The sequence below is a fragment of the Nicotiana tabacum genome, chromosome 20, assembly GCF_000715075.1.
Source record: "Nicotiana tabacum cultivar K326 chromosome 20, ASM71507v2, whole genome shotgun sequence".
Classification (NCBI taxonomy): Eukaryota; Viridiplantae; Streptophyta; class Magnoliopsida; order Solanales; family Solanaceae; genus Nicotiana; species Nicotiana tabacum.
In genome coordinates this window covers 145,803,063-145,875,151 of record NC_134099.1, presented here as the reverse complement: position 1 = coordinate 145,875,151, position 72,089 = coordinate 145,803,063, and the positions used below count along the sequence as shown (strand labels likewise).

Here is a 72,089-nt window from a genome sequence, read left to right as displayed (position 1 = left end):
CCACCTGTATAATGAGAGGAATATTTTCATGTTTTTACCATTAGGCACCCACCTGTATAACAAGGGAATACATTCCACGTTTTACCAATAGGATACGCACTTCCTAAGTTTAGTTTTACCCTTAGGAGATGCACTTCCTAGTTTGATTCATTTTAAGTTCGACCATAGGAGACACACTCCCTAGTTTAGTTCATTCTGATTCAACCATAGAATACGCATTTCCTAGCAAGAGTTTTAGTTTTACTCGTAGGAGATGCACATCCTAGTCTAGTCTTTAGTTTACTCTCATCATTGCATCAGTAGTATCAGTGAGTTACAATTTTGCTAACGACTCACAAATTTTCCCAGTGCAAACTGGGTTAGGAAATTTCATTTGTTTTGTTTGTCAGGGACCCGCCTGTAGAACGGAGGTTGTTATATGTTCAAGACGAAGAGGTCGGGAGCCTGCCTGTAGAGCGGAGGTTGTTGTATGTCGAAGATTGAAGAAGTCGGGAGTCCGCCTGTAGAACAGAGGAACATCTTTCAAGGTCAAGCAATAACCCATTGAAAGGCAGAAGGCTACAACAAAAATCCCCAGCATTCAATCCAAGTTGTAAATAGCAGAAGCTCGCCTCAAGAATGCGAGTCAACAGTCTGATATGATCCACAGAAGCTAGTCACAAAAACAAGAAAAAAAAAGAGTAAGCATAGAAAAAAAAAGAATCCAAAGTACGGAAGTGGAGAACATATGTGGTCTGCTCAAGAACTAGCACCTACAACTAGCAAGTATCAAGGTTCAAATCCAAAGTCTGTATGAAGCACCATTCAAGACTCAAGATCAAGTTTCAGAGGACTTATAGATAAGAATCCTTGTAACTAGTGGCTGATAGGCTTAGTTAGTCTTTTTCAGTTTTCATTTTTGATGTAATGACAGGACCGCGGACCGGAACCTCAACGGAACGGCACCTCGATCGGCTCTTCACCTCGGTACACTCTACCATCTCTCTCATTTCCAAACTACACGTGGCCTGATTCCTGTATAACCAAGGATATGTAGGCAGCTCAGATACCAAGGCTCGGTCACATCCCCTTCCTTTCCTTAGTATAGTCCCTCCAAATAATGGTCGGGTCAAAAACATGTTTAGTCGTTCTTTGTCGGAAAACTCTTCGTGTTTCCAGTCAAAGAGGGGCAGCTGTAGACGTGTGATTTTTGACCCTCCCCGAGAATTTCCACATTTTTAGCGTAAATATTTAATTTAGGTCTAATATAGCTATTTTGACTATTTTACTTTATTTCGTCGCAAAAGAAAAGTTACAAAAATATATATATAAATTTTAGTTTATGTATTTCTCAGAAACTTGAAAAAAATACAAAAATTGTACTTTATTTTGGTACTTTATATAATTTCAAAAATTACAAAAAATATAGTTCTATTAATGTTTTGTAGTCATTTTAATTTTGAAAAAAATACAAAAATATTACTTTATATTTTATCTTTATATAAAACACGAAAATTACAAAAATAGTTTTATTAATGTTTGTAGCTATTTTAATCTTGAAAAAATATTAAAAAATAGTTTTGTTTTAAATGTTAGTCTTATTTTGGTAGTTATTTTACTTACATAGGATTAATTGAACAACGTCGTGTTCTTATTCTCGGGTCCGGGCAAAAGAATAATATTTGGGTTTAAACTACCCGTTTTTAGGCCTAATTTTCGGGCCTAGCCCATAATAATCTGAGTCCACCACACATGGGGGGCACGCGTGGGGAACACGGACGGAACCCCACACACGGGGAACCCCACCACGTATGGGGGACACAAGTCTTGAACCCCACCACGCATGGGGGTCCATTTTCTTTGCAAAAGGGCTACAAAATACACGGACAATGGGGGATTTTTTGGAAGGGGACAGACTTTGGAAAATTTGAGCACTGTTCATCTTCTTCCTTCTTTGAAGGAACGAAGACCCTAAAAACCCCTACCCAAAACCACCGGCTTCACCATCCTCACGTCCAACGACCATCCAAACTACCAGCCCACGACCACTTCTTCTCCCTCGTCGTAACCAAAAACCAGTCTGGCGATCCTCCATTAAATCCGACGACCACTGCTATTTCGCCATCGTCTTCTTCACCATCGGAACCAGCGAGACCCCTACTCCCTCACGTCCAAAATGCCACCACCAAACAGGCCCGTCAAAAAACCTACCCCCCCAGCCAGCGAGCTCCAGCTCCACCAAAACAACCATCACAATTGCTTCACCATCTTCAATCCAACGCGCAGCTTTTGCTGCGTTGCTGCCATTGTTGCTTCGTCTTTCACAAGCAGCAGCTGCTGCGTTTCTTCGTCGTCCAGCCTCATCGTCCCATCTCGTCCAGCTCCTGCTCATCGTCACTGCCCGTCGACCCCACATCCAAACGCCATAATCATCATCACCTTCTTCGTCGTTCAGCCCCGTCGACTCTACTGTTGCTTCGTCGTTCGGGCAGCAGTTGTTGCTGCGTTGCTGCGTTGCCGAGCAGCTGTCGCTACATTTCTTCTCCTTCGTCGCCAACACTACTCCTTCAGTCCGAAGAACCATAGCCTGCTTCTTCCTCATATCCAAACGACCCTCCATAGCCTGCTTCTTCCTCATATCCAAACGAACCTCCATAGCCTGCTTCTTCCTCTAACCAATCAGCCTAGTTATCGCTGTTTCTTCACTGTCGTCGTGCAGTCTGTTGAGGTCGTCTTTGGTTCGTCGAGGTCCGGTACGTCGAGGTTGTTGTCCGAGGTTTCGTCGCAGTTCCAACGCATCAGACGTTAATCACAAGTAGGTCACCTCGGCCCATGTCCTTCATATTTGTTGTTGGTAATATGTACATGTGATGTTGGAAATACAATCCTAGTTCATGCGGATAGTACGCAAATTGAGCAAGACATATATACATGATGTTTGTGAATTGTTATTTTTGTTAATTAACTCCGTATGGTATTGAAATTTGGCCGTGAACGTCTTTTCCTTTGTTTCGTTACTTTAAGTAGTTATTTGGCATTTTGTTTCTTCATGTTTAGATTGTTGTTATCCAAATATTTGTCATAATAGGGGTTTGTACACATTCTGAAAGGTGTTAATTATTTTAGTTCATCTTAATAGTTGTTTATACATGTAGTAGTAATGTTAAAATTATAGTAGTAATTTTAATTCCACGGAAAAATACTCGTTTCATCAAATAAGTTCAATCTACAACCCATGACCTCGCAAAGTAGCAAAAATGTAGTTATTTTAGCCTTATCCTTTTTAAAAAAATAAGAATGAGATGAACGTCGCCAAATAAAAATACAATTTGCGGGGCCCTCAATAATTGGTCATAATAAATACTTAGATTCCGGGACGGGCCGTTTCGCAAATTTCACGGCCCTACCCAAAATAATGATACGCTAGTCGCTTTAGGCGCGTATTTAATAATGTTATCTCCTTAAACTCGGGTGCACATTTATGAGACCCAAATCCAAATCTCAACGGAATCGAAATGTGTCTCTAATCGCGGGTACATTGATTGTGGCGTGGTCTGAGATGCATTTCCATGACGTTGCAAATTCTTTTTTTTAATAATGAATGAGACGAGCCTCGACAAACAAAAAATGCACAAGCTGTGGGGCCCTCTAAATGTATATATTAAAATACTTAGAATTCGAGGACAGGCCGTTTAGCGAATTTTACGGCCTTCCCCAAAATAACAATACGCTAGTTGCTTTAGGCGCGCCTTTAATAATTTATTTTCCTTAACTCGGGTGCACATTTATGTGACCCAAATCCAAATCTCAACCGAGTTGAGATATGTCGACAACCGCAGGCGCATTGATGTAACGTGGTTCGAGATATGTTTCCACAACGTTGCAATTCTCGTAAAATAATAACAATATAATTAAGAAAGCGGTAAAAAGATAAAATTTTGCACATAAGTTCATATTTGTATAAAATCAGATAATCAAGCCGAATATAACAGTTGAGCGACCGTGCTAGAACCACGGAACTCGGGAATGCCTAACACCTTCTCCCGGGTTAACAGAATTCCTTATCCGGATTTCTGGTTTGCGGACTGTAATATGGAGTCATTCTTTTCCTCGATTCGGGATAAAAATTGGTGACTTGGGACACCCTAAATCTCCCAAGTGGCGACTCTGAAATAAATAAATAAATTCTGTTTCGATTGTCCTTTAATTGAAAAAAACTCCCTTGTACCCTCTCGGGTACGGAAAAAGGAGGTGTGACACAACTAATTGATGCTACTGCAGGACATGAATTATTAATTTTTTTAGATGTATATTCAGGATACAATCAGATCAAAATGGATCCGATAGATGAAGAAAAAACTTCCTTCATAACTCACAGGGGGACTTACTGTAATAAAGTAATGTCTTTTGGTCTCAAAAATGCTGGTGCAACATATCAAAGACTAGTGACTAAAATGTTTCAAGAACATTTGGGGAAAACTATGGAAGTCTATATAGACGACATGCTCGTCAAAACTCAACATTCAAGGGATCATATATCACACTTGTCTGATGCATTTCAGATTTTGCGAAAATTTAATATGAAATAAAATCCTGAGAAGTGTGCATTCGATGTTGCATCAGGTAAGTTTTTAGGTTTTCTTGTCTCTAACTGTGGTATTGAAGTGATTCTCACACAGATTAAGGCCATTGAAGAAATCCCTGACATACTTACAAGTAAAAAAGAAGTGCAGAGGTTGACAGGAAGAATTGCAGCCTTGGGAAGATTCATTTCTAAATCATCAGAAAAGTTCTTTAAATTCTTTTCAGCTCTTAAAAAGCAAGATCATTTCGAATGGAATGAGGAATGTCAACATTCACTCAAAAATTTGAAGACATACTTATCAAATCCGCCACTGCTCGCAAAACCAAAGGTTGGGGAAAGACTGCTCATCCACCTTAATGTCTCAGAAGTAGCGGTAAGTGTTGTTTTAGTCCGTGAGGACCAAGGTATACAATCTCCGATCTATTATGTCAGCAAATCTTTATTAGATGCGGAGACGCGGTATCATCAATTAGAAAAGCTTGCACTTGCATTAATCATGACATCTAGAAAATTAAGGCCTTATTTTCAATGTCATCCTATTGTTGTAGTAACTGCTTATCCATTACGCAATATATTACACAAGCATCAGTTGTCAGGTAGGTTAGCCAAGTGGGCTATAGAATTAAGTGAATATGATATCACATACCAACCTAGGACTGCTATAAAATCTCAAGTGTTAGCTGATTTTAGCCAAGGGATGTAATTAGAAGCAGAAAAAGAATTGCAGGTGCTCAACGGAGCTAACCCAGGAATTTGGACCTTATTTGCTGATGGTTCATCTAACATAAAAGGTGCAGGCTTAGGGATCGTTTTGGTACCACCTACGGGTGAAACCATTCGACAAGCCATTAACTGTCATTCTATAACTAACAATGAGGTAGAGTGTGAGGCAGTGATTGTAGGTTTAGAATTGGCACGAGAACTTGGCATTAATCAGATTGTAATTAAGAGCGATTCGCAGCTCGTGGTTAACCAAATGCTGGGGACTTATACCGCCAGGGAAGCACGAATGCAATAGTATTTAGAGAATATACGGGATCTAATCAAGCAATTCCAAACCTGGAAGGTTACGCAAATACCAAGAGATGAAAATATTGAGGCAGATGCCTGAGCTAATCTCGCATCTGCAGCAGACGTGGCAAGCAATAAAAATGCTTCTGTAATACATTTGTTTCATTCAGTGCTTGATCTAGATAAAAATGAGGTAAATTTTAATAACTTAACCTGGGATTGGAGGAACAAGATTGTTGCCTTTTTGCAGAATGGTATCGTTCCTGAAGACAAGAGGAAAGCTCACGCGCTTCAAAAAAAGCTGCTCGATATTGCTTAAAGCAAGGCAATCTTTATCAGAAAATGTTCGGTGGTCCCTTAGCAAGATGCCTCGGACCTTCTCAAACAGAATACGTAATGACAGAAATACACGAGGGGCATTGTGGGAATCACGCAGGAGGAAGATCACTGGTAATAACCCTAATCAGGACAGGTTATTATTGGCCCAAAATGGAAGAAGAAGCGGAAAGGTTTGTGGCTAAATGTGATAAATGCCAAATGTACGGTAATAATATGCATAGACCTACAGAGTTGCTACATCCGGTCACTACACTGTAGCCGTTTATGAAATAGGGGATGGATATCGTGGGTCCACTACCACAAGCAAAAGGACAGGTAAAATTTCTGCTCGTACTCACTGACTATTTTACTAAATGGGTAGAAGCAGGAACATTCAAATAGGTGCGTGAAAAAGACGTTAAAGATTTCATTTGGCGGAATATCATATGCCGATTCGGTGTACCAAAGGAAATCGTATGCGACAATGGCCCTCAATTTATAAGCACGCAAATCACAGAGTTCTTTCAAAGTTGGCAGATCAAAAGAATTACATCCACACCTTATCATCTGATGGGTAATGGGCAAGCTGAGTCAACAAACAAAATCATTATCAACAATTTAAAGAAACGTTTAGAGGAGTCCAAAGGTAATTGGACAGAAGTGTTACCTAGTGTTTTATGGGCATACCGCACAACAACAAAAACAAATACAGGAGAAACACCATTTTTCATTGGTTTACGGAGCTGAAGCTTTAATTCCAGTTGAGATAGGAGAGCCAAGTACAAGATTTACACAAGTGTCAGAAGAGTCTAATAACGAAGAAATGCGCATAAATCTTGATCTACTTGAAGTAAAAAAGGAAGTTGCACTGATAAGAATGGCAGCACAAAAGCAGGTCATAGAACGATACTACAACCGAAAAGCACGCCTAAGATTCTTCAAAATTGGGGACTTCGCGCTCAAAAAGGTTTTTCAATCTATGAAGGCAGCTAATGCAGGGAAATTAAGTCCAACATGGGAAGGACCCTATAGGATTCATGATACTGTAGGTAAAGGAGCATACGAGCTGGAAATAATGGATGGCAAGATACTACCTTCACATTGGAATGTCGTTCACCTGAAGAGATATTATTTCTAAGGAATACCCATGGTTAGCTATCCGTATTTTGAAATTTAATTTTTGAATTGTTAAATTTTACTAACGATTTTAGAATATAGGCAAAAAGCTAGCCCGTACTAAATGATGAGTCACGGCCTGCAAGGCACGTGGAATAAATTAAACTACCCGGTCTAGGGCTACAATTATTCTGATAGAAATTCAAACGGGCTAAGCAGTCTTCATCTATAATCGCACCTCCAAGTCCCATATGTTTTTTCTTTTCAGGGAAAGGACCAAATGAGAGGAATAATCAAGTGCTCGAGGCTTCATACTTCAACACTCAAACACAGGCATGTGTATAAAGAAGGCAAAGAAGATTGGGAAATAATCAAAGATCAAGCCTGAAAAGTTCACTCAATGAATGAGTCAAGTATAGAGCAAAGTCACGAGCTAAGCCTAAAGAAAGATCTTACCATAGCTAGGGTAAAGGCAATGTACTGAAACGGGTTATAAATAAAAACCTCGTGTTTATTTTTCGTTTTAAAATCTGTTATAAGAAAAATAGTTACGAGAAAGTTATAGATGTAATTCAAATAAATGTAAAGTGTTATTCAAAACTAGACAAAGTTCAAATAACAAAATGTCAAAGTTATTTCAAGAAACATGTGTATTCCTATTTCTTTTATCGTATATTAACACCGTTATGAAGTTGAGACGTCTTCTTCATTAAGTGTCGAATATAAAAGGGCCCTCTTTTATAAAATTCATGATTAATTTAAGTATTTATGAAGTTAGCAGAAGCATTTTTTGAAGAGTAAAAATGCAAGTTATTCAGTAAGTCCTTAGAAATAAAGGCAAGAATAAACAAAACAGAAGTTTAAATAGTAACGAAAAACTTCTTGATATTAAAAAGCTTAGACTAAGTATGAACTTAGTCATAAATTAAAAATTGTTTATATATATTGCCCCAAAGGTCTGGGGACTTAAGTTTCCAAAACAAACCCTCAAATGAGACCAAGGGTTTTAACCACAATTTTCCAAAAAGAAAAAAAGAGCCACAAAGGAATTCAAACAACTTAAACTTGTCACTGAGAAGAAGAAGGAACTGAAGCAGGTACATCAATAGCAACATGTTCAACTTGGCTTGAAGGAGTGGGGATACCCGTATCATCTTCAACATTTGCGGAAGCTTCGGCCACGAGAGAAGGAAAATCTTGGTTCTGCTGAGTTTTCTCAATAGTTTCATTGATCTTAGCTAACTCAGATTCCAAGTTAAAATTCTCTTGGCTAGCTTCAACAAGGGTATCACGATGAGATTCAAAAACGCCCAACTCACTTGAATGGCAGACGTATCTTCAAGGATATCATAATCTCTTTCCCAGTCAGTGATTTCGTTCTTTAGCTTTTCATTTTCAGCCAAGGCAGATTCATAGGAAGCATGAAGAGAGGCGTGAGAATTTTCTAAGGAACAAACCTTATCAGAAGAAACCCGGAGGTCTTCTTGGGCTTGAGTCAAATTCTGCATGAGTTCATCAGCATAGGCTTCTTTTGCATCCAAGAGAGCCTTCAACTCTCTAATATCTTCACTTGCCTTGGAAACCTGCTCGAAAAAAGAAGTTTCAAGACGAGCCTTTTCCTTGTCTGCTTGACTGGAGGAAGCCTTTTCAATTGCCAATTCCGAAGTCAAAGCCCGCACCTGCTGCTCCAAGGTACTTTTACTTTCTTCTAAGTACTCCACATCGATCTGAAGACTTTTATACTATTCCTTCCAATTGTATGCCTCCAACTGGTAATCACGCACTAACTGCTCTGAGAGGGTAACCCTTTTCATCATCTCCGTGCCGATGAGATTGGCCTAAAAAAGGGGAAATAGAAGGAAATGAGAATCCCAAAGATAGAAAAATGACAAAGTAAAAGTTAGAAAAAAGAAATACCTTTAAAGAAGCATGCACAATATCATTCATCAAGGTCAAAGAACTATGGCTCTCTAGCTTGGCTCTCTCAACAGGACCAATTAAAGGCTTTAGCCATACATCTGCTTGACCCAATTTCCTTAAAAGGTTGCCCTCAGCGGGGACTTCAATAATCACTTGCCTCATAGCACCACTCCTACTTGAGGAGCCAACCTCAGCACGGTGAGTAGGTGGAGGAGGGATTGTCGAAGGAGGAACAGTAGAAGTAGTAAAAATAACCTGGGGAGGAACGGAAGCAGCCATAATCGGCAAAGTAGGAGTCACAGGCACGGGAGGAGAAAAAGAAGCCAAGGGAGCTTCATCAGAAACGGGACCTAAACTTTCAATAACAAAACCCACAGTCAAAAAGCTACTCAACAGAATCATGAGCAGCAGCGGGAGCATCATCAACATCATCAGGGATCACTATCGGGGCTTCAACATATTCGATAAGAGGAATAGAACGGCGGGGGATGCTTCTGCTTCATCATTGGAAATAATGCGTCTACGAGCCCGTGGCCTTGTTACCAAGGAACCCCTGTCTTCCTCTTCTTCGGAATCTTGGTTATCAACGGCTTTTCTTTTCGATGAAGAGTCCAGAATTATTTCTTAAGCCCTTTCCAAAGAGATATGAGAAGCCGCAACCGCCTCAGCAGTAACTCCTCGAATAGCAAATCCTGATAGAAAGAAGGATTGAGATAAGTTCAGGAAAAAACAATGTGTAAAATAAAATAAATGCTCTTACCATGAGTTTTTACTTTCCAACCAAAACGTTGGGAAAGGGTCTTCCAAGATCTACACATTGGTGCAATACTCAACAACTTTCCTACCCAATTACGGAAATTGGGAACATCTTCCACAACTCTCATGGTTGCTAGAAAAGAAAAGTAAAATTAGAAAAATCAACAAATTGAAGAAAAAGGTACTAGAAAGTTAGAAGACTCACGTGCAAAATTCCACTTCTCAAGGAAGGGAACGTTCTCATTACCCACTAAACCAACAGTGGGGACAGCAACAAACCTGGCATACCAGCCACGATTTTTGTCATCTTCAGGGCTAACTAAAACTCTTTTGATCCTGGCTACTAGTGTAAAAACACCATTGCGAAAGAGCCTAGGGGAATAAAGATAAATTAGATGTGGGAAATTAAAAGGCACACCGGCTATGTTGGTCAAATACCTCAAACAGGCAACAACCCTCCATATTATTGGGTCAATTTGACCTAAGAAAACATTAAAGAAACGACAGAACTCGAGAATAACAGGATCAATTGTAGGTTTGAATCCTAATGTGAAAGGGTACATATATACAAAGAAAAATCCGGTTAAGTAAGAGGTAATTCTTTGATTCGAATTGGGAATAATGATAGGAAAGTCATGACTCCAATGGCAGTCTCTACGAACTAAAGAAATCAAACCTTCAGTGATTTGAGTGGGATAGATATCAGCACGATCTAAAGAAGATACTTGATTTCTAAGAGATTCTCTGTCATTATAGAAAGATAGTTCCGCAGGAACTATCTCCTCTACTAGAGGTTCACGAAGAGGATCATAAGATTCCTTACCTCTAGAAGAAGATCTGTGTGAAAGAGAACCTCTAGTTCTAGAAGAAGGGCCAGAACTAGGCGAAGGAAGAGAAGAACCACGCAAGGATGAAGATCCTAAATTACGAAGCCTACCTCCTCTTCTGCTCCTACTGGGGGCATTAGGGAAGTTATCAACTATGGGGACCCTTCTAGGGTTAGGGTTAGGGTTTTATGAAGACATGATAGTACGAGGAAGAAACAAACAAAGATTCAAGAACTGAATATTTTGAGAACTTTATGTGATAAAGATAAAGAAGAAAACTATATTTATACTGCGAAGCAACCGTCAAAGGAAAATGTGCAATGATGGAAAAGTCATAATGAGAACTGACGCTTCGTGATTAGTGAAACCATGAAAAAGCCCTAAAAAGCGCCGCAAAGTTGCAGAACTAATAAAAGGGTGCCACGCGTGAAAAGCATTAAATGGAAGTGACAAATGAAGCGTTGATTCTGCTATAGCATTAATGATGATAAAAATTTCCGTTTTAATAATTCCACTTCCTAAATATTCAATTGATGAATAAATGGCAAGTGGGGGGACTATCTGTATTGGAAAAAATTGAGTTTACATAATAAAGTGATTGGAAGATGACGTGTCATGACACGTAGACTGATTAAAGAGTTATGATTGACAAAGAGGCACGAGTTGCAACAGATACGAGCAGAGGCATAAGAGGAGGCACAAGCGGATACTCAAAAGATTCAACGCCCATACATATTTAAGTCCAAGAATCAAGGAGAATGAATCTCACAGAACAAGAGAGTACAAATATTGTATTTAATGAGCATTAAATACTAAAAACGTTAGAGAATCTGTATTAAAATACAATGATTATGTAACATAGCTTTTAATGTCTTTAATTGTCTATAATGGCCTTATTATGACAAAGGCACACATATTTCCAAGATAGCTATAAAAGGGAAAGAATGGGTCAATTGTAAAGAGACGAAAGACTATCTGAATACATTGATTTATTTTATCTTCTTCTCATTATCTTATTGCTAGCCAAATTACTTTTTCTTATACATTTTTTTGATTATTAGTAACCTGAGTTTTTCTAAATTAAAGCTTTGACTGTAGAATTTCTTTGTTTACAGAAATAATTCGAATGCATGAAAAATATTAAAAGTGAAATGTTTCACGTGACATATCCAATTTGGAAGTGTAAGACACATTTTTCTGTTTATTGCAATACTGCAATTGGATCTTTAACAGACTGAAATTCTAAGTTTTCTGAATAATTTGTACTATTTATGATATAATGCTGATATCTAACTTATAATGTATATAGTATGTAAATGTTGGCTCGTTTTAGTCAGTTAGATTAATTAGTCGATTGATTTTTTATTAGCAAGCTCTTTTTTATTTGTTAAATAGAAGATTATATGCGAATTAATCAATTACCATATCCAAAAATCCCGTTTCGTGTTTTTTTATTTTATTTTAAGAAAAACAATTATTACACATGAAAGGAGATTATAAGGTGAGAAATCAAACTTCTATCGTCAAAATAAAAAATCAAATCGTCAAAATAAAAAATCAAATAACCAACCATTCAAGATTAATGAACTTCATTCTCTTGGACATTGTTCGAAAAGATGCCATAAATTCATTGCTTCGTAAAATGTGCATACTTGATAGATCGAAGAGGAAGGTGAAAAGTTTAAGTTGAGCATATCATAACCAACTTGTAGATTAATATGGGCTTTTTTAAATTTTTAGAGCATCAGAAACTATTTACGTTCGATAGTCGAAAAAATATATAAAACAGAATATGTGTATATATATTTTCGATTATTATTTTTAGAGCAATTATACAGTGTCATTTTCCTAAATACTAATATTTGCTTGCAATTATGAATACAACCATGACGCTTTTGAAGGCAAACTTATATTTGCATCTATACCCGCTTTTTGTGTCACATTTTAACTTGTGCCCGCTTTGCAAAACAAATTACAAGCGTACCCGCTTTTTCACATAACTTCAGCATACGGGGCTGAAGTAGCAAAGGCAATCACGCAAAACTTCAGCATTCTAGTTGTCGGGCCTGAAGTTCAGCTCTAGAGCTGAGGTTTTTGTTTGTAAGCTTCAGCTCTAGAGCTGAGGTTTTTGTTTGTAAGCTTCAGCTCTAGAGCTGAAGTTTTTGTGTTGTAACTGGGAAACTTCAGCTCTAGAGCTGAAGTTTTTGTATTGTAACTGGGAAACTTCAGCTCTCTGAGGCAATCACTACTGTTTTTGGTGTTTCGCGGTTGATCAACTAGAAAGAAAAGAGAACTAAATAACTTCAGCTCTAGAGCTGAAGTTTTTGTTTTGTAACTGTCGAACTTCAGCTCTAGAGCTGAAGTTATTTAGTTCTCTTTTCTTTCTAGTGCTTGTGTGTTCCAGTTCTTTTCTTTCTTCTCAGCTTCTACTATTTTGTCTTTCGTTTTGTAATTTTAAACTTCAGTTATTTCTTGCTTACTAAATTATTAATACTCTTGAATTTAAATTTTATTTTAAACAAGTTCCCTTCTAAACCTACCTAATAAAGATAAAGAACTATCAATATACAAGCGTATTCAGCATAAATTCTTATTATGAGTAGAATAACAACTTCAAAGGTATTATATTACAGAATACAGGTGTACATTTAAAGCAAACATAAATTGTTTCAATGTGTGCTAAGCACCAAAAGTAAATACGTATTACATAAAAGGTAAAAGTTAGAAGGAGGAGGAGAAAGGGGAATGAGGAGAAGAAAAGAGACTGAAGTTATTTAAAATGTGGGTACAAGTTAAAAGTTTAAAAAAAAATGGGTATAGGTTAAATGGGGGCGACCAAATAAGGCGCACCGTGCAATTTTTACCTCTTACATTCAAGATCTTTAGTTTGGGCCTTAGGCCCATAACACAGCTCTTTTAGACCACACTATTTCCAGCATTAATCCAAATTGAAGGGGCAAGAACAAAGAAGTCAAATAACGTGGACTAATTGAACGGGTAATTAGAAAATAGTCTATGTTTGTAAAGTAATTGAAAAAATAGCCACTATTTAATGCGAAGATAAAATCTGAACTAGTTGAAACACACAAAAAATCCAGCATAATATGCTGGATTATGGAACTCTTGCTTATGAAACTCCAGCATATTATGTTAGAATTCCAACATATTATGCTGAAATTTCATATATAAAAAATTCGAGCTCTAACATATTATGCTAATTTTTTTTGAATTTTAACTAAAGATATTTTTATTTTTATTTTATATTTGTATGAAAAATAGCCAAATTTTAATTTTTTTTAAAACTATGGTTAATTTTTAAATAGCAGGCCTAAATCAAGCTAATCCAGATTTTCTTAGAACAAAGAAACAATATGATGGAAGAAAATATAGGCCCAAAAGAATCAAAGACAACAATTGCACAGATTACCATTCTCGGGAATGCTATTTAGAGATTAGTCAATATTTAGTTTGTTCTTACATTTTAAACTAAAAACCTTAATTTCAGGACAATACAAAAAATTAAACTGAAAAACTAAAATTCAGGATGCACTAACCAATTCTTAAATAGCAGCCCTTTAGAATGGCTATCTGGTGTCATTTCTACAATATCATTCGTGTTCTCAGATCTTTTATTGCCCACGTCATGCGGTATATGTTCTAGGATATTTCAATAAAAGAAAAAAAATAAAAAATTGAATCCTTAGTATATTCGTGAATGGAAGTATTGTAAGAAAAAAGAGTAGTTAATATTGACTAAGAACAAGAAAGAAAGAAGAACAACTTATCAAAATACTGTGTCGTGGCAAGCCACTGCCTTGAAAGCGATTTCGGCCCGACTGGGTGCAAATCGTTAAGACCGGTCGCTCCCCAAGGTTCTACAGTACCTCCAAACACGTGCATTCATGGCTGGAAGTTTAGAATTTGCACAAAATAGTTGCCCAGAAAGAAAAGAAGATGAAGGTATTTTATGTGTTGGATAATTCACAAAGAAGACTAGGAAGAAAGTAATGATTAGCTAGATGAATTCTTGGTCAAGAATTGAGTGATTATGATGGCTAATGATCATCCTATTTATAGCATGAAAATGAGTTTAGTTTCATGACAAGTGTCTTGCTTACTTGTCAATTTTCTTTCATGCATTTGACAACACATGACTTACTTGTCAATTTTCTTTCATGCAAGATGACAACACATGCCATGCAAAATGATACTTGGCTTAGCAAGGCCATTTGTCAAACAAATTTTTAAATCAACACCACATGTAAAAACTCTTGCCATGTACCAATTATCTAAGAGTATTTGGCCACAAAGCTTTATGTAAGAAGCCACTTGAAAATAGATAGGACAATTGTAAAATAAAGACCCATGGCTATTGGATGTAAATGAATTTTCAAAAAAAATCTTTGAATTTGCATTATAAATAATACCAACAATCCCCCACTAATACAAAGACAAAAATGGAACAATTCTGGGCAAAAGAAGGAACATGTACTTAAGCGTCAATATCTTTCGATTTGAATTGACACGTAGTGAAATGAGGCAACAACTAACATTTACAAAGTAAAGTACTCTTGAACTAAATGGACATTGGTTGAGACCCCCATAACACGTACTATATCCTTAATTTTATGCAAACTCTGCGATACTAACAAAGTGTTTTTATGGTCATGCACATACCTTGGGTCTCTTGAGTGCTCTAGAAAGACATCTCAAGTCTTTCATAAAAGGCGACCGCACCTTTACACTCACGTAGGTGATTCAATCAACTCTATCTACACATAGACTACCTTAAGGCTATGAAATCATTAAGAGCAAAATAAGTTCAACCTTATAAAGCACTACCACACGCCATAGGGATAGGAAATGTAGTGCATATTGAGGTCTCATATGGCTTCGTTTGACCACAAACGGGTATCCACCATACTTCCTCAATCCATGGGCTTTAGCCCCATCCTCCTCGACGTTTCAAGGATAACTCTCCTTGCCAAACCCTTGGTTAAAAAATCCACCAAATTTCTTTCGGATCTTACATATTTCAAGGAAATAACACCATGTTTCAACAACTGTTTTACCGCACCATGCCTAATGCGGATATGTCTTCTTTTTTCTATTGTACACACTATTTTTAGCAATTCCAATTACTGCCTATGAGTCACAATGTAGAGAAACTGGTGAAGCTTGTCTTCCCCACAAAGGCACGTCTGCCAATAAGTTTCTCAACCACTTGACTTCTTGCCCTGTCAACTCAAGAGCAATGAATTCAACTCTATAGTAGATCGTGCTATACAAGTCTGTTTTGAAAACTTCCATGAAATAGCACCTGCACCTAAAGTAAACACGTAGCCACTGTTGGAGCTAACTTCATCATTGTTAGTAACCCAGTTTGCATCACAAACTCCTTCTAAAATAGCAGTAAATTTATTAAAATGCAAACACCAATCCATAGTACCTCTCAAATATCTTAGCAAACGATGAAGAACATTCTAGTGTTCACTACTAGGGTTGTGAGTATATATACTCAATCTACTAACAGCATAAGCAATATCAGGTCGTGTATAATTCATGAGAAACATTACTGATCACGCCTAACTCTAGTCCTAAAAAGGATAAGCGGTCACTGCAAATATAATCCGATCTAAAAGTCTGGAGTCGAATCCCACAGAGAACTAAGACTTAGATATATCTGTTTAATATCACTAAAAAGACAAGTTTGAACTTATAAAGATTGAGATTTATATTTCTAACTAATTAACTAGCAAATACTAGAAAGCGGTAAAATTATCAACTAACGAGACAAAGGGTTGGAGAATAAATTAAGGAGGTCTAGAGTTATGATTTTCCCAATTATCGGAATCCTTCTAGCTATGTTCCCTATAATTTTGTCAATGTATTCTCTACTGATCGTGAGCACTTTAGGTGCCGTAATTCTCTCTCGAGCAACTACAATAATTTACTAGACATATTCTCTCGAACTACGCTAGTTGGCTTTATTACTGCTCACTTAGATCGCACCCAAGGTTTCGTTATCCCTAATCCCACCTTTAAACCCTTGATTATTGATTCCTCACATACGTTGGGAGTGATGTTGTTCAACAACTACTTAAATATGCACTCTCTCCCGAGTAATACATACTAAATAGGCACAACTAATTGAGGTCCCTTCAATCAACCATAAGAATAATATAGTTGAACAAATAGAGAAAATACTACGGCTCAATTATATAAAAACATAACAAGAATTTTTCCGACAAAAGGTTCCATCAAAATCCTAGATAACAAATTAGCTATTCATAATAGTATGTAAAACTACAATACTAAAAGTCATAACCAACAATGAAAAATAGGAAGAGGAAGGAAAAACTCGTAGAAGAATTCTCCGCCTTGCTCCTATTGTGTCTCTGTCTCCTTAGGTCGAATCTGTGTCAAATATTGGTCTTCCCCCCCCTCAAAATACCATTTTTTCATGTATATATACCAAATAGGGTCGGGACCAAACAATTATACCTTCTACTACGCGAAAAAGGACAAGTTTCCAGGCCTGGACGTCCGCGGCCGCAGCCCGGGCGCGGTACTTTCCTAGTGTACTGCCTCAGCCCGCCTCAGGTCTGTGGTTGCAGGTTTGACTGCATTTTTCATCCTGTTCCATTTGGAATTTAAAAAACTTAAAACATGAAAGTTGTAGCCCTTTGAGTTACCTTTCCAACCATATATTGTGGAGCCCAAATGGAGTTCTGAGCAAAATGTTATGTGCATTTTACTAGATAGTGCACAATATGCCTACTCGATTCTTCGTTTTGTTGCTCTATCATCCTTGATCCCCAAATGCGATCCCGGCTTAATTCCTTGGGATTTTACTCAGACTTCAAAGCTCCAAATCACTTGAAATTCATTCCATAACATCTACATAGCTCGAAATTGCTCCTACAATGCATAAAACACACAATTAGTGCAAGATACTAGCGATTAAAGCTCAAACTCAATTAAAGTGCAGTAAATTAGAGTGCAATAAACGACTAAAATACGCAATTATAGCCGATCATCAACACCCCACACTTAAACCATTGCTCGTCCTCGAGCAATCAAACTACATTTTTTTATAGACACGGCCTTTTTAAACAATTCTCCTAACTCATCACACCAAGAATATTTAAAATAGACTAAGCACAAGAGCATAATATCTTCACCTCAAGATTTGACTCACAAGTACCACGCATTATTCACAAATCACCCACTTACTCTAACATAGAGGTCGCTGACATTACCTTTCCTTCATTAATCAAGTACACTCACACAACAAAAGAGAGTAGTTCCACACAATAAAATTTAAGAACACTTAGGAACTCAAGATAGAAAGAATTCACTCACTCTCAGAAATAACATTCATATGCCACAAAAGATGCACCATAAGCTTGCCCGTAGTGTACTACTCCACTAATCGAGCTCATTCAATCTAGGATCAATTAGGACTTTATTTGGTTGTAATGTAGGCTACGGGACAGGTATGATACATTTAGATATAATAGTGACTACACCTCCCTAAGCCCTTTAATACATTTACTTTAACATTCAAACCTCATACTTATGTCAAACCAAAAATTCACCTTCACATCAATGTATATTATCCCATTCTTCTTTAAGCATACTTACATCAAGAGCCACCACTTATCAAGGAATTATTTTTTCGCAACAATCCAATTATTTTTTGTTTTTTTTTTCAATTCAAGTGGCTCTTACTTTTTTAAAACAATGCACCTTTCTCCTTATTTAATTAGTTCCACTCAAAAGCCAAACCAACCACCCCACACTTTAACCTTTACAAAGTTCATAAACAATTCAAGTGCTCATGAGAGGTTACGATGGTTCAAATAGATGGTTAATTCAAACAAATGGGTAAGACTTGTAATGGGGTTGCCAAAGAAACAGGATTACAAGCTCAAAGGGGTTAACTACGATACATAATAATTAGGCGGGTAAAATATACATATCTGGCTCAACAAAGAAATGCCTATATCACTTCTTACACCGAATAAAACTACTATTTCGCTTTACAAACACACGGGGCAAGTTCTAGGCATCAAATGCAATGCACAAAATAACACCCAAACCTTACACACACATGGCACATAACTCACTCAGGATTGGATTTATCAAGACACTCTAGTCAAAGCAGTTAAGCAAATTTAAAATCATACAATTTAAGGTACTTATACAAGAGTCAAAAACTGAGCCTAAGCGTCACAACCAAAGTACTCACTATTCTCAAGGCATAACAAAGTCAAGAGATATTGCTTCAATTCAAAACACAATACAATGACTCCTATTTCTTAAAAAAAAACTAACTATACCCGGTTCAAATAAAGCCCTTGGAAAAGAACCGCGTCACAGAAAAAACCAAGGGGGAATTGCTACACTACCTAACAAAAGAAAATCTTTTTATTTTATTTTTAGACTTAAATACTTCAAGAAAATTGTCTAATAGATCCATCGTCGGGAAAAGTCCAATCTTTTCTATTTTTAAAAAAAAATTATTCAAGTAAACTAACACAACTAAAATAGCATAGAAAGTCACCCAGATAATCTCCTCACCCCACACTTAAAATTGCGCATTGTCCCCAATACACACCATAAATAATAAAAGGGTAAAAGAGACTCCCTGGTAGGCCAAAGACCGAAGCACTAACAGCTCATGGGGTACTCAGACTTCTCCCAAGCTTGGTCATTCGTGCAGGTACCTCGCACTTAGTTCCAACCATTTGGTTTGCTGTTGCATCCTTCCAATACCTTTGCTTTCCATGCTCCTAGAAAATAAAAAACTGACACTACAGAAATAATACAATTAAAAATAATAATAAAAGAAAGCAATAAAGTTGGGTTGCCTCCCAACAAGCGCTTGATTTAACGTCGCGGCACGACGCGAATCACTTTTTGCCTCCACCTCGAGCTTATGAATTGAATCCCCAATTTGGCATCAAGTTTTCGGCTATGCTCCAGGGGTGGAGGAGCAAATCTAATTGGCCCAAGCAACCATTGTACTATTCTACACTTCTTAGCTTTTAGATGATGTATGTAATCCCGCCTTTCTAGCAAGAAAAATTCCAGAATGTAGGCATCTTGTTCCTCATTCCTTGACTTCTCACTCTGCTCGGATGACTCTATTTCCATATCGTCATTCAAGCATAATGTAGAAAAAATGTTTGGAGTGAGGACCAATGCGCTCACACACATGAACTTCAGGACTTTCAGCATCCTCAACATCAATGATACTAGAGTCAACAAAATTTGTATCCTCAATGTCCTTGGCTGACTCTAGTCTCACTTCTTCAACATTGACATCCTCAAATTGTAGTTGGCTAGGTTGTTGATGTTCTACTCTGACCTCCCTAATTAACACCTCAAATTCATGCTCTTATTGGCTAATATCATCAATATTGGCTTGTTGACCATTAACAACTCCAACCACTTGACTCAATTGAGCCTCCAACTTGCGAATAGTTGCCTCTTGCCTTTCTATTTGCAATTGCTTTTCATTATTTTGTTTCAGAAGGCACTTTAACATATCCTTGATCTCTTTCAGGTCTGCATCCCTAGGTTCTTTGTTCCTGTTAACTTCACAAGAAAAGGTAGAACCATCATAGTAAGGGGTTGAGGGAAGATAAGAAATATAAGCACAACCATAAAAGTGACCATTTTTACCACCACACACATCACACACATTCCACAAATAAGATTGAGTTGGTGCACATAACTCGCTCTCAAGAATGTTTTGAAAATTTTGCCACGGGTGGTTTTCTTCACAATATGTATGGAGATCAATAGTAGAATTATCTACACCTAAATTACCATAATCCCAAGATGTCATGTTTCTCAAATCAATAGATAAAAAAAAATACAAAAAACAAAACATAACAAAACAAAATAAAAGTTCAAACTTGCAACCTAGCAATATATACAACTACAACTACACCATTAGTTCCCCGGCAACGACGCCAAAATTTGATCACACCTAACTCTAGTCCTAAAAAGGATAAGCGATTGCTGCAAATATAATCCAGTCTAAAAGTCCGGAGTCGAATCCCACAGAAAACTAAGACTTAACTATATCTGTTTAATTATCACTAAAAAGACAAGTTTGAACAATTTTCTAAATTATAAAGATTGAGATTTATATTTCTAACTAATTAACTAGCAAATACTAGAAAACGGTAAAATTACCAACTAACGCGACAAAGGGTTAAGGAGGTCTAGAGTTATGATTATCCCAATTGTCGGAATCCTTCTAGCTATGTTCCCTACAATTTTGCCAATGTATTCTCTACTGATCGTGAGCACTTTAGGTGCTGTAATTCTCTCTCGAGCAACTATAATAATTTACTAGACATATTCTCTCGAACTACGATAGTTGGCTTTATCTAACCACTCATTATGACCATGTCAAGGCTTTGTTATTTCTAAACCTGCCTTTAAACCCACTGTATTGATTTCTCACATACTTTAGGAGTGACGTTGTTCAATAACCACCTAACTATGTACTCTCTCTCGAGCACTACACACTAAATAGGCACAGTCTATTGATGGCCATTTAGTCAACAACAACAAACACATAGTTGAACAAGTAGAGAAATCCAACGACTCAATTATATAAAAATATAACAAGAATTTATCCTACAAAGGGTTCTATCAAAACCCTAGATAACAAATTAGCTATTCATAATAGTATGTAAAACTACAATACTAAAAGTCATAACCAACAATGAAAAAATAGGAAGAGGAAGGAAAAAATCGTAGAAGAATTCTCCACCTTGCTCCTATTGTGTCTCTGCCGCCTTAGGTCGAATCTGTGTCAAAAATTGGTCTCCCCCCCTCAAAATACCGTTTTTCCATGTATATATACCAAGTAGGGTCGGGCCCAAACTATTATACCTTCTCCTACGCGAAAAAGAAGAAGTTTCCAGGCCTGGACGTCCGCAGCCGCGGCCCGGGCGCGGTACTTTCCTAGTGTACTGCCTCAGCCCGCCTCAGGTCCGCAGTTGCAGTTTCGACCGCGTTTTTCATCCTGTTCAATTTGGAATTTGAAAAATGTAAAAGATAAAAGTTGTAGCCCTTTGAGTTAGCTTTCCAACCATATATTGTGGAGCCCAAATGGAGTTCTGAGCAAAATGTTATGTGCATTTTACTAGACAGTGCACAATATGCCTACTCGATTCTTCGTTTTGTTGCTCTATCATCCGTTGATCCCCGAATACGATTCTGACTTAATTCCTTGGGCTTTTACTCAGACTTCAAAGCTCCAAATCACTTGAATTCATTCCATAACATCTACATAGCTCGGAATTACTCCTACAATGCATAAAACACACAATTAGTGCAAGACACTAGCGATTAAAGCTCAAACTCAATTAAAGTATAGAAAATTATAGTGTAATAAACGGCTAAAATACGCAATTATAACCTATCATTAATTACACTACCAATTATCTTAGCATACTCAGTTTGAGAAATACTAGATTCCTTATAACCTATCGCAATTATAACCTATCATTAATTACACTACCTATCATTATAACCTATGAGAAATACTAGTTTGATAAAATACGCAATTATAACCTATCATTAATTACACTACTAATTATCTTAGCATACTCAGTTTGAGAAATACTATATTCTTTATTCCTTTTCAAGTGTATGCTAGGCTCATAAGGAGTTCTCACAGGTGCTACATCAAAACAATTAAACCTTTTCAACATTTTCTCAATATAATGAGACTGAGACAACGAACAACCATTTGAAGTTCTTTTGATTTTAACCCCTAAAATCACATCTGTTTCTCCAAGATCTTTCATTTCAAATTTAGAAGACAAAAAATTCTTAGTCTCATTAACGACATTCATATTAGGGCCAAAGATTAACATGTCATCCGCACACAAACATATAATAACACAATCTGATCCTATCATCTTGGAATAAACAAAAGTATCAGATGCATTAACAACAAAATCATTAACCACTAATGTGCTATTAAACTTTTCGTACCATTGCTTAGGTGCTTGCTTTAGACCATACAAAGACTTTCTCAATTTGCATACTTTATTCTCCTGTCCTTGGATCACAAATCCCTCAGGTTGAGACATATAGATCTCTTCATTTAAATTACCATTTAGGAAAGCCGTTTTAACATCCATTTGATGTATCACTAAATTATGAATAGCGGCCAAAGCAACAAGAGTTCTAATAGTCGCTATATTGGTCATAGGAGAATAAGTGTCAAAGTAATCACTGTCTTTCTTTTGGTTAAAACCCCTAATCACAGGTCTAGCCTTATATTTCTCAATTGTACCATCAGGCTCAATTTCTTCTTAAATATCCACTTGCTACTTATGGGTTTACAACCTTTAGGCAAATCAGTTAAGTCCCAAGTGTTATTAGAAATTATAGAGTCAATTCACTTTTAATGGCCTCTTTCCAAAAACTAGCATCTATTGACCTCATTGCTTCACTGTATGTCTTAGGGTCTTCTTCTATTAAATAGATTGACACTAATTCATTATTCAAAATATCAAGATCAATATTTTCAGTCAAGAAAGTAATAATAAAGTCAGGACCAAAGTTAGCTTCAGTTCTACGCCTCTTACTTCTTCTAAGTTTATTTTCATGCTCATTAGCAGTAACACTAGAAGAAGGTACAATATGAGAATTAACAGACATAGATGTAGAAGCATTATTAGGCACATCACTAGGCACATTATTTTTCAATGGAAAAACATGCTCAAAAAATTCTGCATCTCTAGATTCATAAATAGAACTATCATTCAAAGACATAAATCTATATGCAGCACTATTTTGAGCATAACCAATGAAAATAGCATTACAAGTCTTGGGTCCAATAGTTACTTGTTTAAAATCAGGTAAACCAACCTTAGCCAAACACCCCCACACTTTCAGAATTTTCAAGTTAGGGGAAAACCCTTTCCATAACTCATACAGGGTTTTATCTAACTTTTTATGAGGAACTTTATTAAGAACATAACATGTTGATAAAATAGCTCCCCCCATATTATCAGATAAACCTGAACTCAAAAGCATAGAATTCATCATTTCCTTAAGGGTTCTATTTTTTCGTTCGGCTACACCATTTTGTTGGGGAGTATAGGGAGCACTAACCTCATGTATGATACCATTTTTTTACAAAAGACTTCTAGAGTATTAGTACTATAGTCACCACCCCTGTCAGACCTAAGCCTCTTGATTTTTCTATCTAATTGATTCTCTACTTCTGCCTTGTATTTTAAAAATATGCTTTCGGCCTCATCTTTTGACTTAAGAAGATATACCTTAGTGTATCTAGAAAAATCATCTATAAAGGTAATGTAGTATTTCTTTCCACCCTTACTAACAATATTCTTAAAATCTGCCAAGTCTGAATGTACTAGTTCAAGCAATTCTGTTTTTCTACTAGTTACATTCTTAAAAGGCTTTTTGGTATGTTTTTCTTCTATACAAACATGACACTTAGAAGAATTATCAACATTAACTGCAGGAATTAATTCCATTTTTCTAAGTCTTTTAATAGAAGCAATAGTAACATGCCCTAGTCTACCATGCCACAAATCAATAGACTCAGCAATATAAGCAGAATTGAAAGTACTAACATTATTAGTAATCTCTTGAGCGATGTTCAATACAAATAAACCCCCATTAAGGTAACCCTTCCCAACAAAGTCTCCCCCACAAGAAATAATAACTTTATCAGATTCAAAAACAAGTTTAAGACCTACTTTGTTGAGAAGCGCACCAGAGACTAAGTTTCTACGAAGGGAGGGTACATACAGAACATTGTTCAAGGCTAAGATTTTTTCAGAAGTTAACTTAAGGCGAATTTTTCCTTTACCTATAACTCCAGATGTAGTGGAGTTACCCATGTAGATACACTCGCTATCAGCAGATTCCTCAAAGTCGTGAAACAGCTCCTTGTTGGCGCAAAGGTGTGTTGAAGCGCCCGTGTCCACTATCCAGTCGGTTTTGTTAGCCACCATGTTCGCCTCAACAACCACAGCAGCAATGACATCACCACCCTCAGTAAGGTTAGCTTGGACTGGAGCTTTTCCTCCATTCTTTGAGCTTTGTCCTTGTCTCTGGTTGCACTGGAAAGCCTTGTGATCAATTTTGCCGCAGACATAGCAAGGTCCTTTCGACTTTTGAATATGGCCCTCCGGCTTATTAAAGTAATTCTGCTTCTTCACATGTCCTTTCTTCTGGCTTTTCTTTTGTTTTCCTTTAAACCTATCTTTCACAAAAGTACGAGAAGATTCCACAAGGTTAGCTTTAGAAGAATTAAGAAAGAGAGATTTCATCTTATCCTTAAGCCGTTCAGACTCCTCATCTTTGAGATGGTTTGCTTCCTCAGTACTCATGTGACTGATCAGTTCTTGAAGAGTTAAATTTTTCTTCTTGTGTTTCAGTTGATTCCTGTAATCACTCCAGGAAGGTGGAAACTTTTCAAGCAGAATATTGGCCTGAAGAATCTCACACATCTCCATGCCCTCGTTTAAAACATCAGCAGTCAAGTTCTCATACTCGTGAACCTGTTCCATGATTGTCTTATCATCAACCATCTGAAACTTGATCCACTTTCCAACGACATACTTCTTTTTTCCTGCATCATCAACACCATATTTCTTCTCCAAACTGTCCCATATGACTTTAGCAAATTTATAATTTATAAACAAATCAAAGAGAGGGTTAGTCATATGGTTAGGCAGATGCCCTCTCACTGTTTTATTATCCTTTTCAAATTTCTTCTTAGCATCATCATCAGCAACAACAATATTAGCAGCATTAGAACTGTTAGCAACAATATCAGCAGGAGGATCGTTAAACAAAACATAATCAACTTCTAATTGTTCAAAAAAATTAAAAGTTTCTAGGACCAACGCTTATAATTATTTCTATCTAAAGGCTCAAGCTTTGAGAGATCAAGAAGTGTTTTATTCAACGTGGTAGCCATTAGTCAATATTATATGTAAAATCGCTTTCAAAATGTAAGAAAAAGGAGTAGTTAATATTGACTAAGAACAAGAAGGAAAGAAGAACAACTTATCAAAAATACTATGTCGTGGCAAGCCACTGCCTTGAAAGCAATTTCGGCCCGACTGGGTGCAAATCGTTAAGACCGGTCGCTCCCCAAGGTTCTACAACACCTCCAAACACCTGCACTCGTGGCTGGAAGTTTAGAATTTGCACAAAACAGCTGCCCGAAAAGAAGAGAAGATGGAGGTATTTTATGTGTCAGATAATTCACAAAGAAGACTAGGAAGAAAGTAATGATTAGCTAGAAGAATTCTTGGTCAAGAATTGAGTGAATATGATGGCTAATGATCATCCTATTTATAGCATGAAAATGAGTTTAGTTTCATGACAAGTGTCTTGCTTACTAGTCAATTTTCTTTCATGCATTTGGCAATACATGACTTACTTGTCAATTTTCTTTCGTGCAAGATGACAACACATGTCATGCAAAATGACACTTGGCTTAGCAAGGCCATTTGTCAAACAATTTTTTAAATCAATACCACATATAAAACCTCTTGCCATGTACCAATTATCTAAGAGTATTTGGCCACAACACTTTATGTAAGCAGCCACTTGAAAATAGATATGGCAATTGTAAAATAAATACCCATGGCTATTGGATGAAATAAATTTTCAAAAAGAAATCGTTGAATTTGCATTATAAATAATACCAACAAGTATAACTTATCGATTTGTGGAACTTCTTAATCATAAGATAATCAATTATAAAGTTAAATTAGTTTATCAATTTAATAGTTGATTACTCATTTTATTCGCAATAGCTAATATTAGAAGTGTATTAAATTCAGCCGTGAACTACTAAATCACATTTAAATTTTGAATCTGCCATACAATATTTAAAGAGGACATAAAATATTTTCTTTTACTTATTATTAGAAAAAAAAGCATATATACTAACCACTAATACAGTGTGCCATGGCGATAGATTTCAAAAACAGTGTGCTTTGCTGATAGAATATACGTACATAATTATATATATGTATATAGTTTAAAGTTTTTATAACTATGCTGATGTAAAATTATAATATATTTTCCTTTCTATTCGGATAATCTGGTAGAAGAATTAGTGAAAAAGAAAAAAGAAAAGAAAAAGAAGAAAGAGCATGAAAAAGTAATGTCATGAACCACCGATTAACAGCTGCTTAGCTGACTATCTCTAATCATTTCGTTGCGAACACCGACTTCGGCATTGGGCGCTGTGAGTTTCTTTGTAACCCTAACGCACTGTTGCTGATTATTCTTTAATCATTTCCCTTTTGATTCATTCTTTTTCTATTTTTCAATTTATTCGACGGATCTTTATAGTGCTTATACTGGTATGCATACTTGTGGAACTCTATAGTAATTTGGATAATCATTATTTACAACATAGTGAAATTTGTTTACGTATCATATTTCAATTTTTTTTAGAATTATCTGTTCATTGTTGTGCTATGTTATTCTGGCTCATAGTATCACTCACTTCTTGTAGCTTAGTGTTTTTTTAACAGCGGTAGACTTTAGTGGTGGTTAAATTTAAAAAAGAAAACACTTATCCACCCATATTATCCATTAAAAAATTGGTTGGATAACGAACTTTTTAAAAACGGGTCAAATATGGATAAGAACCATCTTATCAACTTAGAAAATGGATAACTAATGGGTTTAACTTTTACATTTGTAAAGCCTCAAATTTGGGGCTCCAGTTGGAATACTAGATATTCTCCCAAAATGATCATATTCAAGAAGCCATGGATAGTATGGATATTCATATTATCCGTCGGTTAACCCACTTTTATCCGTATTAAATATGGGTCGGATTGGATAATTTATCCGTTCTTGCATTACCCCTTTTCGACATATTCCATATCCGACCCGACCTGCCCGTTTGCCACCCTTAGCAGTGGTGGCCGGGCTAACTTGCGCACATCTTGACTATTCTATCGGGTAGCTGTTACCTCTAACCAGCACAGATACCCACCAAGGTAAAGGCAAATCACCTAGTGTATTTTTGCATCCGCTAGGATTTGAACCGAGAACTTCTTGTAGCATATTGTACGCTGGATAAAAGGGTATTGATGCATAATATTCTCAGCAACAGAAAAGGGATTGTGATACTGTAGTGATAAATAATATTCTGAGAAACAGAAAAGGGTAATGAGTAATATTCTATTTTTTTAATGACGGTGATGTCCGGGCCAGCTTGTGCCCACCTCAACTATTCCACCGAGTATCTCGTATCTCCCACCAGCAAATAATACATAATTTTCTTAACGACAGCGGTCTCAACCACCCCACTTTACTGTTATTTTTTTTTGGAGGTTTAATTTGGAGGTTTGGTAGTTTTTAACTTTGAAGCAGTTGCTACCTTTCTTAGATGTTAAATATTAGGAACATGGGAATCAAGATATGAATTAAAAAATAAATGGGATTCAAGATATGAATCAAAAAGTATCCCCTCAAAGGTATTACATTCAGTACCTCACTAAACACTCCCTCGGTTCTGTTTTATATGAAACTCTTTCCTTTTGGGAGACATCCCAAAATGCTTGAAGCAATGCCATTTCTATGCAGCATTCACCATTTTAAAGACTTCAAATTCCTTGAACTATTCAAATTTTAAGCTCTTTCTCAATCATAGTTGTTTTCAACCAGTACTTCAATAGTTTCTTCCAGTATCATCTATATAATTTAAGAAAGTCTATTAACATTTTAAACTCCGGGCCCAATCAAACTTCTTCATATGAAATGGGGCAGGTACAGTATATTTCTGTTTACCACCATGTTTGGTGTATCTATTAAATTCTTACTAGAAAACTCTCGAACAGCGTTCTCTACAGTGCCCGAAGGAGTTGAACATGTTATGTGTTTAAGGATCGAACTTAACCCTTTTTTCCAGTGTATGTGCTTATCAAGTCTGTGTATTTACTGTATTATGTATGGACTAAGTTATTTGATAAGCGGTAAAATATTTTGTATTAATTCTGCATGTAAATATGTTTACTGTATGCTTCCATATGCAGGTCAATATGGGAATATATTTAAGCAGTCCGAAAACTGAAAAAGTGTCCGAGGATGGTGAGAATGACAGACTAAGATATGGCTTGTCATCAATGCAGGGATGGCGTTCAACCATGGAAGATGCTGTAAGTGCATTCATGTGTGCATTTTCACAGTCTTTTGTAATCCTTAAATTTCCATCACTGTTTGTTGCAAAATGGACCTTCTATGCCTTTGAAAAAATTAAATTGTCATCATTTTTCAGCCGTCATGTTTTACCATTGTCGTGTACCTGATATGATAGCGAGTTTCAAGTAGCTTTGGCTTTAAGTATTAGTCAGTTTCCTAATATCTTGCTTAGGTATTGTAGTGAACAAGATTGCTAAAATGAGATGTTATATAGCATGCAGTTTATCCACATTTGGACACTTCCACTTCCTTCTTTGGTGTATATGATGGCCATGGAGGTAAGAAACCTATTCTTCTGATATAGGACTTGATATAGGACTTAACTGTCTTTTGCTAGCAATGCTGGTCTTAGTTTCTGCATGCATATTAGGTGGCACTTAATATTTACTACCTATGTTTTAACTCTTATCCTTCCTCTATTGGACAACATATGAGCTTTTGACTAATATGTTATTTCTTCACCAAAGTCTTGTATTCTTGAAGATAATGTTCAGTTCTCTTTACTTTGCTGAAACTTTGAGATATGGTCATGTTTTAATTACAGATATGCCGCAGTTGAGGAAATTGTATCTTTTGACTACATGTGTCATTTATTGTTGCTTTACATCTATGTTCTTTTCTAGTTTTCCCTGCATTGAAGCAGGAAGTCACTTTAATGTTTTATTAAATATGTTTCCTTGTTGTCTTGTAAACATTAGGTTGATTAGTATAGGGCACAATTCATTACAGAAGTCTCAGGTTTTCAATGTCATCCAACTAGATTCTTTCCAAAAACTGGGAAAACAATATGACCTTGTATATAAGGGTATTTCAAAGAAAGGAACAGAATAAGAAAATTCAAACTTAAGTATCTGCTGGTCCTTCACTTTCTCCTCAGAAGTTGGATGTCGTCTTTCCATGGTTCTTTGATATCCATGAGGGGGTTATTGCCGATTTTTGAACTGTTCATCAGTTGCCGTGTAGTTATATAATGTTCCATTTTCAGTTGCTTAATTCTGATTACTTTCTTTGATCTGCTTTCCCATTAAGCTTTATACATCATGAACGTCTTGCAGACAACAATCTTTTAGCTTGTTCATTCTTTCTTCCTCTGAACGGTACCCAGCTGCAACGAAGTTATAAAAAACAAATTTGGATATGGATGATAATGCTCTGTCTTGTATCTTCATGCTATTCCAAGTGAAGCAGCATTTTACATGAATTCTCTTCTTATCATCAACTTGTCCTTGATTAAAGTGTTGTTTCCTGCAAAGCTGACTTTCTTAGGTGCAATTAACTTCTTACTCCTGCTTCCATAGCAACTTGTCCTCGGGCTGTTTTCGGTTGTTTTGTCTGCCTTCACCGCCATTTCCTGCAGTGGCCCTGTTCTTATTACTAACTTCTGATAACTTTATTCACCCAAATATAATCCGCTAGAGTTTGTGTCAAAATCAGCAAATGCTCTCCTCTTGATGGAGAAATTTCTCACAAAAGTGAGTGGGTATCCGTTTCTCCCTTTCAGAGAAGAACTGATCATCATGTTTTCTATTGAACTTGGTAGTTCATGTTCCTGGTCCTAAGTAGTACGAAAATCATCTTCCATGACCCATTTTCCCTCATTTCTTATCTGGCTTTGGAATATTCTCGACATAGCACTTCTTTCGATGCCCAGACCTTAAAAGCCATTTTTCTAATATACCTGGCTGAAAACTCTTAGTTTCCTCTTATTGTCTCCCTTACTTTTTTTTATTTTTAAAATTCCACTCTGCTAAATATGCACCACCTCCCTTGTTTCAGATAGCTATAGAGTACTTCTGAAGTATTTCCATACAACTTACTAAATGTAGTTTTGTTGTTTTCTTCTTGATCACTTTGGGAATTTGACTTTGAAATCTAAATGACATATTGTTTGTATACCGATTGAGTGTCAACTTCGATGATTGTGAAACGTATGTCTTCTTAAGTGAAATGTGCTAAGATCCTCTCCAATTGCAATATTGTTGGTAATCTAACTCTGAAAGAAGTCTTAAGAGGAATGGGACTCAATTTGACATGTCTCCTTGCTCTTTCCATTTTCTTTTTGGTTGTTTCAGTATGTCCCAATGCTCTGTATCCATCACAGGAAAGCTGTGTCAACTGCAAATAGGAGTAGTTTGAAGTCACTTTCGCTCTGTCTTTCTGCAGCTAGAGAATTTTTTTGCAGCGAGTCTTTCTAATTAGCCCTTTATAGGCCATGTCTTCTACAGTCCTCTGCAAATTATCATTTTCTTGAAGAGGGTCCTTTCCAGGTTATCCTCAATATTTCCTGTTTCTCTCCCTGATCAGAGCCTTCAGGCATCTAGTTGAGGAATAGCTCATTTGTTATTGATGTAAACAGCTATTTAATTTAGAGTCTAAGAGATCAGGAAATCCTTCGTCTCTTCACTCTATGCAATCAATGCTTTCTTCCTTCAAACAATACTGCTGGATTTCAAGCTGTTTTTCACCTCCTCTAATTGCAACCATGCGAAGGGAATGGATACAGTTCCAGTCCGTTGTTTACTTTATTAAGTAGCTCTCTGTAGTAACATTTTGCTTAGACGCCATATTAACACTTAATAAGGCTCTTCAATTTTGTAGGCGATGAAGTTTCTAAATTTTGTGCCAAGTTTCTTCACCGAGAGGTTCTTAATCATGAAGCATTCTCAGTTGGGGATGTAGGCACTTCTATGCAGCATGCTTTTCTCAGGTCGCCTCATGCCTAGTCTTTCACATTTAATTTAACTTTTCATCTTGTGCCGCAATGTAATCCTTGACCTAGTGTATGCAAGGCAGCAGGAAGGTGTCATTCTCGTGTCATTTTCATGTTCTCATCAGCCTGGGGTGCTGAGCCAGGACAGGCAATTACATATTCAAGTATCCCTAAGCTTGCTGATTTAACAAAGTATGATGCATGTTGGAATGGGCTTATATTTTTGTACTGCTATGAGATTTCTTTCAATTGATTCTGAGATTAAATTGGCTTCTTGACCAAAATTGGGCACTTTTATTGCTAATAGGTTTTTAGCATTAGTGTCCCTTCGGGTCCTCCAGATATTACATGTTAACTAGCTGCCCCTCTTGAGTTTTTCTACTATAATTTGTTAGTATGAGTGTGTTAATGTGGTAAAATATTAATGGCTTTTTCTGAAAAAGGGGTTTTCCATGTTATTAGTAGCTTCTTTTACATTGTTATGAGCTTCTTGTCTCTATGTTTATGAGTCTGACCTTATGCATGTTCTCCATGCAGAATGGACGAGATGATGCGTGGACAAACAGGTCAGAGAGAATTAGCCTCTTTGGCGGAAAAGGACCAAGCTAAGGAGATAATAGAGGGTTTGATATCGCCTCGCAAGAGTGGTGAATTCAAGGGGCAAATGGATTGTGCGTCTTCAGATAAGGTATCAGTCCCAGCCTTTATTTGTTGTGTCGATCTATAGCTGCAAGGTGCACTACATTTGTTTGTGGCTGCAAACACATTCTTTGTGCTATTAATGAATTTTAGGGTCCTACTCATCGGAAACAATTTGAAGAGTCTGACTTTAACATTTTGGAAAAAAAAAAGTTTCATCTTTTGAGTATTTGAATTTGTAATTTCCTGCATTCTTACTCCAGGTTGTCATGTCATACCATGTCTAAATTAGTCATCGTGTTCTTTTATGAATCTTATTGTACTGGAAGCAACAAAGAATTGTTGAAATGTTCCGCTTGATTTCCTTTAAAATTGGGGGGTTTAAGTAGTTTGTACACATGTTCTAAATAGGAAATGACACATAATTAAAGGAATTGAATCTCCTAAGTGATTCCATAATTGTTCATTATATTTCCTAGTTTGTGTCTTTAAGAACATAATATGTACTCTGCTACATATTGTATTCTGCTAGCTTGTTTCAAATTTGTTTGATCCTGAAGACTTGAAGTGATTATATTAAGATATTTGCCAACTAGTCATCTGAATTAACGAAAGCTCATAGTAATACGTCTTTTGCCTGATACTCTTCTCTCTCTCTCTCTCTCTCTCTCTCTCTCTCTCTCTCTTGTGAAGCATGAGATTCAAATGAACATGTACTGTGGCTTAATAGTCATTAGCTAGTTTCATGGTTCTTTACCTTCAAATTTCAAATCCCACACATGGTCAAGGCCATGGCTCGACATTCTGCCTCCTCGATTTCGATCCCACATCACATCGTGCTTGTTACTCTTTCAAGATAGTAAATTGTCTCCCATTAAGATGCAGTATGCTGGGATAGATCCTCTACTGAAAGGAGATCCTGCACAGTATGTATCAGAATATTGAAAAAATCTGTGTTTGTCCCCTGTTCTCATATGATAGTCCTTGTATAATAGATCCATTGATATATCTTACCTTTAAAGGAATAGATCGATTGATATACCTAATGCGGAGCAGTTAAATGACTTTCATAAGCACCTGGTGAAACTGGTTAACCACACTAACAACTAATAAGAAGTCTCGTCTTGTAATTGTAGAGAGCTCAATTCACCAACAATTCTCTGATAGACTGATGCATCTTGAGCTTTTGGACACTCCATCTGTCCAATACACAACAAGGACCTACTTCAACATTATATTGTATATTTGATGCTAACATTAGATTCTACCACCTCGATGCCCAGAAAGTATTTCAATTTCTCCAAGTCCATAATCTGGAAGTAATTGGTGAGATGCTGTTTAAGTTAAATAATACTTTCACGATCATCACCTGTTATGACAGTGTCATCAATATAAACCACAAAGAAAATGCATCTGCTATGAGAAGAAAGTCAGTAAATTATGAAAGATCGACTTCATTTTGAAGCAATGCCAACTGTTGGACAATAGAGCTAAAACAATTAAATCATGCGTTTGGAGATTGCTTGAGGCTGTATAAGGATTAGCTTAGCTTACACTAATTCAGACTCCTCCTAAGCAGCCAATGCTTGCGGTAAAGCATTCTTGCTGTGCAACTAAAGAAAGGGCTAGTGGAGTACCTTCTGCAAAATAATCACACAAATACAAATTTAACCACCGAAATAAAAAGTATGACTCTAATCAAGGTCATACACTTATGTGTATCCTTTGCCAACAAGTTGAGTTTTAAGAGCATCAGCTTTCGTATCTTGGTTCATTTTGGTTCATCTTGACTGTAAACCATTCCAGGACATCCTTCTGTTGTTTTATCCAGTGACAAAGGAGCAATCTCTTGATATCATTATCATGTGAAGTAGCCGTCTCTTTAATCATAGCGTGATGCTAACTGAGATAAACCATTGCTTTTACTACAGTCTTAGGTATTGGGAGAGTGAATAAATTTATGACAAATGCATGATATGAATGTGACAAACAGTGATAACTCAAAAATATTAAATAGGATAAAGATTATAAGTGGATCGAGTACCTGCTTGAAGGACAATGAGAACAGCAGCCTCGTCTGTTAAGGGCTCAACTTGATGTGTAAACCTGCTGAGCCGTTGGTTCAGTTAATAGAGCTGTATCATGAGAAGGAACATTAATCGAGTCAGTAATTGGAGGATTTGCTTGAGATTGTCATGGAGTAGACCAAAGAAAAGGGTAAGGCTCTTGTATTTGTGTTGAGTGGGACGCATGATGTTTGGTTAAGTGAGTTTGATGAAAATTATGGAGCATTCTTGTATAAAGTATCGTTGAAATAAAGTATCTGTTAATAGTGTAATCACAACTATTATAGCCTTTTTACGGACTAGGTATGCAAGTTGAAAAGAAAGATTTTCTGAAGTTGAAGCTGAAAAAAGTTTGTGGAAGTTCATATTGTGTTAAGACATGAACTTCGCTTGGAAAAATGTTTGTGAAAATTAAGTTGTGAGTGGAAGTTGAAGTAATAAAATTCTCATTTAAGCATTTAAGGGTGTGGCGTAATGGTCAATGAAGTGGGTGAGAAAAATGAAGTCTCAGGTTCAATTCCAGCGGAGGCAAAAAACACTAGGTGATTTCTTCCCATCTATCCAAGCCTTGGTGAATAGAGTTACCTGGTACATGTCGCTGGTGGGAGGTGACAACTATCTCGTGGAATTAGTCGAGGTGCGCGCTAGCTGACCGGAACACCACGGTTATCAGAAAAAAGGTTGCCATTTGAAATACACTTTCAAACCATTATTTCAACTTAAAATAATATTGCACTTGATTTCAAATTCTTAAATGAAATTTTGTGGCTAAATGTCAACATGCAAGTTGCAGAAACTGCTATAATTATATGCAAGTGGGAAGTCATGGCCAAAGGGGCCTTAAGAAATCACATGATAAACTTGGGTTGAAATTTTTTCCCAGAGATTAGATGGTACAACAAAATACTGCAACCAAATGCTGAATGATGCTTTGGCAGTGAGTGAGGGAATGGTGAAACAGAGTTTTCTTCTATCGAATTCTGACCACTATTTGCCTGAACAATGTTTTTTTCTTTGTAGCAGAGAAGAAAGAAGGATTTTTGAGAATATTCTCACTTCCTTGGCCCTGGTGTCATGAAAAAAAGAGGAAGGGAAAAAGAGAATTGTGAGACTGTTCCCACTAACTATTGGGGTTTAAAATTTTTTACACATGTTCTAAAGTAGGAAATGCTATATAATTACTGGAGTTGAACCTCCAATATGATTCCCTAATTAATTCTAGTTGATATATATAATATTCCCTGTGTTCCTAATTGATTTTAGTTGATACTTAGCTAATCTATTTCTTTAATTACAGAATATTCTTAACATGATAAATGTTGGCTTTTTTATCCTCTTTGAGAATCACCTATCACCAGGAAAAAAACCTGTATGATAAAGATGTCAAAGTTGAACGTTGTTTAATCTTTTGCTTAATCTAGTATCATGGCGAGTTAAACACCCGTCAAATGTTGAAGTATCTTTATCTTTGTAGAAGCAAGAATTGAAGGTTATTCTACTCTTGCCATTTCTGACTTCTGTTGAAGATTGTACCGAATCATGTCGGCCTATATTTAGGATTGAATTACTCTAGGTTAAAAGGAAATTTATTTCCAATAATTTAAATGATTGTCCTTGTTCCAAACCCCAACCAGGGGCAAATAAAGTGACATATTTGCAATAAAATGGGAGGAAAACCATGGTCTCAGGTTTAAATCACAATGGAGGCAAGAAATATTAGGTGATTTCTTCGTATCTGCCTAAGCTTTGGTAGGTGGGGTTACCTGGTACCTATGTTGGTGGGAGGTAGCACGGAAAACCGATGGAATAGCTGAGGTTCGGTCAAGTTGGCCCCGACAAGACCATCATAAGAATAAAATAAAAAATAAAGAAAAGAAGAATAGAAAACATGAAGAATGAATAAGAAACAAAAGAACCTTAAAGAGTATCGTCGGGTATACTATTTAATATCAGTTATTTTTGTTTTCCTTAAAGGTCTAAGATATATTTATCCAAAGAAAAATGACATAAGAAGCATTAAGAGGTGTCAGAAAGTACTGTATAACTCTTTGTCTTGCAGTGGTTTGACTAATCCGGTAGACTGCTTGGTGTTATTAATACTTATATTCTCAAAATTTATTTTCCAACTAATTTAATCAGTATACTGGAGTTTAATCCTTTTGACCTTTTGCCTTTTTTCCAATGTAGGGGGCTAACTCTGATTACCATGGGCCAACTGCAGGAAGCACAGCATGTGTAGCAATCATTCAAAATACTCAACTTCTTGTGGCAAATGCTGGCGATTCTCGCTGTGTCTTATCACGGAAGGGTCAGGTAGCATTTACTTTTGTATCAGTTATATATTCTGGTTCAGGATTGTAAAATGATTTGCATTCTGGACAAATTGTTAAAGCAGCTTGTTTGGAGTTAACATCACTGTACATGATGCTTGTCTTTCTTCTAAGTGAGGCATATTTGTATTAAGCACAAAACATGTTATGCAGGCATATGATATGTCTAGGGACCATAAGCCTGACCTTGAAGCTGAAAAGCAAAGGATTAGTAATGCTGGTGGATACGTCCGGTGTGGACGGGTTAATGGAAGTTTAAACATGGCAAGAGCAATTGGTATTAAAAATATTGCATTTTCTTAAAGATACTATAAAAAAGTATAGCTCCTTTTTCCCCTTGTGTTATGGCAAGTCTGATCACTTCAGTAATTTCAGGCGACATGGAACTCAAACAGAACAAATCATTGCCTGCTGAAAAACAAATAGTGACTGCTAATCCTGATATCCGCTCTGTAAGTAAACAATGGCTTATGATTCCTTTCGAATCCGTAGAACAATGAAAGTTATTGGAGGAAGATTTTCTACAGTATATTTATGTGTACAGCTAGGTGAAGGTGGAGCATTATTGCTTTTCTTTAATTATTAACTGATCAAAATGGAGAGTTCTTGTCTGTGTTCCTTTCTAGCCGAAGACGATTTTGCATTTAACATTTCTTTTCCTAAATTTTCCCTCAAGTTAGGTTGAGCTCTGCAATGATGATGATTTCCTTGTTCTAGCTTGTGATGGCATATGGTAAGTATATCGTATCATTTTGGTTCTATCTTCCCAGTTACTGTATTTGCACCAAAATCCAATTTCTTTTAGGTGAACATCAGTTTATTCCTTCTAGACTTATTAGATTGCTGGGCTTAGTGTACTTGAACTTGCATACTGTTTGCTAGTAGGTTGACAAGATGTACAAGAAAAGAAAATTAGTATGGATTTTTGCAGGCTTTTGGGAAGTTCAATGGTTCTTTCTGCATGTTGTTTCCATACAAATGCAACTTTCCAAAAAAGAAAATGGTGGAGCTTGCATCTTTTTAATGTTATTAGAAATTCTCTGCGATATGGTTATATTCTTGTAATTAGAACGTCAGTTTATGTTAGATGCGAGTACATTGCCAGGCCCTGTTTGCACCTTTTTTTTGTTATATCATTACACCAGAATTTCATAATTTTGGTGCTTATATCTGTATTGCTTGTGCGTTAGGGATTGCATGTCAAGCCAAGAAGTTGTGGACTTTGTTGGGGAACAGTTAAAACATGTGAGTCCTTAATTATATTATTTGTTGTTCTAAGATCATGCTTTTCAGTTTTTAAAAATAAATGTGTCACCGTTGGTGCAGGAAAATAAGCTCTCCGTTGTCTGTGAGCGAGTGCTAGATAGATGTTTGGCGCCAGCCACAGGTGGAGAAGGATGTGATAACATGACCATGATCTTGGTACAACTCAAGAAACCCTTCAAGACCGTTGCATTGAACAAGGAGCAACTACTGCCTTCTAATCAAAATTCTGAATGTAACGAAAACACAGTAGCATCTAACAATCCTAATGCTGTACCTACAGGATCTCAATGTAATGATAATGCAGCTGAAAAAGCTTGAATTTAACTAGTGGTTGCATTTAATATCTCCTATATAGGAGTAGTTAAGATGTCACCGCAAGCTTTGAAGTTTTGATAGATAAAACGGAGGCATTCTAGAGATACTAGAAGATCTGTATATATGCTCGATTCCCGATCTTTTCAGATGTGGGGATAGGTTTTTAGCTTCAAATAGGCGAATAACGTGCTGCTAAGTGTAGTCTTTTTCTCCCTTTTTCTTTTCCCTATTGTAAAGAGAACTATTACTTGATTAATGACGCCGACTGAATAAAATGTTGGATTTTCATCGTTTTATCTTTTGAAGAATGGGAATGCTAACGCAGGAGTAGTAGTCATATTTTGGACCCAGGATGCTTTTTAACAGGCTTGTGTTTGAAAGCGAGTTATGTGAAGAGAAGTTCGAATAATATTTAAAAGTGAGTTACGTTTGAAAGTTTACCAAAACGACTAATATTTGGTCTGGAAGTCATTACTGAATTCTTTGCTGCATTTGTGAACCAATATGCATTTGTACAGAGTTACTGTAGAAGCAGACATCATTATGGTCGACAAAATTCTCGTACAACAAGATCGCAGATTGCGGAAACAAGGGATTAAGAAGACGTGCCTAGTGGTAGCCATTAATTTGGTCTACTTTTTCAATGCAACAACAACAACATTCCAGTAATTAAATTCTATTAGTGAGGTCTGGGGAGGATAGAGCGTACGCAAATTTTACTCCTACACCAAAAGGGTAAAGAGGCTGTTTCCGGAAGACCTTCGGCTCAACAGAAGAGACAATAATATCAAAAAGAAAGGAATCATTACTTTTTCAATGCCATCGTTGAAAATAAAAATGGTAAGTTGAGTAGTAGTTGTAGCAGCAGCCATTCCTTTAACAGGCAACGTGATTGAGGCGTGCCTTTCCACACAAGGCGTGCTGCTACATACTCATTCTCACATCTTATTTTGTTGCTCCCTCAATTGCATTATTAAAATGCTTCGTTGATTAAAGAAAGGATGATATATTTTATATTTGAAAATAATTTAAATATAAATTTTTATTGTACTATTTTTATTCTTAATAAAAAGTATTTATAATCATACAAATGTTATGATCCCATAAAACTTTTATTATTCAAGTATTTAAGACTGTAAACTTGGAAAGTGTTTGTTTTTCTTCTTCTTAAACTATGTCACATCACACATGGATTGAAATAAAGTGAGTAGTAATTTTTAATCATTTTGCTTTAAGATCAGAGCGGAAGTAGAGCTCCAGAAGTGGATGCAAGTACGTACATCTATTGCTAATTTGCTATCTGTACTAGTATATAATACATAGTTCAAGAACTAATTTACAGAATGTATATATTTATAATTAGTCACACGAACTATTATATTACAAAAGAGTACTGAGTTCAATCATCACAAATGTAAAACTTTTCCCTCTGTTTAGACTTGTTTTACGTTTCTTCTTAATTTTTTTTAATACAGATATAGCAGCCTCTAGAGGGTGCAAACAGAGGTGCAATTTTTTCTTTTTTAAAAAATGCGTGCAACGGTATACTCATCCACTATTTTTTAAAACGAGTTCTTTTAATTCTGCGTCTTTCAAACAGACTGGGCGGTTTCCAGTGTGTAACAGCAAAAATTTGAATTTAACAATAGTATGATCCATTACTTTGTGGTTAAAAAGATGAGGAAAATGTACAATATACGAGGTGTATGCGGGATAATTCCTATTATAAAATATTACAGTATAGTTACTATCTAATCTAATGATGGTCGATTTTACTTTAGCTTTGGATCCGTTATATATATAAAGTTTGGTTGAGTAATCTTATTTTAAGGTTTAAGTAGTGAATTTAAAAAGTAGGAGCTGCTAATTAGCCTTGTTTCCTCTCAGCTTATAATTAGCATCCATCCCAATTACATGGCTCTCTGTGTACTCTTCTTCCTCCTCGCCGCCGTTGCCACCACCGTCTCTGCCACTGACCACATCGTCGGAGCGAACAAAGGTTGGAATCCAGGCATCAACTATACTCTCTGGAGTAGCAACCAAACATTCTACATTGGTGACCTAATCTGTACGTCTTTTTTTTTTTTTTTTTTCTAAAAAAAATTTGTACGTAAATATTTCCTGAACTTGTCTATAAGTCTATTCCTTGTTTGTTAGAGAGAATTTAGGTATCCAAAGTCATGTTCTTTTTTATGAAAGTCTATGTTTATAAACTAGAATATATCGCTGTTAGTAAAAATAAGAATAACAGGGGAAAAAATTGATTAATTTAGTGCACGTTACTAGCTAGGTGAAACTAAGCTATTTTTTTTTAAACTTTGAAATGAATTTCTAAATGCAATTCATTTAAAATTGTTTGTTATCAGATTACGTTTATTATGTACAACAATCTGTTCTTGCATGTACTTGACCTGACAGTGTAGACAGGGGTGTATGCATCTTATATCATGGGACACCCTGGGTCGAAAATTTTCACTAGACATTTATAAGATAAATGAAAATTAGAGATACGGTATAGAAAATGATACTTGTCATTATAGTAATTTATTCATTTGTCCATCTCTTCAAATTATATCAACACTTATGTAAAATCTTGCATACGGCACTGAGTATAGAAATATTATCACTGGCAGTACACAAAACTTAACCCGACCCTTTCTCTAACTTGTCTATTAATTCCATGTTTTTTGGCAGCATTTAGGTATAAAAAGACACAACATAATGTTTTTGAAGTGAATAAAAATGGATATGATAAGTGCATAATAGAGGGTGCATTTGGGAATTGGAGCAGTGGAAGAGATTTCATTCCGCTGAAAAAGTCCAAGAGATATTACTTCATCTGTGGCATTGGTGGCTGCACTGATGCTATGAAGGTTTCTGTTGTAGTTCACCCTCTTCCACCTCCTCCACCGTCACCGTCAGCCATAGCCGCCATGCATTCTTCCGAAAAGGCTGCTGCTCCGACGACAGTTGGTGGTTTCGGGTCAATGGTTGTAAGGTTGATGTTGGTCGGATTGATGATACATGGATGTGGTAGGATTTAACGAGTTTCGGCCAAAAATCCTATGCTAGTTAGCTGTATTATGAAATTGCGGCAGCCAGTGCTTAAAGTCACTAGTTTGTAATTGTCATTTTGATTGAACTTCTTGTATTTAATTTGTTGTTGTTCTGTTATTTTAGTTGAAATTTGTTTTCACTATCAAAGATTGCTGTTGTTAGTTTATTTCTGTATTTGTTTCTGTTTCCTATTGTTTTATGAGTATTTTTTTTGTTGAACAAGAGATTAGAGTCATACTTCGTGAAAGTAAGTAGAAAAAAAGGATCATCTTGGGTAAATTTCACAAATAGTCACGTACTTATATATTTTTTGTATCAAAATCTCACAACTTTATTTTGTCACATAAAAATAGCAACTTCATCACCAGGTAACCAAATGGTTACAATAGCCGGGAATGTAAACTTCTGATGGGCTTAAATATTTTTTGTGAAGTGGCACATCTAATTTTTTTAAAAAAACCTTTTTTAGACAAATGACTTTGGAACAAAAAATAAACAAATGGATACCTGGTGCAGATCCCACGTATCTTTGGTGTCGCGAGGAGGCTCTCAAAAAAACTTACATGTACTTAGGTGTATGCTCTTAACTTAACTTATTTATGTACAAATTTGTACATAAATAATTTTAACCATCAATACGCGAGAAATGAATGAAGCTTTTTATTTGGCATTTCTTAATGGAGCTTTTTTGTTAATTTTTCCCCCTTAAACTTTCAAATGCAATGCCCACCCAACATACATATATAACATACAATTTGTATGTGGGAATATTTTTACATAGGGGTATTGTTTAGCCAAAAATAAGATTTTCGATCAAAGCTTGTTTTTAGAAGAATTCGGGTTACTGATAATCAAATAGAAATAAGAATAATTGATGTAAATAATAGCTGGATAAAAAGCAAAGTAAATCAGTATATTCCAATAGTATTCGTGTCCTTACAAATGTTCATTCCTCACCTTTTATAGCTATTTTTAAGTAATACGTTTCTCTCCTTCCATAATGGAGTTATTATGGACAATTAATGACATTCAATGTAACATTATAATTGACAATTGTAACTGTTTCCGTACAGATTCTATAACGTTTTTCGTAATTAATGCTCATTAATTACCAATAATACGTATCTATACTCTTTTGCTATTTAGGTTCATTCTCCTGATGCTTCTTCAAATTATCAAGAGGTTCGAGCACCTATTCCTTCTGATTTTCTTGGATCTTTGCCCATGCCTGTTAAAGCTCGCGCCTCTTCAACTATTCTTCGCCAACTGTCATTCTTTTGTTGATCCACGTGTCATGACACATCAGCACATAATTAACTCGATGTAATAACTTGATTTTTTCCAATATAGATAGTCCCCCCACTTGCCATTTATTCATTAATAGAATATTTGGGAAGTGGATCTCATTAAAGCGGGAATTTTTGTCGCCATTATACCTTCTCTAGAACTGACGCTTTATATGTCACTTCCATTTAATGCTCGTGACACGTGGCATCTTTCGATTGGATCTACAACTCTTCAGTGTCTTTTAGGGCTTTTTTGCGGCTTCATCAATTACGAAGTGACAGTTTCCATCATGACGTTTCCATCATTACACCTTTTCCTTTGACGGTTGCTTCTGAGTATACGTATAGCTTTTGTAAGGTCTTTCTCATAAAAAGTTACTTATCTTGGAATATTCATTCTTGTTTTCTTCTTCATCGTACAGTCATGACTTCTTCAAACCCTAATCCTCGAAGAGTCCCCATTGTTGACGAACTTCCTCTTGCTCCTGTTAGAAGCAGAAGAGGAGGAAGATTGCATAGTTTAGTGTCTTCATCTATACGGGGTGCTTCTTTACCTCTAGTGAGTTCTACCCCTTCTTCTAGAACTAGGGGTTCTCATTCACATAGATCTTCTTCTAGAGGTAAAGATTCTAGTGAACCAGTTTGTGAGCCTTTAGTAGATGAGATTGTCCCTTCTGAACTATCTTTTTACACTAATAGAGAATCGATCAGAAACCAAGTTTCTTCTATGTCTTCTTTAGATCGTGTCGGCGTCTACCCTTCTCAAATTACCGAAGGTTTAATCTCTATTGTTCTTAGGGATTGCCATTGGAGACCTGACTTCTCTATCATAATTCCTAATGCAAACCAAAGAATTACATCTTACATGACCGGATTTTCTTTTGTGTATACATATCCCTTTACACTGAATTTCAAACCCCCCATTGAGTTCTATTGTTTTTTCAATATTTGTCTAGGACAGATTGGCCCCATTGTGTGGAGGGTTGTTGCTTGTTTAAGGCACTTAACAAGGTTGGCTAATTTGCCTTTTACTTTTTTCCATTTAATCCATCTCTACTCCCCTAAACTTTTCCGACATGGGATTTTCACTTTAGTGGCGAGAAGTAAGAGAGTGCTAGTTAGCCCTGAGGATGATAAGGACCGTAGCTGGTATGCCAGATTTGTTGTTGCCCTTACTGTTGGTTTAGTAGGTAAAAAAAAATGTACCATTCCCCGAAAAGTGGAATTTTGCACGTAAGTTTTACTTTTGTATTTTCTTTTTTTATTTATTTTGAAAGGATTTATTTTACCAGTAGTTGTTTAACTTTCTCTCTTTTTTTTAGCAACCATGAGAACTGTTGATGAGATTCCCAATTTCCATGGTTGGTAGTATCACAACCCGAAATCCAACTAATCGTGATGGCACTTAACCCATCCCTCTAGGTAAGCCAACTCATCAAGTCCAATAAAAATATAACATACTGAGGAAAAATAAATGATCTCTTATACACCTCCCAAGGACGGGTAGTACAAATCATGAACTTCTATGAGTAGAATTTACAAAACTAATATGAAACAAATACATCTTCTGTTTGAAAAGTACATAAACAGAGTTTAATGATTCTAAGGCTACCATGAACAAGAGGCAGCTACAACAGGGACGCCGGAACATCTTCCAAGTCAGCTCTCATAAAAAATGGCGACATCAAAATCTGAAATCTGCATGCAATGTGCAGGAAGTGTAGTATGAGTACAACCGACCCCATGTACTCAATAAGTAACAAACCTAAACTCAGGTTGAAAGTAGTAACGAGCTTGTACCAAGGTTAGGGTCCATACCCACATCTAGTAATACTTCACAACAATATTCATAAGCAATACAAAGAATAAATTAATAATAAAATGCTCAACGCGTTCACAGTTCAGGAAAAATAAGCATTTTCTTTTCAAGTATAATAGTAAAACTCAATTCTTTTAACTGAAATTACCAAAATATGAGTAAGTCTGAAAACTGTGATTTTTCCATAAAACTTTCTTTCAAAATAGGAGATTTCATTTTTTAAATGGCATGAGGAAAGTACATCTCTATGCCTACATGTCAAGAAATAGGTAAAATCATGAATGTCACTAAAACCAGGCAGCAGAAAGAAATGCAACTCTATGCACACATGCCAAATGCAATGCCTCTCAGTAATGAACTCATGTACTCACACTCTTAGAGTACTCAATCTCACTGCCTCGCATTATCTTTTACCATGCTCAATACTCAACACTCTCAATCACTCAGCATTGTACTATACTCATTGCGGCGTGCAACCCGATCCATTTATTTATAGTCGACTGCGCTCACTGGGGGTGTGCAGACTCCGGAGGGCTCCTACAACCCAAGCGCTAAAATCTGCACAGACATCTCATGTGCTATAGTATCAATATCAGTATCTGCATGGACAACTCACGTGCTATAGTATCAATATCAGTATATGCACAGACAACTCACTCGCTGAACGGACAACTCACGTGCTATAGTATCAATATTAGTATCTGCACGGACAACTCATGTGCTATAGTATCAATATCTCACAATGTGGCCCTCGGCCTCACTCAGTCATTAATCTCTCTAGTCTCGCTCATGGGCTCACAATGTCATGAAAATCAGCCCAAAAATAATGATATAATGTATCAATAATAACAACTGGGACTGAGATATTATATGAATACATGAATATGACTGAGTATGAAATATCAATAAAATCAGTGAGATGACAGCAAGAAGCGACCACTATGGGTCTCAACAGTATTGGCATAAAGCCTAGACATGATATCTAGCATGATGTACAACTCAATTTACTTATCACATGGTGAAAACACAGATATCAACAAAGTAGGACCACTACACAGTGTCCTGGAAACAACAGAGTCACCATTCACAGGGTGCACGCCCACACGCCCGTCACCTAGCATGTGCGTCACCTCAACATCAATCACATAACATATAATTCGGGGTTTATACCCTCAACACTAAGTTTAAAATAGTTACTTATCTCAAACCGTGAAGTTCTTTACTCCGCTATGCCCTTACCTCGTAAATCGGCATCCGAACGTCTTGAATCTATCCACAATTAATGTGATTCAGTCAATACAATTTATATAAATTAATTCCATGTAAAAAATATTAATTTTTCACAAAAATCCGAAATTTAACTAAAAATCACCCATGGGGCCCACATCTCGGAATCCGACGAAACTCACAAAATTCGACAACCCATTCAACCACGAGTCCAACCATACCAAAATTACTAAATTCCGATAACAACTCGGCCTCCAAATCTTCAAATCTTATTTTCAAATTCCTAGGTCCAAATCCTCAATTTACACCTCAAAAACATGTAATCTAGTCGGATTATTCAATGATAATTCAATATTATGGAGTAGAAATGATCACAAGTGACTTACCTCAAGATTTCCCATGATTTCTTGCTCAAAAATCGCCCCAGTCCGTGTTCTATCTCCCAAAAATGTCAAAATGGGCTAAAAAAAACCAAAACAACATTAAAAACATGATTCTGGTCGCTAAAGGCCCAATTCTCGTCGCTAAAAGTGTCAAATCTGGTCGCTAAAGGTGCGCACCAGATCCTGCTGCACCAGCAGCCTTTAATTTCACTAAAAATGCTCTAACTCTATCATACGAACTCAGAATTCGACGATTCTTGTTCCTCTGAGTCACAAATAATAATACGGACCTAGTCCTTCAATTGAAACTCAATTTGGAGCTCATTTGCTTAGTGTAATACCCATTTCGCTCGTTAAATAATTAACTCATGTTTCACGTTAAAAACCCAATCGCGACTTCACGAAATTAGACCAAACTTTCCAGATCAGTCCTATAATTCATTATAAAAATTCCGGAAGTCTCGAAATAAAATTTTGATCTCTAGAACTAAAAATGGACCTTTGGATCATTACACGTTTATGCTCAAAATACCAATTTCTTCCAAAAACTCTTCCAAAACGCATCCGAGCTACATAGGACCCCAACCAAGTGTACTAACAAGTCACATAATATGGCACAAACTTAGTCGATATCTTAAATAAATTGAACAATACTAAAACATGAATCACACCCCAATTCAAGCCTATTCAAAACTACCTAATTCCAATTTCTACATTCGATGCTGAAACCTATCAAATCAATTCCGATTGACCTCAAATTTTGCACACAAGTCATAAATGACATAACGGAGCTGTTAAAATTTTCAGAATCATATTTCAATCCCGATATCAAAAAGTCAACTCCCCGGTCAAACTTCCAAACTCAAATTTCCTATTTTCGCCATTTCAAGCCTAATTTAACTATAAACTTCCAAAAAGAATTTCGGACACGCTCCTAAGTCCAAAATCACCATACGGAGCTATTGGAATCATTAAAAATCTTTTTCGGGATAATTTACACATATTTTACCATCTGGTCCATTTATTCAACTTAAGCTTCCAAAATATGAATTATTCTTTCAATTAAATTTTGAATCATCTGTAACTAAAACTTGACCACTCTCGCAAGTCATAATATACAAAATAACGCTACTCAAGACTTTAAATAGCTAAACGGGATGAAAATGCTAAAAACGACAGGTCGGGTCGTTACATCCTCCCCCACTTAAACACACATTCGTCGTCGAACGTGTCAAGAGTTGTTCCCAATGCCATCAAACCGACGTGTAGCTTTACAATGTACATACCCGGGGATGATCCCACATCACCCTATCCTATCTAGGTCTGATAACTCCACATAACTGAAATTTCTTAATTCAACCAACCCTATAAGCCTTAGAATCCAAATCCCAACCTCCGAACTTTCCTACAAGATCTGAACCTCACATCTATACACTGTATAATTCTGAACAAGTTGTACTAAGTCGTAACTATAACTCAAATACTCCAACTCAAATACCACATATCTCAATGCTCATAGTAATGCTTTCTAATTATAGTAGTTGCTCAAATTAATTTGATACCGATGATAAACCTCATATCAAATAAGACCTCGTTCTAAAACCTTCGTACACCGCCGAAAATGAAAGAAACATACAGAATTACCTAACCACCAATCAGATCAACAATTCATGGAGCTTTTTCATTTCAATCAAAACCATAATCACCTTCTAGTCCGACATTCGATATTATCCTCCCAAATATACCATAATCAAATCCGATAGTACACATTCTAGGTCTGATGACCTTATATTATCGAACACGACTATTCCACATACATGCCACCCCAATAGAACTCAATATTGCACCATCTGGGTACCCCAAAATGGGAAAATATCTCAAAGAAGGGAACTGTTTTGCAATTTTAACAAACACCACCACAACCGAAACGCTATGAGCTCATCATTAATAATAGAACCAAGACACACGAATCTAATAACGATAACCAACTCTCCTAGAGCTCATATTAACATCAACTGCACGAGCAACCCAGTTGCCAATAACACAATCTACCTAGCATAGTCACATGCCTCCAATCCAAGCATATCATACAGGAGTAATCCAACAAGTACACACATATATGTCAAATGAAACAAGATTCTCATGCTCCTAAACTGGCATAAATAACACGCTGCACTATAGGCGTGAGCCAATTGCATTATCACAGCTCAAAATCGGCAAGTTAACACAAAATTAGTAACTACCAAGTTTATTCAGGAAATTAGCCTCATTGTAACCTCAAGTATAGCCCAGATAGTTCTCAACAAAGGTCCAAATTACGAGAACCATTATAAATTCAAGCTTGAAATTCAACTCTAGGTATACAATAGCCTAAGCACATTCTCGAACATGAATAATTGCCTCGATATTCGCTCATAGGTTCAAGCCTCGCATATATGCGCACTCATAATGCATAGTTATCACAATCAATTAGTGCAATTAGTGCCTCCACTGAGTTTAAATAAAATACTCACCTCAAACATGCCACAATCCCAAAATAGTATACTTTTTGAGAACTCCCAGTCTCCAAATTCATAAATCACATAAATCACCGTAACTGATCACAACCTCAACACTTAAATGACAAACATATCCGTCAAGCACGATCATCCCATGATAAATATTTTCAAAACTCTCCCGTGCCACATAGAAATAATTTGTATATCAGTAGTCTATCAACCAAGTGAGTACTACAATACCAACGAGACATCTGTAAGTCAAAACACAACGTCCCTTCTGAAATGTACACCTTTTCTCGTGAAATACCAGGTTGTAATAACATTGATCTAAATATCTTAAATTGGCCATGCTGTCTAAAATTTGTGTGTTTTCTTCAAAACTAAACTGGCACCTTATACATGAAATTCTCAATCCCACAAGACACACCACCTCTATTAGACCATCATACGAAAAGTACGAGAATTTCATATCAACTCTGAGTCACCAGTAGAATACATACCCGAGTAGTTAGAAATATTCCATATGCTCCTTTCCAGAAGAAAATCACAATACACCATGTGTTCCTCACACCGGTAGAAAATATCCGGTTCAAACATTTTGAAATCTGTTTGTACATAATCAAGATATCAAAAATGAATTCATCTAACTCGACCAAGCCACCTTGGTTACCAAACCCAAGAATATTGCCGCCAAAATATCTGTAAAGCATCACCACATCATTATTATAGAAAATAACTGATCATATTCATTATCGTGTTGATCCAACTTACTACCAAGCTATTCTATTTCTTTGATTCCTTTCCGAATTACCCTCAAGTCGACACTCTTACTTGACGTACACCATGAACGTTACCCAAAGCTCACTACTAGAGTTCCCAGCATAAAACCACACGGCACTAAGGCCCATAAGCCATTGAATTCTTCTTAAGCACCCCCATAAGTATCACAACTGAAACGCCCACTTTGAAAGTACCTTATGTGAATTTAAAATTGTTTTCTTACCTCCCTTACACTGGAATGTAGAACCTGGAGTCATACAGAATTACCGCATATTTCAATACCATCCAATGCAAATAATTAATTCCAGCGGTATACGAATCCGAAAATTTTTTGATTGGTACATATACATTTTTGAATCTATTAGAACTCTATCAAGAGTCATCTGCTCTGCTTAAATCTAAATTGCACCGCCCAAATAGGCCAAATGACACATGTCCCATTAGCACAATAACACTCAAAGAAGTAACTCTGCCTTAACACCACTGGTCACATTCACGTTCCATGCACATTACATTCTTCACAATTAATAACTTAATGATCCCATGATTTTAATATACTCATAAAGTGCAATATGACCCGTATTCGGGAATTTCATTATTCTAGTCTTCCCCAATCTTAACCTCTGCAGGTCATAACTAACCCACGAGAATGTTTCGAACCAAAACCTAAATTTAACATATAACCACGAAATCAAATTGTCGATAGCAGACTCCCCCACTTGGCTCAAAGCCATAGATCAGAACATTCAATAATTTACAATACACATATCCAGTTACTGCCATAACACTTAGTGAGATTTGACTAAATTCTTCACAAGCTCATGCAACACAACCTATATGGTTTCTCAAATCGTCCAAAAAGCTCACCTTCATTCTCGTGACAGTCAGGTCAACTTTCTTGACTAATTCAAATTCAAATCCCAATACCACTACCCTACCGGTAGTAAAGAAAAAATTCTCCACACAATATTGTAAGGATCACACATCTGTAGTTTACCTCGCATGTGATAACTCACTTGTTTAGCTTCAAACTGGCATCTCTCTATGACCTTTCATAGCCACAACTATTAGGCCATCAATTAATCTTTCTGAGTTTGGACTCATCAACAAGAAATAAAAATTTTAATTTGTCCCATAACTTCACAACATGAAAAATCCTTCAACACATTCATAACTCGAGACTTTACGTCAAAATCGAGACATGAGTCATATACTCAAAATTTCTTTTTTTCACTTTTAAACCATCTGAACATATCGCGCAATCATCTCGTACTCATCATATCACCATTCAACTGCTCATCGAGCCACATATTTCAACTCAACATATATCACCATTGAACCTAGAGCTCTGATACCAATCTATCACGACCCGAAATCAAACTAGTTGTGATGGCACCTAACCCATCCCACTAAGTAAGCCAACTCATCAAGTCCAATAAAAATATAACATACTGAGGAAAAATAAATGATCTCTTATACACCTCCCAAGGACTGGTAGTACAAATCATGAGCTTCTATGAGTAGAATTTACAAAACTGATATGAAACAAATACATCTGCTGTTTGAAAAGTACATAAACAGAGTTTAATGATTCTAAGGCTACCATGAACAAGAGGCAGCTACAACAGGGACACCGGAACATCTTCCAAGTCAGCTCTCATCAAAAACAGCGGCATCAGCATCCGAAATCTGCACGCAATATGCAGGAAGTGTAGTATGAGTACAACCGACCTCATGTATTCAATAAGTAACAAACCTAAACTCAGGTTGAAAGCAGTGACGAGCTTGTACCAAGGTTAGGCTCCATACCTACATCCAGTAATACTTAACAACAATATTCATAAGCAACACAAAGAATAAATTAATAATAAAATGCTCAGTTCGTTTATAGTTCAGGAAAAATAAGCATTTTCTTTTCAAGTATAACAGTAAAACTCAATTTTTTCACTAAAATCACCAAAATATGAGTATGTCTGAAAACTGTGATTTTTCAATAAAACTTTCTTTCAAAATAGGAGATTTCATTTTTCAAATGGCATGAAAAAAGTACATCTCTATGACTACATGTCAAGATACAGGTAAAATCATGAATGTCACTTAAACCAGGCAGTAGAATGAAATGCAACTCTATGCATATATCTCAAGTACACATGCCAAATGCAATGCCTCTCAATAATGAACTCATGTACTCACACTCTCAGAGTACTCAATTTCACTGCTTCGCATTATCTGTTACCATGCTCAATACTTAGCACTCTCAATCACTCAGCATTGTACTATACTCATTGCGGCGTGCAACCCGATCCATTTATTTATAGTCGACTGCGCTCACTGGGAGTGTGCAGACTCCGGAGGGCTCCTACAACCCAAGCGCTAAAATCTGCACGGACAACTCATGTGCTATAGTATCAATATCAGTATCTGCACGGAGAACTCACGTGCTATAGTATCAATATCAGTATATGCACGGACAACTCACGTGCTATAGTATCAATATCAGTATCTGCATGGACAACTCATGTGTTATACTATCAATATCACACAATGTGGCCCTCGGCCTCACTCAGTCATTAATCTCTCTCGCTCACGGGCTCACAATGTCATGAAAATCAGCCCAAAAATAATGATATAATGTATCAATAATAACAACTGAGACTGAGATATTATATGAATACATGAATATGACTGAGTATGAAATATCAATAAAATCAATGAGATGACAGTAAGAAACGACCACTATGGGTCTCAACAATATTGGCATAAAGCCTAGACATGATATCTAGCATAATGTACAACTCAATTTACTTATCACATGGTGAAAACACATATATCAACAAAGTAGGACCACTACACATTGTTCTGGAAACAACAGAGTCATCATTCACAGGGTGCACGCCCGTCACCTAGCATGTGCGTCACCTCAACATCAATCACATAACATATAATTCGGGGTTTATACCCTCAGTACTAAGTTTAAAAGAGTTACTTATCTCAAACCGTGAAGTTTTTTACTCCGCTATGCCTTTGCCTCGTAAATCAGCATCCAAACGCCTTGAATCTATCCACAATTAATGTGATTCAGTCAATACAATTTATATAAATTAATTCCATGTAACAAAAATATTATTTTTTCACAAAAATCCGAAATTTAACTTAAAATCATCCATGGGGCCCACATCTCGGGATCCGACGAAACTCACAAAATCCGACAACCCATTCAACCACGAGTCCAACCATACCAAAATTACTAAATTCTGATAATAACTCGGCCTCCAAATCTTCAAATCTTATTTTCAAATTCCTAGGTCCAAATCCTAAATTTACACCTCAAAAACATGTAATCTAGTCGGATTATTCCATGATAATTCAATATTATGGAGTAGAAATCATCATAACTGACTTACCTCAAGATTCCCATGATTTCTTGCTCAAAAATCGCCCCAGCCCGTGTTCTATCTCCCAAAAATGTCAAAATGGGCTAAAAAACCAAAACAACATTAAAAACACGATTCTGGTCGCTAAAGGCCCAATTCTCGTCGCTAAAAGTGTCAAATCTGGTCGCTAAAGGTGCGCACCAGATCCTGCTGCACCAGCAGTCTTTAATTTCACTAAAAATGCTCTAACTCTATCATACGAACTCGTAATTTGACGATTCTTGTTCCTATGAGTCACAAATAATAATACGGGCCTAGTCCTTTAATCAAAACTCATTTTGGAGCTCATTTGCTTAGTGCGATACCCATTTCGCTCGTTAAACAATTAACTCATGATTCACGTTAAAAACCCAATCGTGACTTGACGAAATTAGACCAAACTTTCCAGATCGCTCCTATAATTCATTATAAAAAATTTGGAAGTCTCAAAATAAAATTTTGATCTCTATAACTAAAAATGGACCTTTGGATCATTACATGTTTATGCTCAAAATACCAAGTTCTTCCAAAAACTCTTCTAAAACTCATCTGAGCCACATAGGACGCCAACCAAATGTACTAACAAGTCACATAATATGGAACAAACTTAGTTGATATCTCAAATTACATTGAACAATACTAAAACATGAATCACACCCCAATTCAAGCCTATTCAAAACTAACCAATTTCAATTTCTACATCCGATGCCGAAACCTATCAAATCAATTCCAATTGACCTCAAATTTTGCACACGAGTCATAAATGACATAACAGAGCTGTTCAAATTTTGAGAATCGTATTTCGATCCCGATATCAAAAAGTCAACTCCCCAGTCAAACTTCCAAACTCAAATTTTCTATTTTCGCCATTTCAAGCCTAATTTAACTATAAACTTCCAAAAAAAAAAATTCCGGACACACTCCTAAGTCCAAAATCATCATACGGAGCTATTGAAATCATCAAAAATCTATTTTGGGATCATTTACACATATTTTACCATCCGGTCCATTTATTCAACTTAAGCTTCCAAAACATGAATTATTCTTTCAATTAAATTTTGAATCATCTGAAAATAAAACTTGACCACTCTCGCAAGTCATAATACACAAAACAACACTACTCAAGACTTCAAATAGCTAAATGGGATGAAAATGCTAAAAACAACAGGTCGGGTCATTACAGGTAGAGAAGTTACTGACTGTTGCTCCGATGGAAGGTAGATCTTAGAAAAATCTTTCACACAGGTTCGGTTGGAAGGTTAAAACTCATGGTATATCCTTTACCCCCCCCCCCTTCCTTTTCATATTTTCATTCATCTTTTCCTTAGAATTTATTTGACCCCTTTTTTATCAGGGTTTCCCATACGTGGTGTTAGTGCTGAAGTAGTTGCAAATTCCAGAGTTTCTTTGGAAAGAGCTCAAGAGATAATCTTGAGTTCTTCATCGAAAAGGAAGGCTGATGCAACCCAAAATTCTGAGGAGGAGGACTGTCACGACCCTAACCCCGAACCCGGTCGTGATGGTGCCTCTCGTGAAGACAAGGCCAGCCAATTAAACCCAATTCACTTTTTAAAATAACTAAACAATATAAAAGTAGTCTAAACATGATTTAATGATAATAAGTAGCGGAAATACAACCCGACACAGCCCTAACCGGGGTGTCACAAGTCACGAGCATTTACTAGGGTATAAATACAACTGAAAGTCTGAAGTGTACAAATACAGACTAATGAAATGAAGAGAGAGAAAAGCAGTGGTTCGAACGCCGGCAGCTACCTTGCTAAACTCCGATGACTCTGCCTTCGATCAACCAAAACCCACCACCGAGTATATAAATACCTGAATCTGCACACAAGGTGCAGGGAGTAAAGTGAGTACTCCAACTCAGTGGGTAATAATCATAACTAAAGCCTGAATGGTATGAAATCACGTAAAGCATATCAAGATGTTGTATCAAAGTAGTTCAAAAACCAGTAAGAAAGCAGTGAAGCTGTAAAAATCTCTTAAAACATCTTAGCTCAGTTTAAACTTCTTTGAAAATGACTTTTTCAACAGTTACGCAAATGAATGCAAAACAGTTAGTGTAGATAAGCACAGAAATCCGCCCCTCGGGCACAAATACCATAGTTTAACAGGTAAATAACATGTAAATACGAAAGATAAACACATAAAGGTTCGCCCCTCGGGCACAATGTCAACAACTCTGCCCCTCGGGCCATATCTCAGAACAATACCAGCCCCTCAGGCAATCACATAGAACGGTACCAGCCCCTCGCGCAATCACATAGAACAATACCAGCCCCTCTAGCTATCACATAGAACAATATCAGCCCCTCGGGCTATATCTCACATCACAATAGGTACCCGCGCTCACTGGGGGTGTACAAACTCCGAGAGGGGCCCCTTACAGCCCAAACACAATATCAAACCATCTCGTGGCATCAAATCTAGGCCCTCGGCCTCATGGCATATTTATGTATCTCAGGCCCTCGGCCTCATATCAGTATCAATGTATCCTCACAACTAGGCCCTCGGCCTTACTCAGTCCAAAAATCATCACAAGCCCCTCGGGCAATAGTAAAACAGTATTTCCCAGCCCAAAACATCATTTAAAAATATTATTTAAGTCTCAAAACTGAGTAAAAATGGCTGAGTAGTAAAACAGTAGAAAATAACATGACTGAGTTCAAGTAATAAGTCAAAATAGTGAGGAAATAGTAATAAAAATCCCGGAAGGGTTCAAATAGTTGGCACAAAGCCCAAATATGGCAATCAGCCTAAATCATGATGATAGCAAATAAGTTTCAATCAAATACGCAGTAAAATCATCAATCGGGACGGACCAAGTCACAATCCCCAATAGTGCACGACCCCACGCTCGTCATCAAGTGTGTGTCTCACCTTAATATAGTACTACGATGTGCAAATCCGGGGTTTCAAACCCTCGGAGCATCATTTAAAATCATTACTCACCTCGAACCAGTTAAATCTCTAACTCGCGATGCCTTTGCCCCTCGAATCGGCCTCCACGCGCGTCGAATATATCCAAAATCAGAACGAATACGTCATAATATGCTAAGGGAGCAAAGCCCAAGTGAAAACAATCAACAAAAGGCATAATTCCCGAAATTACCAAACCCGAGCCTCAGGCCCATGCTTCGAAATCGGGTAAAATTTACATTTTCAGAATCCTCATACCCTCACGAGTCTAACCATACCAAAATTATCCAATTCCGGTACCATTTGGTCCTTCAAATCATCATTTTATGTTTTTGGAAGATTCCACAAATTTTCTTCCCAAATTCCATCCCAAATCACGAATTAAATGATGAATTCAACGGTAGATTCATGTATTCTAGCCAAATCTGAGTTAAAATCACTTACCCCGATGAATTTCTTGAAAAACCTTCAAAGAATCGCCAAAATTCGAGCTCTCTAGGTTAAAATATTAAATAAAACCCAAAACCTCGTATTTATAGAGTACCACACAGATTTTCACCTCTGCGGACCGCACAAAAACGACCGCGGTCCGCACAAAACCGGTGTGGTCCGCACAAAAATGACTGCGGCCGCACAGGTTTTCATCTGCAGTGACCGACTTTAGTATTTTGGCCATAACTTTCGCTACATATGTCCAAATTGCGATATCTTTACCTTTCTGGAAACTAGTCACGAAGGGATACAACCTTTGTTTTTGAATCATCTCAAAATTCCCCACCGCAGCCGCACTGCATTTTGTGCGGTCCGCACAGCACCTACCATGGCCGCACTTCTTTTTGTGCGGACCGCGCTGGTGGGTTCCGAGGCCTGCAACCCTTCTGGACTTTCTACAGCTATGATTTTTGGCCTAAAACATCCCGGAACCTACTCGGAATCCCCCGGAACGTCAAACCAATTGTACCAACACATCCCATGACATCGTTCAAACTTATTCAAAACTTCAGAACACACCAAACAACATAAAAATGCCAAATTTGCATCGGATTCAAGCCTAAGAATCCCAAAATCTTCTAGATTACGCTTTAGATAAAAAACCTAACCAAACCACGTCCGAATGACCTGAAATTTCACACACACATCCCAAATGACACAATGAAGCTATTGCAACTCTCGGAATTCCATTCCGACCTCTATATCAAAATCTCACCTATCAACCAGAAAACACCAAAATCTCAATTTTGCCAATTCAAGCCTAAACCTTCCACGGACTTCCAAAATGCATTCCGATCACGCTCCTAAGTCCCAAATCACCTAACGGATCTAACCAAATCATAAAGATTCCAATCCGAGATCATATACAAACAAGTCAAATATTGGTCAACCCTTTCAAATCTCAAGCCTCAAACTGGGAACTGTTCTTCCAAGTTTATTCCGATTATCCTGAAACCAAAACCAATGATTTACATAAGTCATATTACATTACACGGGGAAAGTCATGCCCGAGAACTGGCGAGCGAAATGCAAAAGCTCAAAATGACTGGTCGGATCATTACAAGGAGGAACAGGATGGAAACTCCTTGGTTAAAAGGCCACGGGTCAGAAGATGCATCTTTTCAGATGATGAAGCGACTCCTCCCCGTTCTCTTCCCATAACCGAACCTATTGAAGCCACCTTGGTGAGCTCTAATGATGATACTCTTGTGGTAGCTTGTGACTCTAATGATTAGCTTTTCTCTCGTGGGTTTGATAGTGAGAATTTGGATTTAGTTTCTGATGAAGTATCACTTGCTTCCTTTACCATGCCTGTCCCTGTGGTGCATTCTTTGCCAGTCGTTACTACTACTATTTGTGCTTTACCTCAAGCCATTATGACTTCATCTACAGCCCCCACTACTAATGTTCCTCGAACTGAAGTTGGTTCTTCAAGTGGAAGTAGGGTAATAAAGAAAATTACCATTAAGGTTCCTGCCGATGGTAATCTTCTGAAGAAGTCTGGCCAAGCTGACGTATGGTTGAAACCCTTGATTGGTCAAGTTGAAAAGTCCAAGCTAGAAAGTTATAGTTCTTTGACTTGGATAAATGATATAGTGCAATCGTCACTGAAGGTATTTGCTTATGTTTACACTTTATACCATTCTCTTGTCTTTATATTAAGGTTCTTACCCCTTTCTTCTTTTTTTAGATCAATCTTATTGTCACAGAGATGATGAAGAGGGTTTTTCATATGGAACAGTTAATGCTTGATTATCAAATTGAAGCAGACAATTGGAAAGAGCAATACAAAAGTCTACAACTTGATATGGAAGTTCTAGAAGAAAGCAAGTGTACCTTAGAGCAGTAGCTAAGAGTCATGGCATCTGAGCTAGCAGTTAAGAAGGCTTCTTCCAATCAGGCTGGCAAGGATAAAAACCTCCTAGAGACATCTTTTTCCGAGCAACTCTCCTAGGCTAGTGAATAGATTAGAGGATTGAGGTCTTTGCTAAACAAAAAAGAAGCTTATGCAGGTGAACTTGTTCAGACCCAGACCCACGAGGATCTTCGTGTATCTTCTGATAAGGTTTGATTTTTGGAAAGTCTTTGCAATTCTCTTATGATGCTTCTTTGGCCGAGAAGGAAGAACTCAAAAATGAGATTGACCCATGGGAGAAGGATTATGAAGCTCTCAAGGACAAAACTGCTATTGAAGTGAGTTGGGCTATCTTAAATACACGCCATGATACCCTAGTGGAGGCTAGCCAAGAAGGTTTTAATTTGGATGCTGAGTTGGCTAAGATAAAGGAAACCATTTATAACAATCCGACCAGTCATTTTGAGATTTTGCACTTTGTTCGCCAGTTCTCGAGCATGACTAGCCTCATGTTATGTATTATGACTTATGTAAATCGTCGGTTTTGGTTTTCAGGGTAATCATAATGAATTTGGAAGAACAGTTCTCAGTTTGAAGCTTAAAATTTGAAAGGTTTGACCAAATTTTGACTTGTTAGTATATGATCTCGGATTGGAATTTTTGTGATTTGGATAGCTCCATTACGTAATTTGGGACTTAGAAGCATGATCGAAATATATTTTGGAGGTCCGCGGAAGGTTTAGGCTTGAATTGGCGAAATTGGGATTTTGGCGTTTTCCGGTTAATAGGTGAGATTTTGATATCGAGGTCGAAATGAAATTCCAAAAGTTGGAGTAGGTCCATGATATCATTTTTGATGTGCGTGCCAAATTTCAGGTCATTCGGACGAGGTTTGATAGACTTTTTGATCGAATTTGGAGGTTTTTGGAATTCTTAGGCTTGACTCCGACGTGATTTTGGTGTTTTGATGTTGTTTTGAGCATTCCGAAGGTTGGAACAAGTTTTAATGAGGTTATGGGATATGTTGGCATGTTTGGTTGAGGTCCTGAGGGCCTCGGGTGAGTTTCAGATGGTTAAACGGGTCAATTTTGGACTTTGGACTTGGCAGTTTTTGCTGGTTTTTATAGCAGACGATTTGTTCTTCGCGTTCACGGTCAGGGACTCGCGTTCGCGAAGGGTGTTCTATGAGGCAGTGAATTCTGTCTTCGCATTCGCGCTTTGGGTGTCACATTCGCGATGTTGTGACGCTGTGTTCTTCGCGTTCGCAACTTGGATGTCGTGTTCGCGTAGTTATGTCCCTAGTAGATATTGCGTTCGAGTGTCTTGTGTCGCGAACGCGTAGAGAATTTTGGGAGCCGATGTTTTTATTCATCGCGGACGTGATGGTCATCCCGCATTCGCGATAGAGGAGGCCTGGGCAAAAAGTTTAAAAATCCACCTTCGCGACTTTTAGCCATTTTTCCACCATTTTTTGACGGATTTGAAGCTTTTGAGAGGGATTCTTGAGGAAACCAAAGGGTAATCTCTTGGAGGTAATATTCTTGAATTTATAACTCGTTTATATGTGATTAAAGGCCTAATTAGTGGTGAAATTTTGGGGAAAATCAGTGCAAAATGGGTAATTAGGGCTTGAGATTAAGAGACCTTTGAGTGGGGATTTGAAGGGCCACTTGAGGTCCGTATTTTGATGTTCTTGATATGTAAAGACTCGTGGGAGGATGAGGATTCTATTGATGTGATTTTTGTCGGATTTCGAGACGTGGGCCCGAGGGTCGGGTTTGGCCAATTTCGGGATTTTTGAGTTAATTTGATTATTTCAGCTTGGGCTTTGTTCCTTTAGCGTGTATTAATGATGTGGAACTGATTTTGGTTAGATTCAGAGCAATTGGAGACTGATTCGAGAGGCAAAAGCACCGCGGGCTAGAATTTGGACCGGATAGAGGTAAGTAATGATTGTAAATGTTGTCCTAAGGGTTTGAAACCCCGGATTTCACATTGTTGTGCTATTTTGAGGTGATGCACATGCTGGATGACGAGCATGGGGTCGTGCACCATTGGGGATTCTGACTTAGTCCGTCACATATAACTGTTAACTGTGTATTTTATTGAAAACTGTTTGTTATTATCATGTTTTGGGCTAAATGCTATGTTTGGGCCTCATGCCAACTGTTTTGGACCCTTATGGGACTTTTACTGCTTTCCTCACTGTTTTGACTTAATAATTGTACTCAGTCATACTACATCTTTGAAATTTCCTAACTCAACCTTATTTACTAAATCTTGGCCCTATAAATGATATTTGAGTTGAACGCCCTGTTTTAGTGATAGTCCGAGTGACTTGTGAGGTTGATGGCTGAGAGAGGCCGAAGGACTAATTGTGAGATTGATGACTGAGATAGACCAAGGGTCTGACTGTGAGGTTGATGACTGAGAGAGGCCGAGGGCCTGGTTGTGAGGATTATATATTTATGGATCGGGCTGCACGCCGCAGCAATATATATATATATATATGTGTGTGTGTGTGTGTGTGTATGGATTGGGCTCCACGCCGCAACGATATGTTGGATCGGGCTGTACGCCGCAACAATATAGTGCTTAGGCTGTAGGAGCCCCTCCGGAGTCTGCACACCCCCAGTGAGCGCAGTCTACTATTTACGGATCGGGCTGCACGCCGCAGCGATGTACGGATCGGGCTGCACGCCGCAACGGTTATTCTGATTACTTTTTATATGAGAGATACATGGGTCGAGAGCTGAGAATGAGCTCTAGTGACGAGGGTGAACCTGAGGAGCTGAGAGGCTTCCCGAGGGGATATATATATACATGTATATGAGTGATGCTTTGCCTGAGGAGCCCGTTTATGAACTTACTGGTTTCACTCCTCCTTAAAGTGAGTTTCTATTGAACATGTTTATTTAATTACTGCTTTCACTCATCTTTAGAACGAGTCTCTATTGAAAATGTTAAACAAATATTTTTAAACAACTTTCCTTTGAACTAAAGTTTTTACAAGGTATTCGAAATTTAGTCACTGATTTGGCTTTGTTACTTCCACTGAGATTTTTAAGTTTCGAAATGGTTATGAATTTTTGTTTGCCTGAGGGGCCGTATATGAATTATATTTTGGCCGAAGGGTCGATTATGATTTTCATCACTTTCACTATAAATTTCACTGAACTTATACTGAAAACTGTTAGAAAGGCATTTTCAAAGGATTTTTCCCGAAATGGGAGTTGAACGAGGTGATTTGATTTGTATCCTGTTTTGGAAACATGCGGTATCCTCTATGGTGCCATGATGTGGTTTACGTGATTTCTTACCGCTCAGACTTTATTTACTTTTATTACTTATTGAGTTGGAGTACTCACATTACTCCCTGCACCTTGTGTGCAGATTCAAGTATTTCTGAACCCAGTAACGGGTGTTGATCGCTCGGAGGCAAAGTCATCGGAGTTTAGCAAGGTAGCTGCTCGGCGTTTGCAGCACAGCTTCTCTCCCTCTTGTTTTCATTGGACTATATTTAGTATATTTTAAGACTTCTCGTTGTATTTAGTTTTTAGTAGATGCTCATGACTAGTGACACCTCGATGTCGAGCTTGTATATTATTTCCGCACTAATCAGTTAGACTTACATCATGAGATTATTTATTAATAAATGGTATGAAAATGACTTTTATTGAATAATGGCTAATTTGGGAGTTGTGTCGGCTAGCCTAGTTTCTCGATAGGCGCCATTGCGACTGGGTCGGTTTTAGGGTCGTGACATCATTGAAAAAACTCAGCAAGACCAAAGTTTTTCTTCTCTTATGGCTGATACTCCTGAGTATATTGAAGCTAATGTAGGCGCGGTAGATGTCTCAGCTCCTTCAAATCAAATCGAGCCTGCTGATGATGCTGCTTTAGACTCTTCTTCTGCTCCCCAGTGAAAGTTTATGAAGTTACCTTTCTTTTTTTTTTGGTGGAATTTGGTTTTACCCCTGGTCCCATTTGGGGGTTCAGTTTTTGGAAATGACAAGTCCCCAGACCTTTTTGGGGCATTTTGTAAAAATATGACAATCAGTTTATGACTTAGTCTTAATATTATAAAGTTTTTGTTTCAACTTAATTATCTTGAGTTTCTGTTTTACTCTTTTTGCCTTGTCTCATTATATGAATTCAAGGTCTTGCTTTTTAATTCATGGGTTTTCGTCTTACCCTTTTTGCATTTTTTTATAAAACCCTTTACTAACTTCATGCATCTTTGAATCAGACATGAAATTATAAAAGAGGGCCCTTTTGTATACGACACTTAATGAAGAAGACGTCTCAACTTCATAACGGAGTAAATATACGAAAAAAGAAATAGGAACACACATGTTTCTTGGAATAACTTTGATAAAGTTTTCATTTGAACATTTTCAAGTGTAAATAACATCTTACATGTATTTAAATATCTTCTATAACTTTTTCGTAATTGTTTTCTTTACAATAGATTTGCAAAAAAGGAAAGAAAATCCAAGGGTTTTTTATAACCCATGGCTAAATACTGCCTTTAACCTAGACATCATAAGATTTTGAAATCTATATGAAGGTTTTTTGATTGGCTTGTGTTATTGGCTCATGACTTTGCTTTGAAATTGATACATTTGATGAGGAGACTTTTGGGCTTGACTTGAACTTTAATTGTTTTCAGTCTTCTTTGCCTTCTTTATACATATATCATATGTATATTATATAGTCCCTCAAGTGCTTGAGTTTTGAAGTATCAAATCTCGAGTACTTGATTATTCCTTCCATGCGGTCCTTTTCCTGAAAAGGAAAAATATACGGGACTCGGAGGTACGATTTTAGATGAAGACTGTTAACCCATTTAAATTTCTATCAGAATAGTTGTAACCCTATACCGGGAGTTATGTTCTTTCCACGTGTCTTTTTAGGTCGTAATTCATCATTTAGTGCGGGCTAGCTTTTTGCCTATCATCTAAAATCGTTAGTAAAATTTTAACAATTCAAAAATAAAAGTTATTAATGAGGGTACCTGCCTGTGGGTATTTCTTTTCATTAGAAATAGTATTTTTTTCAGATGAACAACATTCCAATTTGAAGGTAGAATCTTGTCATCCATTGTTTTCAGTTCGTATGCTCCTTTTCCTGCGATACCACGAATCTTATAAGGTCCTTTCCAAGTTGGACTTAACTTTCCTGCATTAGCTGCCCTCGTTGATTGGAAAACTTTCTTGAGTACGAAGTCCCCAATCTTGAAGTATCTGAGACGAGCTTTCCGGTTATAGTATCGTTCCATAACTTGTTTTTGCGCTGCCATCCTTATTAATGAAGCTTCCCTCCTTTCTTCAAGTAAATCCAGGTTTACTCGCATCTCTTCTTCATTTGATTCCTCAGTTTCTTGTGTATATCTCATGCTTGGTTCCCCTATCTCGACTAAAATTAAGGCTTCAGCTCCGTGAGAACGGTGTTTTCCCCGTACTTGTTTTTGCGGTTGTTCGATAGGCCCACAAGACTCCAGGTAACACCTCTGGCCAATTGCCTTTAGATTCCTCCAACATTTTTTTCAAGTTGTTGATAATGACTTTATTCGTTGATTCAGCTTGTCCATTACCCACCGGATGATAAGGCATTGAAGTAATCCTTTTAATTTGCCAGCTCTGAAAAAATTTTGTGATTTGCGTCCCTATAAATTGCGGGCCGTTATTACATACGATTTCCTTTGGTACACCGAATCGGCATATGATGTTTCGCCAAATGAAATCTCTGACCTCTTTTTCTCGTACCTATTTAAAAGCTCCTGCTTCTACCCACTTAGTAAAGTAATCAGTGAGTACTAACAGAAATATTACTTTGCCTTTGGCTTAGGGTAGTGGACCCACGATATCCATCCCCCATTTCATAAAAGTCCACGATGCAATAACCGGATGTAATAATTCAACAGGCCGATGCATGTTGTTACCGTATTTTCCGCACTTGTGACATTTAGCTACAAAATTTTCCGCGTCTTCTTCTATTTTTGGCCAATAATAGCCGGTTCTAATCATGGTTTTTACTAAAGATATTCCTCCTACGTGATTTCCACAATGTCCCTCGTGTATTTCTCTCATCACATACTCTGTTTGAGAAGGCCCCGAGGCATCTTCCTAGAGGACCACTGAATATTTTACGATAAAGATTGTCTTGCTTTAAACAGTATCAAGCAGTTGTTTTGCGAAGTGCTTCAGCCTTTTTCTTATCTTCAGGTAAAATTCCATACTGCAAAAAATTGACAATCTCGTTCCTCCAATCCCAAATTAGGTTATTGAAATTTACCTCATTTTTGTCTTGATCAAGTACAGAATGAAATAAATGAATCACAGAAGCATTTTCATCATTCGTTACTTCTGCAGCAGATGCAAGATTAGCTAGGGTGTCAGCCTCTGCATTTTCCTCTCTTTGTATCTGCATGACTTTCCAAGTTTGGAACTGCCTGACCAAATCACGTGCCTTTTCCAGGTATTGCTGCATTCTTGCCTCTCTGACTATATAAGTCCCCAACATTTGGTTAACTACGAGCTGTGAATCGCTTTTGATTACAACCTGTTCTATACCAAGTTCTCGTGCCAGTTCTAAACCTGCTATTCACATATTCATATTCTGCCTCATTGTTAGTTATAGGGTGATATTTTATGGCTTATCGTATTGTTTCTCCCGTGGGTGGTACTAAAACAATTCCTAAACCTGCCCCTTTCACATTCGATGAACCATTAGTGAATAAGGTCCAAGTTCCTGGATTAGACCCGTTAAATACCTGCAGTTCTTTTTCTGCTTCTAGTTGCATCCCTTGACTAAAATCGGCCACGAAATCTGCTAAAACCTGTGACTTTATTGCAGTTCTAGATTGATTTGTAATGTCATATTCACTTAGTTTTATGGCCCACTTGGCTAATCTACCTGATAACTCTTGTTTATGCAATATATTACACAAGGGTTAGGCGGTTACTACAAAGATGGGATAATATTGAAAATAAGGTCTTAACTTCCTAGATGTCATGATTAATGCTAGTGCAAGTTTTTCTAAACAAGGATACCGAGTTTCAGCATCTAATAATGACTTGCTAACATAATAAATCGGAGACTGTTTACCTTGGTCTTCTCAAACTAACACAGCACTTACCACTACTTCTGAAACAACAAGGTAGATGAGTAGTTTCTCCCCATCTTTTGGTTTCGCAAGCAACGATGGATTTGACAAATATACTTTCAAATTTTTAAGCGCCTGTTGACATTCTTTAGACCATTCAAATTGATCCTGCTTTTTTAGCGCTGAAAAGAACCTGAAGCATTTTTCTGATGATTTTGAAATAAATCTTCCCAAAGCTGCTATTCTCTTTGTCAGTCTCTATACTTCTTTTTTACTTGTCAGTGTATTTCTCCCTGTCAGTCTCTATACTTCTTTTTTACTTGTCAGTGTATCTGGGATTTCCTCAATAACTTTAATCTGGGGGGGATTTACTTCAATGCCATGGTTAGAAACAAAAAATCCCAAGAACTTACCTGAAGAAACTCCAAATGCACATTTCTAAGGGTTTAACTCTATATTAAATTTATAAAGAATTTGAAATGTATCAGACAAGTGTTGGATATGATCCCCTGCTTATTGTGACTTGACCATCATATCATCAATATAGACCTCCATGGTTTTCCCTAAATGTTCTTGAAATATTTTGGTCACCAACCTTTGATATGTGGCTCCAGCGTTCTTGAGACCAAATGGCATTACTTTGTAACAGTAAGTCTCCATGTCTGTTATAAATAATGTTTTTTCCTCATCTATGGGATCCATTTTTATTTTATTATACCCTGAATATGCATCTAAAAAACTTAACAATTGATGTCCTGCAGTGGCATCAATTAGTTAATCTATATACGGTAATGGAAAAGAATCTTTAGGACAAACTTTGTTTAGACCAGTATAATCTACACAAAATCGCCACTTACCATTCTTTTTAGGTACTACTACAGTATTAGCTAACCAATTTGGATATTTTACCTCGCGTATGGACCCAATTTTTAAAAGTTTTTGTACCTCATCTTGAATCACCTGATTTTTAAAAGATCCTTGCTTTATTTTCTTTTGTTTAATAGGTGAGTATGATGGATCTTCATTTAACTTGTGGGTTATCACTTCCGGAGATATTCCTGTCATATCAAAATAGGACCAGGCAAAACAATCCACGTTAGTTCTCAAAAATTCAGTCAACTTACCTTTTATTTCTTGGCTTAGGTTGGCCCCAATGTAGACTTTCCTTTCAAGCCAGGGTGAAAATAGTACTACAACTTCCAATTCCTCAATCGTTGTTTTGATGTTTTCATTTTCCTCTGGCTCTTGGATGGTATCGGGTCTCGAGTCTACATTTGTTCGCACGTGCTCAGTTGAGGCTTGTGTTGCATCATCCTTAATTGGATTCTGTGATTGCTATTTCTCTTCATTTTTTGCACTTGAATCTGCTACGGAATTAATGCTCCTAGACGTTTGTTGGTCACCACAAATTTGTCGTATTCCCCATTGTGAAAGGAATTTAATAACTTGATGCAGGGTAGATGGAACAACATCTATTTCGTGAATCCATGGTCTACCGAGAATCATATTGTAAGCCATGTCTAGGAGTGGCAAACGGGCGGTCGGGTCGGATATGGTTCAGGTCGAAAACGGGTAATGAAAAAATGGATCAATTATCCGACCCGACCCATATTTAATACGGATAAAAAACGGGTTAACCGACAGATAATATGAGTTTCCCATATTATCCATGACTTCTTGTATATGATCACTTTTGGGAGAATTCTTAGTCTCTCTAACTTGAGGAACCTCCAATTTGAGACTTTACAAATGTAATAGTTAGACTCATTGGTTATCCATTGGTTACTCATTGGTTATCCATTTTCTAAATGGATAATATGGTTCTTATCCATATTTGACCCATTTTTAAAAAGTTCATTATCCAACCCATTTTTTAGTGGATAATATGGGTGGTTAATTATTTTTTTTAATCATTTTGCCACCCCTAGCCATGTCCATCTCTACCACCTGAAATTTCATGTCTTTGACAACTCTTTCTGCGAATGTGATGAGTATTATCTCTCTTTTTGTTACGATGCTCGAGTTGTCAAAACCAGATAAGGTGTGTGCCTTGGGTATTAGCTTATCTTCAGCTTGCATTTCGTTTACCACTCTTATCAGAATGATATTCACGGAGCTACCTGGATCAATCAAAACTCATTTCATATTAGTGTCATGTACAAGTAAAGATATTACCAGTGCATCATTGTGCGGGGTTAGCACACTGTCCGCATCTGCATCATCAAATATAATACTTTCCTCTTCCAAATCTTATCGAACTCGCTTCCCGTGTGTGACTGTAATTTTCAAAACCTTTTTGGCTATCATATATGTTACGCCATTAATTTATTCTCCTCAGCTTATGACATTAACTGTCCTCTTTGGTAAAGGGGGTTTAGGGGGCTCCTGCCTGTTTTTCATATACGCTTGCTTACCCTTATCACTGAACAATTCGGTTTACCCTTGCTTTAACAAATGTTCAACTTCACCTTGCAGCAATCTGCAATCCGCCATTTTGTGACCATGATCGTTATGAAACTCGTACAAAAAATCAAGATTTTGCTTATTCGGGTTTGATCTCATTTACTTTGGCCATCGTACCTTATCTCATATGCTTCTTAATACTGCTACTAAATCTGATGTGCTAACATTAAAATTGTAACCGCCAATTTTTGCCTTCGAGCCTCTATCATCATCTCGCATCTCTCGTGCATTTCGCTCTTTTCCGAACCTTGATGATGAACCTGACTCTCTATCTCTTGATTTATGATCGTACCTTGAGTTATCCTGCTTTGAACGCGAATCTCTTCCCGCTAGTCCCATGTAGGGGTCGTACCTGTTTTTACCAGACCTTTTTCAGTTTCGGCACGTCTAGAACTTACCCTCTCCTCTTTTCGAGACTAAGTGATGGTATCTTCTTCTATCCGCAGCTTCATGATGTATCTGTTGTAAATATCATTCCAAATTGTTGCTGGAAATTCACGTAGACTTTCCTTGAGTCGTCTCGTGGCTTCTGAACTTTTCTCATTTAGATTACTGGCAAATGCCATAGCCGCCCGGTTATCAGGTACGTGCGGCAACATCATCCTCTCACGCTGGAATCTGTCTACGAATTCTCTGAGCAGCTTTGAATCTCCTTGCTTTATTTTGAAAATATCCTCCATTCTTTTTTCGACTTTTTGAGCTCCCGAGTGTGCTTTGATAAATGAATCTGCAAGCTCAGCAAAAGTATCTATAGAATTTTCGGGTAAAAGAGAGTACCATGTTAATGCTCCCTTAGTAAGTGTTTCTCCGAATTTTTTGACCAATACTGATTCAATTTCTTGTTTGGTCAAGTCGTTGCCCTTTTCACCGGTTGTGAATGCAGTTATGTGGTCTCGTGGATTGGTTGTTCCATCGTATTTTGGAATATCGGGCATCTTGAATTTCTTCAGAATTGGTAGAGGAGCAGCACTTGGCTTCCAAGGTTGTTGTGAATATTTGTCCATATATATTCCCTTGATTACAGGAGGTACTCCATGTATTTGCTCTATGCAGTCGCTTTGCTCCTTGAGCTATTTCTGCAAAGTTAATACTAAATTTTGTAAATTAGAATTAACTGTGTTACCTGGTTCTCCATCACGAGACTCGCTGGGAGTTCCACCACTGTCTAAATTAACGAGTCCAAAACGAGGGTTTTCCAAAGTGTTCTTATTTGGAGTTGGTGTTGGCGGTGCAACCGGCAACTGGATGGTAAAAGCCTGGAGAGCGTTGTTGACCTGTTGAGCAATTAATTTTGTAAGAGCTTCATCGATAGCTTGATCATTTGCAAGTCTGTCATTTTCATTCGGTTCAGATTTGTTAGGAGTCCCCTCTCATGACTGCCGCTGAGAATGTTGTGGAGAAGGAGGTGGGGTTCTGTCATCTTGTTCATTCAGTTGATGCTGTGGATATTCTTGGAGTGGTAAATTGTGTTGGTTATTGTCGTTGACATTCGACATGATTATTTTTGATAAAAGAGCCGATTTGGAAAGCAGATGATTATCAGAGTTCCCGGTAACGGAACCAATTTGTTTAGCCAAAAATAAGATTTTTGGTCAAAGCTTATTTTTAGAAGAACTCGGGTTACTGATAATCAAATAGAAATAAGAATAATTGATGTAAATAATAGCTAGATAAAAAGCAAAGTAAATCAGTATATTCCAATAGTATTTTGTGTCCTTACAAATGTTCATTCCTCACCTTTTATAGCTATTTCTAAGTAATACGTTTCTCTCCTTCCATAATGGAGTTATTATGGACAATTAATGACATTCAATGTAACATTATAATTGACAATCGTAACTGTTTCGGTACAGATTCTATAATGTATTCCATAATTAATGCTCATTAATTACCAATAATACGTATCTATACTCTTTTACTATTTAGGTTCATTCTCCCGATGCTTCTTCAAATTATCAAGAGGTTCGAGCACCCATTCCTCTGGTTTTCTTGGATCTTTGTCTGTGCCTGTTAAAGCTCACGCCTCTTCAACTATTCTTCGCCAACTGTCATTCTTTTGTTGATCCACGTGTCATGACACATCAACACATAATTAACTCAATGTAATAACTTGATTTTCCCCAATACAGGTATCAATGCATATTTAAAAACCGACTAAACCAACCGAACCATACCGTATCCAAGCGATTTTTAGTTTTGTTTTAATAAAATCGCAGTTTCTTAATAAATCTATAACCACACCGATAATTTTGGAAGATTTTTTATTTTATAAAAAGGAAAAATGCATAAGTACCCCCTGACTGCAATAACCCGTATTTAAAAAGAGGGCATAATTGTCTTTTAGCTAGAACTTAATTGAAAAAGATAAAAGAAGAAAATAATATAAATAAATAAATAATAAAAACTAGTTAGGTCAAAGCCCACCAGAAAGAAAGGGGAGTATTTCAGCACACCAAAGATTAGGGTCTTTGGAATTGAGGTCAAAATAACAATTGAAGATTAAGAGAGTTCAAAGAATTGAAGAGAACCAAATGCCGTGAAATTATCCCTGTTTCACGAAGGAGAAAAACGTGCAAAAACTTGACACTGCAGAATTGTAAAGCCATGAACGGTATCAACACTCGGCAACATCTACGAATTCGAATAACTTTCAACTTCTTCGGGTATTATTTAAACTCTTTATTTAAGCCTTCATGACAGATTCTTAAGTTTTCTTATTCAGTTTAATAACTACTTATTAGTCTATCTATAAATCACAAAGAGGGTCAAAAGCACAGGTTTTTAATTTGGTGTAAAATATTATGAGTAAATTTTTTAAATAGGTAGAATTGACAGATTATCGACTGGTTGAATTACCCATCGCATGGTTAAATATGATCAGATGAAGTTAGACTCAAACATGAACCCCGAGGGTTATTCATTCTAAATTAGTTATGATTAGCCTAAAAATAATTAACATGAGATCAATATTATGTAATTATAGATTGATTGGAGGAAGTTGTATGAATTGCTCGAGGTGAAGCATTTGGTATATTGGCACGAGTACTGTGAGTAATAATCTTATCGCAATTTGTGTTTTTCATAACTTGCATGATTTACATATGATTTTTAATATGAATATGTTACCGATTATTTTGAGTTGCATGTGGGAGAAGTCTTTTACTCGATATGATACCGAAATAGTAATTTGAAATGATTATCGTTGTTTTAAATATTCTTGTTGTCACTAGATATGTTTTACCATTACTTGAATTTACTGTTATCAAAAAGAAATTACATGATTTGATAAGAACCCAAATGCCCTATATTGTTTTAAAATATTTTTCTATGAGTATATACGGATTACAGAGACAAGTATAAATAGGATTAGACTTTGAAGGATCTCGTAGCTAATGGCAGGTTCATTAGACCTGGCGCATCTTGTAATTTATATTACCGTTATAGCCCTCGCTAATGGAAAGGTAGAACTAGCATACCGTTATCGATTTCCCTCAAATAGGGACTATCGTTATATTTGGCTTCTTGCGAAGAAGTCCACACTCCACAGTTATACCGATTACATGATCCATTTATTGAAACCTCCCAAGCATGAATATTGATATTACACAGTATTTACCGAGATTATTACCGAATTGTCAATTGAATTATATTAAACATGATGAGACTGATTATTGCTTATTGTTTCTGAAAGGGCATTCTCATGATATTTTCTATTTAATATGTATACTAGCATGTTTTCTGACTTGTCCCCAATTGTGGTTAAGTGTTATTATTCACTGAGCTAGAAACTCATTCCCTGCTATTTTTTTTCCAGAAACAGCAGTTGACACAGGCAAGGATTTCATTAATTAGAGAGCACATGTTGATATTTCTTGGTGAGCCTCGCACTTGTTCGCGTGGGCGGAGATTTTATTTATTATTTTGGTCTTTTTAGGAACTCTTAGAGTCGCTCCATAGTCATTCTTTTAGTATCATGAATATTCTTTTATTATTATAGACTTATATTGAATATCGCTCTTTATTATCAAAGTTGGAGATAAATTAGTATTCTTAGTTGTTAGTGGGTGGACTATTAATAGTAGATATTTGTTTTGGTTAATTGGTAAAGAGATTGTCATTTCGATTGACATTAGGATGTTTGGTTGTTGATTTCAGACTGAGAAATTTTTGGATTGTCCAAAAACATGGAAAACTCTGTCCGATATTCTATAAAATACCGATAAGGCTTACTTGGGGGCACTTGCTCCTAAGCGTCGGTCATGATCTTAAATTGGGTCGTGACAAAGTTGGTATCATAGCTTAGGCTTTAAGTCCCGAGTCATGGAGCAATATTTAGTAGAGACATATTCATTGGTATGTAGGCGCACATACTTATGATCTTGAGGCTACTGGACATCTAGGAATGTTTTTCCTTCTTTCATTCTTTGATCGTGCTTTGAAATAACTTGAGATTGACTTTAGAGTATTTCTTTCACATATGGAGAGGACGCGCACATCCTCATCTACTGGACGTGGTACTACACGAGGTGGCAGTCAAGTTAGGGTTCATCAAACTAGAAGAGAGGTTGCTCCTCAACCTGAAGTTGGGAACATGGATCAACCCCAAGCTGTTATGCCGGATCATTTGCAAGAATAGAGAGTTCAGGACGCTCCATCATCAGTGCCAACTGTTGTA

General features: G+C 36.9%; 2 protein-coding genes and 1 long non-coding RNA gene across 8 annotated transcripts; all 3 read left to right on the top strand.

Annotated features, from left to right (window-relative positions):
• Positions 1–26,521: 26,521 nt before the first annotated feature.
• On the top strand, positions 26,522–38,386 carry LOC107792457 (putative protein phosphatase 2C 60). Of its 5 annotated transcripts, XM_016614667.2 has the most exons (11): positions 26,522–26,797; positions 28,602–28,724; positions 28,982–29,045; positions 31,366–31,474; positions 32,015–32,165; positions 36,370–36,495; positions 36,666–36,789; positions 36,888–36,964; positions 37,193–37,245; positions 37,703–37,757; positions 37,839–38,386. In XM_016614667.2, the coding sequence occupies exons 2-11, from the start codon at positions 28,608–28,610 to the stop codon at positions 38,094–38,096; spliced, it is 1,134 nt and encodes a 377-aa protein (XP_016470153.1). In that variant the 5' UTR covers positions 26,522–26,797; positions 28,602–28,607; the 3' UTR covers positions 38,097–38,386. The 5 variants fall into 5 exon arrangements, with proteins under 5 accessions (XP_016470153.1, XP_075097046.1, XP_075097047.1 ...); XM_075240945.1 differs by lacking the exon at positions 28,982–29,045 and having other exon boundaries at positions 26,558–26,797; XM_075240946.1 differs by lacking the exons at positions 26,522–26,797; positions 28,982–29,045 and adding an exon at positions 26,898–26,915.
• An 869-nt stretch (positions 38,387–39,255) lies between these two features.
• On the top strand, positions 39,256–41,297 carry LOC107792455 (early nodulin-like protein 19). 2 transcript variants are annotated; one of them, XM_075240814.1, is made up of 3 exons: positions 39,256–39,365; positions 39,981–40,161; positions 40,788–41,297. In XM_075240814.1, the coding sequence occupies exons 1-3, from the start codon at positions 39,360–39,362 to the stop codon at positions 41,135–41,137; spliced, it is 537 nt and encodes a 178-aa protein (XP_075096915.1). In that variant the 5' UTR covers positions 39,256–39,359; the 3' UTR covers positions 41,138–41,297. The 2 variants fall into 2 exon arrangements, with proteins under 2 accessions (XP_075096915.1, XP_075096916.1); XM_075240815.1 differs by lacking the exon at positions 39,256–39,365 and adding an exon at positions 39,430–39,507.
• Positions 41,298–69,856: 28,559 nt separating this feature from the next.
• On the top strand, positions 69,857–71,473 carry LOC142174858 (uncharacterized). Its single transcript, XR_012703949.1, has 3 exons — positions 69,857–70,077; positions 70,398–70,461; positions 71,229–71,473. It is a non-coding gene; the product is annotated as an uncharacterized LOC142174858 (long non-coding RNA).
• The last annotated feature ends 616 nt before the right edge of the window (positions 71,474–72,089 follow it).

Bases quoted from the DNA above. Each gene is read 5' to 3' on its own strand.
- LOC107792457 (XM_016614667.2), top strand. From the start codon at position 28,608: ATGGGAATATATTTAAGCAGTCCGAAAACTGAAAAAGTGTCCGAGGAT. The intron at 31,475-32,014 runs GTCGCCTCATGC...TTCTCCATGCAG, and splicing joins ATGCAGCATGCTTTTCTCAG to AATGGACGAGATGATGCGTG. The intron at 36,790-36,887 runs GTATTAAAAATA...CAGTAATTTCAG, and splicing joins AAACATGGCAAGAGCAATTG to GCGACATGGAACTCAAACAG.
- LOC107792455 (XM_075240814.1), top strand. The intron at 40,162-40,787 runs GTACGTCTTTTT...GTTTTTTGGCAG, and splicing joins CTACATTGGTGACCTAATCT to CATTTAGGTATAAAAAGACA.